Source organism: Miniopterus natalensis, chromosome 12, assembly GCF_054644295.1.
Source record: "Miniopterus natalensis isolate mMinNat1 chromosome 12, mMinNat1.hap1, whole genome shotgun sequence".
Classification (NCBI taxonomy): Eukaryota; Metazoa; Chordata; class Mammalia; order Chiroptera; family Miniopteridae; genus Miniopterus; species Miniopterus natalensis.
In genome coordinates, this window is record NC_142092.1 from 63,621,046 (window position 1) to 63,693,134 (window position 72,089).

The window sequence follows — 72,089 nt, forward strand, 5'->3', positions numbered from 1 at the left end:
ATGTGACATTGGAAAGTCATCTCTCTGGCTCTGAATTTTCTCATCCACATTACTCATCACCATGGATGGTCCTTGATTTTGCCCCATATCTACTTGGAAACTGGATTCAGTGCTTCAATATCCTTTCCTCCCACACACGTATACAGCTCTAAAAGCAATGGTGAGTCCCGTTGTTTTACTGAAGAATTTGTTGGGTGGTAACAAAATGGATTATACCTAGAGTGACCTTTGGTGTTATGCTTTGGCTAGGATGTGCCCATTTAGACCTATTGCCCCTACTATAATTCTCTGTAATTATTAATATTAGAGCTCCCTTTGCCTCTTAGGCATCCTGGTTTAAGCAATAAATTATAAGGTAAGCTGGATACACACAACATATAGCAGCTCTCACCAGACATCTCCCTGTCCAAACTATTGTCCTCCCTCCACCTTGAGACTCCACCATCCCCCACAGGTCTTCCCTGGAGCCCTTTACTGGATCCTCTGTACCCAGCTCATTAGTTGAGAAGGTGATTAGAGAAATATGCCAACTCATAGCTCCTCATCATATTTCAGTGCTTCAGACTAGCCACATGGCTCCACCATAACTGCAAGGGAGACAGATTATTGCAGACTTCATGGTGATCTTGTGTGCTCAGAAACAAAAACCAAATTGGTAGTATGAGTAAAGGCTTAGTAACACGCCTTCACCTTCTCTATGGGAAAATGACTGCGGGTCCACCCTGTAAAGATGGGCCAACGCTGCTCATGGGAAAATGATCTCTGATTGATAAACTGCCCCTAGACCAAGCAGACTGGGAATGAGCTGTGACTACCTGGTGGAAAGGCATAGACTTAGGCTCCTCACGGCGTGAGACCTGGAAGCTGGGAAACAGATATTGGTTCCAATGAGCTTAGGGCTTGTAAACCGGACTGGCCCCCATACCCAAGAGTGAAGTCTCATTACAAGGTCAACACCTGGGTTTCTTGGGGGAGGACGATAGCCCTTGGACTGCCGTGAAGACCCCTATGAAGAGACACACCCGATGCTGCCCTCTTGGCCTGTGGTGCTTCCTCTAAGTGATGTGGACCACTGTGGTCATGTCGGCTTGGCCACCGATCAAGATGAGCCCCTTGGACTGACGCCTATTCTCTCTCAGTTCCCGTGTGGGACCATTGGAGGGACAGCATTAATGGAACTTGCTAGAATTTGGTCAGCCCACCCCAGACCTACTAAATGAGAATGAACATTTTAGCAAGCTCCCCAGGCAACTGCTCTTCATAACTAAAGTTTCTAAGGCAGTGCTACAGATGAACCCGGGACCAGAACTGGTGGTCACATCCAACGGGCAGAACAGTGGACACTGGTCGATTTCTGCCACTCTTAGGATGATCGGACTCATTCCCAGGTCAAATCCATCTTCAGGTGTACTTTTTTCTTTTTGTTTCTAGTTTTTACTTGTAATTCTTTCATCGAAGCTTCGCTGATGTCCTCCTGAGAACTAGGTAGTGTTATTATAACCTACAATTAATCAGTTAGCCCTCAATCCCATGCAGCTGGGCCATCAGCTTCTGCAATGTTTTAAATGCATTAACTTTTAGACTTTATTTCATCTCCCCCAAAACTCTCATCAAGCTCCATCACATCAAAGTAAGAGAAAGAAGAAAGAAAGGCAAAGCCCGGTGGCCTCAAAGCTGGGGTTCCCTTGCCCCAAAAGTCCAGGAGAGCCAGGTCAGTGTTGTGCAGCCCGGGGCCTCCAAGGGCCACGCGCCGGAAACCAGCGGCAGGACCCCGGGGGGAGCTCACCGCCAGGAGCACCTCGCCCAGCAGGCCTGGCTCCCAGCTCAGGGCAGGGGGTCGGCTCCTGAGGTTCGGCCAGACTGCAGATGAGCCCCTGGACTGACGCCTATTCTCTCTCAGTTCCCATGCGGGGTTTTCAAAGTGTCCAGCCACTCGCCGTCTCCGTTAACATTTTCTGATGTGAAGGACAGAAGGGACTGCCCCAGGGAGCGACATTCAGAGCAAACAGAAAAGGGCACACAGGGCTGGGTCAACCACTCCGTGGGCTGGTTTCAGAGGCAGAAATTGAATTTTATTTCTTATACATCCCACATTCCCTGGAAAGAGGTAGTGAAAGATAGTACATGGTGTCAAGCAAGGAAATAATAAATTTTCCTGTAGGAAACTACATATATTTTTTTAAAAAAAGAAAATAGAGTATAATATATGTATAATAAATTATGAAAATATATATGAATAATAATATGAAAATAGAGTATAATTTATGTTCACTAAAGATTTTAGTTACAGTAAGGATTATGGGTTGTTTCTAGTATCTTCTTTACTAAAAGCAATACATGCTCATTACAAACTGTCTGGGACAAAAATTTATAACAAAACCAAGAAAAATATACTTGTAAAATTGCAGCTGGGTGAGCAAAAGGGATTAGTAGGACCAAGAAGGGAACATGGACAAGTGAGTAAAGGAAGGAAAGAGCTTAAAAGGGGAGGAGGGAGGGAGGGAAGGAGGGATGAACATCTTTGGCGACTTGATCAGCAGTGACGGAAGACTTTCATTGCCTGGATATGTACCCAGTGGTTTAGTTAGCAAATTAGTGTCTCACACTTCAAGTCAACAAAAGGCCCAGATCCTTTCAGCAAATGTAAACCAAGTGCCCACTGTGGACCAGGAGATACGGAGTTTTAAACACAATACTGATCTTCTAACCACCTTAAAAGTGAAAACGACATTTGTCATATTACCACCAAAAACAACTGAGATGGAGGCGAATAAGCAGACCCCCCCGCAAAGGCTAGAAACGCCCATCTCACTGCGAGTGCTCAATAGTGTCCGTTCTGAGCAGAAGGAAGGGGGAGAGCGCGAACTCGGGTCTGTATTTCCAGGTCACTTCTTGGAACACTTCTCCAAACATCCACGCTCTTCTATACAGCAGTTTCCCCTGCCTCATCCACGGTTTTGCTTTCCGCGCTTTCAATGACCTGTGGCCAAACATGGTCTGAAAATTAAATCAAATTTCTCCACCCATCAGCGTCACCGATTCCTGACATCTCACCCTCGACATCGCCACGGCTTGGTGTCCCAGGGTCACCCAAAGCAGATGACCTTCCTTCTAACCTGACATACGCTCAGAAGCCAGTAGTAGCCTAGTGCCCGTCACAGTGCCTATGTCATTCACCTCACTTCATTTCATCACGTCATCGCAAGTTGTGCTTGTTTATCTCTTCCTGTGCCTGAGTGATAAACTAAACTTTAGCGCAGGTATGAATGCACAGGGGAAAAACAATCTGTGGGGTTTGGCACTATCTTCAGTTCCAGGCATCAACTGGGGATCTTGGACTGTATCCCTGTGAATAAGGGGGGTCGCTGCAGCTTCGCTGAGGACAAATTTCCCAGAGAGATGCTCTTCTGTACATTTTCCCCTTTTCTCAGCACCTTCTGTGCTTCCCCTCCTGGATTATCCCCTCTGCAGACCCACACTCCCGTCTTGGCCTGCTAATCACCTCTTTCTTTGCACAGCGAAAGTTTGATGTTAAAAAAGCCAAGTCAGGCTGGGACTTTTTTTTGCTCTCCTTCCCAGTAAAAATCACAACCACGCAAAATGAAGGGGTGCGTTCCGTGGTTCACATGTTTCCTCCCGTCCTTGCCCCTTCATGACTGACGACCTGGAGCATCGCACAGCAAAAGCACTGGTTTCATTTGAAATCATTCATTCAAGGGGCAGCTTGAGTTTTACTTCAAAACCAAGACCCATCGAGCTTCAAATTTCACAGAAACTGGAAAAAAAAAAGTTAGCCCACTTTAAAGAGAAAAGAAAAGGTCACTTCCTGGTTTTGCTAAAATCAGGAAACAACACTTTAGGACATCGCTTAGTGTCAACCTCTGCTCTCAGCACAGCCCAAAAACCAGGGGAACCGGAGAAATGAGCCGCTAGATGTTCTCCCTCTCCCTCTCATATAACATTTGCGTATCTAATGCCTTGCCCATCTATTATGTTTCAGGCACCATTCTCAGAAGACACCAATTTCCTTAGACATCTGTGTCACAGCTTCTGTCTGCCTCTGTCTCAAGGCATGTGTGCCCATATACTTAGAGGCAAGGGCTGGAGTAGGGAGAGAGACGGGAATTTGGAGGTTGAAAGGCTGCAAGAGGAAAGAGGTGGGGGAGGGGAGGGCAGACCTGGGATCTCTTTTCTGGGACAGGCTCATGTTTAGACCTCATTTATGGGGGGAAAAAAAAAAATTAAAGGTCTTCAAATAAATGCTGTTTCCCCAATATATGTACTTAAATAAAATTATTAGGTAGATATGCAGTTTAAACATTTACTGGGAGCGTGCTAGGTGTGGATACGTGCTAGGGACTTACTCAAGGGACATGCTGTGTTCTCAAGGTGCCTGCAGTGCAGTTGGGGAGACAGAATCCTAGGTAGCCACCTAGAATACAGCAATTCGCTCTGTAGGTCGGGCAGCCCTGTGTCAGAACGCCAGCTCCATCGACGCATAATGGTAAGGCCTTGGAAAAGCTATGTGGCAGCTCCAAGCCTCAGTCTCCTTCCCTACCAAATGGGATTAATAGCACTCGGGGGATCATTGCAAAAAGTAAGTGAAATTACAAATGTAAGGTGCTTGGCCCACAATATGAGCTCACTAAAGGTAGACGATGGCTGTGATCATAAAATAATTATCATCACTGTCATCATGATTGACTGGAGATAGAAGTATGCTATGGTACCCTACAGAGAAAAGAGAGAGAACGCTTATTACTGAAAGTTAGGGTAGAAGCTCAGAGAGGAGACAATATTTGAACAGCAACTTTGTTTTAAAAAGCGTTGAGTGATCAGAGCAAGCGCTGTGAGGAAGGGCATTTGATGTGGCGAGCATGCTGCCTTCACAAAACAGAACAGCCAGGGAGGGGAAGAGCAGGGAAGGAAGGGGGTCGGAATAAACAGTGAGCCTGGAGGGGAGGTGGGCTTGGGTGGGATCAAAGGCTGAAAAAGCAGCTGAGGAGGGCCAGGGAGGACCTGCAAGGACACATGACCCGGTTCCACAGGCAAGGGGAGATCCTGAAAGATTTTAAAGTGGAGAAGGAAAGGAGTGAAACTACCTCGTAGTGTTCAGGGGGATTTTTACTCATTAAGCCGGTCAAAGGATTTGCCTCAAGGAATCCCCCTGGACAATGATAGATCAGCTTGAGTTTCCCCACTGTGCACACGCAACGCCCTGGATCTTCTGTTTGTTAGTGTCAGTCGTGCCCTGTTATCATTACTTATTTAATTGCCCATCTCACTTACCCAATTATAAGCTTCGCAAAGGCAGGAATGATATCTGTTGTGTTCACTGTAAGCTCTCAACTGCCCGATGGACAGTGTACCATAAAACACATCATCCTGTCTCTTCCCTTATCAATTATTGATACAGAAGGACCTCACCTTAGCTTTGCAGAAAGTACAGACTCATCTCTCTTCTTTGAAAGGCAGCGGGGTTCTTAGAGACCATCTAACTTATGAGTTCTCTGGTTCTTCCATTCTGCCCGAAGCCCATAGAAGTCAGGAAAGTGACGGGCTATTTCTGTTCTTGAATCTCCCACTCCCCTAGTATTTGTTTATCATTAGTTCTGGATCATTGAAAATCCTAAAACTACTTTTTTTTTTAAATAACTTCAGTATTTCCAATCCTTAAGATTAGCTCTCAGCCTCATTCATTTCAGGGGCATGCTTTAAATTCGTAGATTGCCGTCACCTGCCATTTCAGAATAGGTATATTGCAAAGCACCTGCACAACAAGCAAAGGGTCCTTTTCTCCTTTTGAACTCATCTGCTTTTCACCATCAAAGAGAGTCATGCGACCCGGTGTGTTTTCTTCCTCGCCTTGGTTACCAGGAAGCTCGGCGGTATACGTGTTGTGCTCAGCTGCTGAAACTGTCATCAGCCAGGGTTTCTTCAACCTTCACTTTCTCTCTGTCTTTACATACTGGCTCCTACTTTTGGCTTTGTCTTAGGGATTTAGTTCTTAAAAATCTGTGTGTTTAAGTCACCTCAAAACATTTTTTTAAGTTGGCAGTAATAACATACATATGTAAGAGTGTGTGTATGTATGTATATGTATATAATTCATGTATATATGTGCATATGCCATGCCTCTCTCCCAGCTCCTGTGTCCCCTCTAGTAGTCTAGTTTGTTGTGCACCAGTCAGGACATCTAGCTCCTCTACAGCTGGCGAATCCCAAAAGAGAACCTTCTCCCAGGAGGGCATGTGTTAGCCATGTAAACATCAGTGAAGATTTTGTAGGGGACTCTGGGGAAACACATTTCTCTTCTAGTCTCCACATCCCTTCTTTGGTTATCCTGCCTTGAGTTTATTTTAATACCTTAAACCAGGGGTCGGCAAGCTTTTTCAGTAAAGGGCTAAATAGTAATATTTTAGACCTTGTGGGCCACGAGGGCCCTGACACAAGCACGAGACACCGCTCTTGTAGCGCAAACTCAGCCACGGATAATGCCTAAGGGAAGGGACATGACTGCATTACAATACATTTGTATTTGTAAAAATAATATAAGGCCGGATCTGGCCTGTGACCGGAGTTTGCTGACCTGCTCTAAATCTTCCCCCGCTGTGTCTGTCCTCGCTGCATCCTCTCGGTGAGTGTCTCTCTGGCCAACTGCGATGTCCAATCTATTCAAGGAAGCCCCAGCAAAACAGAGGACCCTCCAGCTAATGGGACAGGACCCTCCCTCCTCAGTAAGCAGTGTTTTATTGCTGAAAAATACCCTGGGAGTTTGTCGTTCTCTCACATATGCCAATAGTTTTTAAATACATCTTTCTACCACAGACAGTGATCACTGCAAGAGAATTTTCAGTACATGTTACAAATATATCTTTATCTGCATAAGCAATAGCCATATTTGATGTTGGAAAGAGGGTCCAATCAAGGGGCAGAAAAATGAGTCTTCATGCCATCGTTCCCCAGCTGCATGACCCTGGACAATAACTTCTCTGTGCATCAGTCGTCTCATCTATAAAATGGGGGTAGGCGTTCAGCCTGCCCAAAGGCCACGGTCTGGACCAGATAAACCCACGGAGGTTCATTCTGGAATAAACAGGTCATTTCCTTAAACTAGTGACTTCTGAATAGTTTCAGGAATCACAGCTCCCTGGGGTGCTTGTTAAAGCACAGAATGCTGGACCCCAGCCTAAGTTTTGATTCAGTAAGTCTAGGGTGGAACCCAAGAATTTGCAGTGCCACCAAGTTCTGCTACTTCTGGTCCAGGAAACACCCTTTGGGAGCCACTAGTCTACATGCTAGAGATGTCACAGTCCCCTCTATGGAGAAGCACCGGTGGAGGAGGGGGAGGGGCAGTTCCCGAGCTGGGTCCTCTCTTTGAAAACGGGGTTCCTTCTTGGAGGGATAAGAAATTAGTTCTTTTTGCCTGGCCAGAGTGGCTCAGCGGTGAGAACATTGTCCACTGAGTCTCAGGTGCTGCAGCTGCCCCTCACTACTAATTATAGGCTAAAAAGAGGCTGGTGGTCACTCTCATGGGGCAGGTGAGCCATCTGGAGAGCAGGGAAGTGGGGGACAGCTCAGAAGTAAGAGGCAAATAGGCCATTACCTTCCAGAACTTTCTCTTTCCATAAACACAAAGTCAACACAAGCATCGACTGAGGGTTGGTCACAACCCGAGGCCTAGCACCAAGCAGTGCAGGGTATGATGCAAGGAATCAAGAGGCTGGGAGAGTGGGGGCTGCCCTCAGGGACTCTCAGTCTCATGGGGAAGGCAAAGTCCATATGTGTTCACACATTTGACAGTCATACGTCCAGGCAATTAGTAGATCATCAGATACAATGTTAGGTGGCATTGAGACCGGGTTCTGGAGACCAGGTGTTGGTGGACCTGAGAGACCTGGACACCTCCTGGAGGATATGAGGCAGGCTGGTAGGGCCTGGAGAGACGGGAGGGACCTGACACAGTGGAAGGGCGAGGAGAAGCTGGAAAGAAACATGGGTGTTCCTGGAATGTTAGCAGAGAAGGGATGAGACTGGGCACAGGGGACTTCTAAGCTTGTATCTTCCCCCATGTGGACTCCCACAAGGCATTTCCATTTTTTTTGTCTCAGTTTCCCAATTTGAGCAATGAAAGGTTTGAGCTAAATCACAAGTTTCCAAGTGCTGTTCCTTCGTGGACAGATCCCAGGCCGTTAAAGGGTAAAATGAGCAGCCTGGGCTCGGCCCTTCCTCTTGCCCCGTCCGCCTCTGCCAGAGAAGCCCTGCTTTGCTACAATTGTCACTCCCTGCACACGTTCACTTCCAGGAGGGATTTGAGAATCACTCGACAGGAAATTTTGTAAAGGCTCTTTCCATTGGTACGTCGGGTGGCCGAATAGAAAGCAGAGAGAAGCAGGTTCGCACAATGGATGGGGCCCCCAGGTGGACTGGGCTGGCTGCCGCTTGGCAGCAGAGAGTGTAGGCCCCTGGGGCAGGAGTCAGGGAACCCGCGAAGGTGAAGGTGCGTGAGTGGAGGGATAGCACAGGGAGACAAGTGAAATCAGCCCCGCCAGCTGCCGGAGAAGCCACTGATCTGAAAATCTCAACTGCTCAGAGGTTCTGAGTAAACACAAAGGTTGATTTTCCCCCTTGTCAGCCTTCCCTCCCAGGACACTGTACTGTATGCAAAACGGGTAACTGTAAGACAAACATTTTTTTCCACTGCCCTTCTCAGCCCCACGGCCTTCAGGAAGACCTGCACTTCAAGCAAAGTTCTTTTATTTTTCAACACCCACAGCTTCCATTCAACAACCAGAAGTTTTCCACTTTCATCAAAGAGACAGAAGAGAGAGGCCGAGGGAGCAGGCTTTTCTCAGCAGCTCTGGGCAGATTACTGAGCCCCCTGCTACCCACTCACTGCCCATGCCCAGCACAGGACACAGCCTTCTCCCCAAATCAGCCAGGCACACACGCAAAAGAGAAAGAGAAAAACACTGGCTCGCTTCATCCGCACCCCAGCTACCAGGCGGAGTGAGTGTGTGCCCACTTCTCCCTAAACCGAGCCCAGGGGGTAGCTGAACCTGTTGTGGGAATCAATTCACCATAAAAAAATAAAACAAAAAACCATTGTGCTCTACACCTTAAACTTATTCAGTGGTGTATATCAATTATTTCTCAATAAAACTGGGGGCATAGCCCAGCCGGCTTGGCTCAGTGGTCGAGCATCAACCTAGAATCCAGGAGATCGAGGTTCGATTCCCGGTCAGGGCACATGCCCGGGTTGGGGGCTCGACCCCCAGCAGGGGGTGTGCAGGAGGCAGCCCATGACTCTCTCCTCATTGATGTTTCTCTCTCTCTCTCTCTCTCTCTCTCCCTTCTTCTCTCTGAAATCACTAAAAACATATTTTTTATAAAAAAACTGGGGGGATAAAATCCTAATTTAGGATTAAGGGGCCTCAGCTTTCTTGAGTATAAAATAGGTATGAAACCTACCGCTCTGTTTAGCCCAAGAAAACACCTTGCTTCTTGACGGCTCTTCCCTATCCAGAATCTATGATTTTATAGATTCGCCAGGAAGAAATATCCAGACCAGTTCCCAGAGTCTGACCTAACTCGGGTGACGCTCAGCGGTTTGGGATCCCTGCAGAGGCGGTAGTGGTAATAATCCAAGCTTGGCTTGGGACACAGGACATTTCCTTCGGCAGATCTGGGGTTCCCGCTCGCACTCAGAGATACGCTACAGCCAAAAAGGGAGCAGAAAAGGGAGGGGTGCAACAAAGAACTGGGTGCTTCCAGAGGAAGTTTTCAGAGCTACAGCCAGAGTCACCAGCTCTGCCGTGATTCGCAGCTTAAATGTGTTTTGACATGGAGAGCAATAGTAAGCTCAGATGTGGCCAGATCTGTCCCCCAGAGAATTCGTCTACTGAATTCGTCTATCTACATTCCAGGCTGGGCCCAGGGGACCACGTCGGATGCTTAACCGGAACGGCCCGACACCACGGCCAAGTCTATTCCCACTCTCGAGCACGCTTCATTGCCATCCCGTTGCATCTTCACGGTGGCTCTCAGTGCAGCTGAGGAAAGGCAGGGCCACGAGGATTTGTCCAAGGACTCAGGGTAAGTAAGGGGCAGGGCTGAGAGCCAACCTCAGGCTCCCAGCCTTCAGGTGCAGTGACAGTTGGATGACTTAGCACGGGCTTGGGGACTAGCCAGGCATAGCTACCACCCAGGTTACCTCATTGATCAACATTTGCAACTTTGCTTGAGACAGTTTTCATTCTGATTCTCAGTTTTCCCATCTGGACAAAAGAGATATTACCTGCCTCGGAAGGCGGAGCTGAGGGCAGAGTGAAGCCATAAATAAAGCTCCTCGCACTGTGCCTGAGACAGCAGAGGTTCAAGTGTAATAGTCACACACATACACCCCCCACACACAATACACAACACATCCACGTGCACACAACATACACTGCACATCACAAATGCACACCACGCAGGCAACCACCCCCATGCAACACGTGCACACCCCCCCACGCTGGGCACCAGACCACTTCCCCACCCCCACCCTCAGGGCCCATTCCTTCCCCTTTTTCTGAGTTTCATGACGAGCCCAGGCTTATCTGCCACTTCAACAGATCCCAATACACTGCCCAAATTTCTGTCCAAAGATCAGTGTTTCCAGATTTTTCTGCTCACAAACAGTCTCTTTGCACCTGTCCCCAAATGCTATGCGGCCATGAGCTTGTCCTTTGGCTCAGTCGCCACATTCGTGGGCTCTTCCTTCCTGGATATCCGGCAGCGTATCCAGTTTTCAGCAGGGCCGATACTGTGAGGCTGAGCCCGGCCTCCCGAGGCCCAGCAAAGAGGCATTTTCTGAGCAGGTCTTATCAGCAGGCCTCCCTGAAGAGACTGTGCCGCCTCTCGAGCAGGAAGGCGTCTTGTGGCTGAGTCTAAACGAAACAGAAGTAACTCTGGGCTCACCCCCCCCCCCCCCCAGAACAGGGAAACCATCATTTTCCTACTCGCCCTCTGACATCAGCCACCTTCTGAGTCGCTACAGTTTCTCTGCACTCAAATCAATCCCTGGCGATGAAAAATGAGCCTCTCCCCCACCCGTGCCGCCGCCTTTCGCCTCACGCCCCCAGAGAAGAGTTTCTTCGAGAGGCAGCCGGTGAAGGTTTTTTTCCAAGTCACATGATCCAGGATGCAGGGGAGAATCCTTCTTGGAACCGAGATGGGCCCAGAACCGAATCAGATGAGGAGCGATAAGGTGTGATGCGGGGAAGGCTATATAAGAATGGGCCCCGGGCTGCGGCAGGCACTCAGCCGAGTGGCCCCTTCTCGCGACACAGCCATGCACGAGCCAGCGGGCTCCGTCGCCAGCCACTTGGGAACCACCAGCCGCAGTCACTTCTACTTCACCACGGCCACGCTGGCTCTGTGTCTCGTCTTTGCTGTGGCGACCATTATGGTGCTGGTGGTGCAGAAGACGGTAAGTGGACTTCTCCGCGCCTTTCCTTTCTGATTTACGGTCCGTTTTCCCCAAGGAGAGAGAGCCTTGGGAGCAGACTAATAAATTAGCAGAGAGGTTAAAAAAAGAAAGTCCGTATGTCATGCAGAGGAAGGGAGGAAAGAAACAGGAACTTAACCCTCTGAAATATTTTGGCTTTTAGAGAGAAAAGTGTGTTGAGCCATGGTCTCAAAACTTTCCAGACCCCCATGAGCCAAAAGAGGGCAGGAGAGCTGTCAGCTTTGAGAAAGTAAGATTTAAACCCGCGGAGCCAGAGGCTCCGGTCGAGGAGGGGAGCGATAAGGAAACCTAAGGAGACCGGTGGTGTTATTTGCACGACTTACTATCACATCTTCAAGGTCTCCAGGCCAGATGCCCGGGGTCTACAGCCTCAGGCCATACGCTCCTGAGATTGCCGAGTCCTTGCGCATTGCCAAGGGCTCTGTGTAAACAGGGAACCAAGTTTCCCAGGCCAAGGGCTGTAAGGGAAGCAGGCAAAGGAGAAGAGAGTTTCGGCGTTAAAGCCCACGAGACACAAGGAAAGCTTCCTCCCAAGTCACTGCTTTGAAGAGCTCAGGGGGTCACAAGAAACAGAGCACAGAGGCAGATGGCCTGTTCCCTCTGGGACGGCTCAGGACGCCAGCACCACGCGCAGCCATGGGGACACGGCACAGTCAGCCGCGGGAGAGTGACAGCTTGAAGCAAAGGTGAGTTCGGTTGCAAAAACAGAAGAGCCCAAGGAGGAAGCTTTGTCCTATTTTAAGAAATTGATGTTTACAGAGAATCCACCAGGGTGTATTTTAAAAAGCAGTGTACTGAAAGTAGATATTGTTGATGATTTTTTAAGCAAAGTTTTTGTTAATTTCGATAGTTTAACAACTGTCCCCTCTCCCCGCCCTGCCCAAGGGCGAGCGTGTCTGTTGATTCCTTCACGGTTCCCATTTGTCCTGGTATTTCAACCCCGAGGAACCTGCCTTGGTTTCCCTTCAGTCCTCTTAGGCTGGATGCTCCATAACTTGCGGGTTGCTAAAAGGAACCAGGCTTTAAAGGGCTTTGGTATCTTTTCTCAAGCGTCCTCAAGCTTTGAAATTTAAATGAAGCTTTGGGTCTCATACCTCCATAAAAGTGAAAGGAAACTGAATTGCTAGTATTTGATTTCGGTAGCAGAATTTATGAAACTCATCATTGAATGGCCTTATCTACAGCTACTAAAAATAATACTCTTGAAAGCATTCGAGGGCACTTTTTTTGGTAGAGGCTCTATAATTTCTGTCATTTTAATTTGCTGTAAACCAGAGGTGTATCATTTTATAGCCATTGCCAAAGAAAATAAATCGAGAGAGAGAGAGAGAGAGATGATGATGATGATGAAGGTGATGATGATGGTGTGGTGGGGGTGCTGATGGTGACATAGAAAGCTAGAGTGAGCTCCAGAATGGAGAACAGTTCTTATCCAAACCCCACTTTTAGTCGGATTGATTCCGTTCATAAAGGACCTGGCGTGGATCTGCCTCGTCTTTGTCAACACGGGAAATGAGGAACAGGAAAGGTCAAGGCTTGAACAAGTCATCCTGAGAAAGCGGTAGAGTCAGCGGCTGATTGTTTCATGAGAAAACATTCCCTTTCCCAGTACGAGAACAGGAGCGCTGAGGAGCATTGTTCTCAGTCTCCTCTGGGAGCTTTATCTTCTCGAGCACCCTTTCTTTGATAGAACCCTCATGTTTGGCTATGAAAAGATTCATTTCACGATGTGATTGTACGGTTTGGTATGCTGTGATTTCTTAGTCTGGGAAATATCAGTTACTCACTTAAAAGCATTGTGATATTAAGTGTTATGCACACGTCATTTCCAATAAATTGTTCAGATATTAGCTGTTATAAGACATAAGAAGGGTAATCTCCTTGAGCTCAAGCTATCGGGGAAGGCTTGCTGCAGGAAGAGGGGATGCAGGCTGGCTTTAGGACAAGTATAACTTAGACAAATAGATTCTAACAGGATTTCTGGTTAAAAGAAAGAAAAAAAAAGTCAATGGAAGATACCCGAGGAACTTAAACTCACATCCCAATTATTAAAAATGAGATGGGTTGATGGCCACATAGCACTCTGTGAGGCTAGAAGGGGGCAGGAGTGGAGAATCATGAGAATGGTTTTACCGGCATAAGAAGTCTCAGTTGTAGATAAAAAGGCACATGTACAAACAAAATTAAAATAAGTCATAATATATATTAAGTGACAGAAGGTAGGTACTTAGGGCTACCATGAGACCCCAAATTAAGGAGACAGAACATTTTCCCGGGCAGGTTTAAAAAAAACTTCACTGGAGATTGAAGTTTCAGGTTGGCTTGAGAGATGCGTATAATTTCAAACAGGTGGAGAAGGGGGATCAAAGGAGAGGGCACTCCTGGCCAACAGACCCACACGAGCAAAGGGATGGAGAAGAGAAGATGCGAGGCATGTAGGAAAACCCGCAAATTGCCTTGAGATTTGCTCTGAAGATCAAATAACTCCAAGGTCAAACTCCTTGGGCAAGAAAAAGCAGGCACTTAGGTTCTAATTACACATTTTTACTGAGCACCTACTGTGTACAGGACACTGTTTGGAGCAATGGGGAAATATACAGTCTTGAAAAAGCCAACAGAAATCCTGCTTTCGTGTTGCTTGTGGAACAGTAGTCTAGTAATGTCTCTAAGTCTGTGTGGTTGTACTTTGTTTTGTTTACATTTAAACCAGTATACTTATTATAAAATATTATATTCAAATTATTTAAGAGAAGTAAGCAAGAAACAAGGGAAAAGAAAAAAAAGTAAAAATCTCTTGCACCCTCCCCACCCAACCACCAATCTCCCTTTCCTGAGATAAACACCATTAATAGATTCTTCCCTGTCCTTCCAAAAATCTGCATAGCTACAAATATATAGTATATACACGCGATTATAGTAAATTCATAATTTTACCCCTTACTTGATTGACTTGACCGCATGGCTTGGAGACCCTTCCATGCCAATTCATGGAAACCCACCTATTCTTTCGAGGAGTCACATAGTATTCTGTTGTCTGACTGCTTCATAACTTATTTTACCTGGCCTAGAATGGTGCTCGGTGTTCACAACTGCGAGTATATCTGGGGGATCAATTCCTAGTGGTGGGAATAGACTGTGTATTTTTCACTTCAGTGTATGTTGTCAATCAGCTTCCAAAGAGATTGTACCAACACGCTCTTGAGGAAGTAAAAGTACCACCAACAAAGAGACACCTCTTCACCTCAACATGGGAGCAAAGAAAAGTGATTTATTATTGCGTTAGCACAACATAGTGCACACAGGTCTGTCAGGATGAAATTGCACACAATTTAGACAGCAAAACAAAAGCAAAATTAATAAAAGTTCTCCTATCTCCTCTAGAGACTGAGTTAGTTAGACAAGGAGGTGGGCTGAGAGGTTGACCCTAGAAGTGTTGGCCTGTGGAGGGACTCTGAGTTCTTCAGCCTCAGGGACATATCTGTCATAAACCTGGAGGCTGGGCTGATCCAGCCCCTGGAGAGGTCCATTTACCTTCAAAAAGGTTAGAGCAAAGCAAAAAGCTCAAGATCACTAGGTTTGCAAGAAGACCCTTTATAGAAAACGGAGAAAGCAGCTGCCTCCTTTCTTTGTAAGCAAAAAAAAAATTCCCTTTTAAAATAGTGTATCATTAGCAAGAGCGGAGCTGAGTGCCTGTTTAAGGGCAGTGAGTGGGGTGGTGATCTCGTTTTTCTGGTTTACTTTTAAGTTCAAATAACATAAAGAGGTGAGTTGAGATGCCCTGTAAGGCTTCCCTCTACCCAAGTTACTTTCTTCAGTGCACTCAATTTATCAGTCAAAAAAATCCTCTGACAATCTCAGGGTCAAACCCTGTGCTGGGCCATGACACAAGGACCAAGTGAACAGGGCAGGACTTCTGTTTTCTGGGAATTCAGAAAACAGTTTGGGGAGATGAAGCCCAAATATTCAAGGGCTTGAGTTTCGGGCAGAATGGCACAGAATGCCATAGGCCACGGGAGAGGAAGACAATTTCTGCTTAGAGCGAGGGAAGGGTTTACAGAAGAGCTGGAATGCAAGCTGAGCCTCCTCCAAGGGTTAGAAGGATCACGTATCTTAGGCCCAAAGTTTTATTTTGAAAATGTCCAAACCTATGGTGAACTAGAATGGTAGCTACTCATATAACTTAAATTTGTTGTGTTAATATTTTGCCGTATTTGTGCTCTCTCTATGTATAGGAAAGTAAGTTGCAGACAGTGTGACCTTTCACCTACATGTATTTCCACCCCATCTCCTAAAAGTGATTTATCATAATGCAAGGACATTATCATAGCCAAGAGAACTACTGTTAGTTCAGCAATATCATCTAATAATAACATGGAGTCCATATTTTAACTTCCCCACTTGTCCAAAGATATCTTCTACAGGCCTGGTTTGGTTTGGGGATCCAGAATCCATTCGCAGGTCACACACCCAATTTGGTTATGTCTGTTAACCTAGAACGTTGCTGTTTAAAGGGTGGCCCTGGAAGCTTATTAGAAATGCAGAATCTCAGGCCCCATTCTAGACCTACTGAATCAAAGTCTGCATTTTAACAAGGTCACCGGGTGATCTATGCACAGTGACGTCTGGGATGCAACGATCTAACCATGTTCTTTTGCCCTAGGTTGTTTGTTTTCATGACATTGACCTTTTTGATGGGTCTAAGCTAGTTTAGTTGCAGAATAGCTCACCTTTTGGATTTGACTTAGTGTTTACTCATTATATGCGATGAAACATTTTTGGCAATTATAGTGCATAGGTAATCTTATAAATACTTCTTATGGGAGCATGGATAGAGACATATGTCAGGTTGTCCAATGACTGGTGATGACGTTCAGTCACTTGATTAAGGTAGTAACCACTGGCTATTTCTTTTGCAAAACACTTTTTTTCTTTCTTTTTAATAAGTAATCTATGAGATAATAGAAGACATGTGAATATCCTTTACTCAGGTTTTGGCACTCCTTGATGACCCTTCCCTGAATCAGCTATGACACTGAGCATAGAAGAAAAATGGTTGCCTAATTCTATCATTTCTTCCACATTTAACAGCTGGCATTCTTCACTGGAGAAGAGCTCTCCATTGGAAGGATGGTGGCAGATAGAATTGAGACAGGGCTCTCCAGGTGAGGAAAGAGTGAGCAGAGGTATGTTCCAGAGGAAGGCAAGACCAGGCGCGAGGAGAGTAGTGGCAGAGCCAGAACGGCGGTCAGTCCAGGCTGCACAGGGGAGCAGCGGGAAGCAGGCCTAGGTGACAAGCAGCGTTGATGGAGGAAGGGGAGAGGATAGGATGCCACCCTCATCAGCAGACCAGGAAGAAGTTCTCCTAAACCCATATTTGAGCCTAGCTCTGCACTCAGCCTCCTATAGCCATTCCCCATTCCTTGGGGAAAGAAGACCTCAGGTGTCCTAACTGCCTGTTGAGTGATGTCTTTAAGCCCTTGCTCTTCAAAGTGTGGTCAGAGGCTCGGCAGCACTGACCTCACTGGAAGCTCATTAGAAATGCAAAACCTGAGAACCCACCTCAGACCTGCTGAATCAGAATTGGCATTTCAACAAGACCCCTGCTTTGAGCCGCTCTAGTCCAATTCCTGCTTTCACTAACCATATTAAGATGAAGGCTGCCCCAAAAAATCATCTTTCTCCTGGGGATTTTCTACGACCTCCATCCACTTTCTCATAGAGTGTCAGGAGAATTTTCTGCCTCAGCTGAATGCTCCTACCCTAGAAAGGTAACGTGGCGTGCCGTCCAAGCCAACACGCCTGAGTTTGAATCCTTTCCCAGCTATTTACTATCTGTGGGACCTTTTGTAATCATTAAGTCCCTTCTCTAAGTCTTGGTTAGTCACTAACTCTTGGGGTAAAGACCAAATAAAATAATGCACGTAAAGCATTTAGCCCCAGAGGATTAAGTGCTTAATCATGTTAACTTGAAAATAAGAGAGGCATTCCCGGCAAAGAGCTCTGTGGCCCACCTTACAAGACAGTACGGGGCCAGCAAGGAGGAACACATGGAATCCCCTTTGGCCATTTCAATCACCTTCGGTCAAAGCAAATTTGAGAACTGATTACGCCTGCACAGCATGGCCCTGTGAGAGGAAAGAGCCTTTCAAGGTATTGTGGCAAATTAAGCACATCACTAGGATCAAGAGACTAGCCAAAATAGGTACCATTTTCAAGCACGCACTAACACTTATATATATAACAGCTTACTATGTCTTCAGCAACCCAGTGGAGGGAAGGATGATTCGCCCTGGAATCACAATGATTAAAGGAAATGAGAAAACAGAGTCCTAGGCAGAGAAGATGATTGGGATTGGGTGATTTTTGCTTGGACAAGCAGGTTAAATGTCACAGTTCCTCCCCTCCATGCACAGAAACATTGTTGGAGACACCCATCAGACACCCAGAGTCTGAACCAAAAGAGGCACCCTGAAGGAAGTGTAGCTGTTTGGTAACCATGGAAATGATGTTTCCTGAGCTACCCAAAGGAGCTGAGGATGACAGTCTGGGAGGGTCACTGACTTCTGTCTGTCGAGCCTATGTACTTTTCACCTCAAAGCCAAGTCACTGAGCAGGATGGTTCACATTTTCCTGGCCAAGACCCAGATCCCCAGGCAAGATGGGGGAGAGAGTTCTAGGACTGGGAGGCACCTGCCAAAGAGAAACTGAGGGAGAGCACTTAGCACAGTGCCCAGGATACCTGCAGTCATCAGCAAATTTTATAAGTGATCATTCCTTTATGCCTTGTTTTTTATCTCCAAATGGGAGGGGAGATGAGGGAAGAATGAGCTTTCCTATCGTTGGCTTCTAAAGCTACCCACTACTCCTGGGAAGGGGAAAGAGCACCAGAGAACTTCAGTTCAGATCTGCCACTGACTCATGAGTGTCTCAGTTTCCTCTTGTGTAAAATTAGCTTGATGGACTGAAAGATGCCTAGGTCCCCCTCTGGTTCTGATTCTCTGACCTTGCCTACCATGCCAGGAGAACTAGGAGACTTTGTCCAAGAGCTCTTCAAAACAGGAATAGTTATACTCCTGTGTGGGATGCCCTGAGGCCCGGGTAAATGTTTAAGCCATGAGACTCTTCTGTACAAAGATGCTTTGTTTTTGACATCTCCTGTCTAAAGATAGGAAACTAGAAAGCCCTTGAATTGAAGACTGAGGCCTCCCCTGACCACATAAATGAGATCCTCCTCCCAGGCATTGCTTCTTACCACCTTGCTGCCCAAAATGTGTTCCGTGGGCCATCAGCATCCGCATCACTTGGGAGCTCGTCGGAAATACAGATCCCGGGCCCCACCCAAACCTGCCGAGTCAGGATTTGCATTTTAACCACTGCCTGGGAGGTACAGCCGTCTCCCTCCTTATCTGTGGTTTTAGTTATCCATGGTCAACTGTGATCCGAAAATATTTAATGGAAAATTCCAGAGATAAACAATTCTCAGCAGAACGATAAAAAATCTCAATACATCCTACTCATTCCCCTCCATCATGCCCAGGATGTGAATCATCCCTTGTCCAGCATCTCCACGATCTATCATTCCCCACCTATTAGTCATTTAGTCACCATCCGAGCGATCAGGTCAACGACCACGTTATCGCATCTCGGTGCAGTGCTTGTGTTCAAGTCCCCCTATTTCACTTCACAATGGCTCCAAAGCCACAGGGAGTGATGCTGGCAATGTGGCTATGGTTTAAGTGAAAAGCTGTGCAAGTACAGGAAAAACATAGTACATTTAGGATTCAGTATTATCCATGGTTTCGGGCATCCACCGGGAGGCTTGGGATGTATCCCCCTTGGATAAGAAGGGACTACTGTACAATCCTGAAACAGTCAGACTCTTTTCCTTTTTAGTTCTTGCCACAACTTAAAATTCTAATGACATATTTATTTGTATAGTTTCAATAACTGCTTTAATAGCTAAGCCGTCGAATCCGCAGGATTTCTCCAATGACTACCTTGGGGCCTGGAATGCACCAGGAGGTGATTCAATAGGTGCTGCACCGACCATCCCTGGGAGCTCCCAGCGGCCAGGGCCCTGGGGCGGCTCCCCTGGCCTGGCCGCCGTGGCATCCTCTCGCAGGGCCTGCCAGTTCAGTGATCTTGGTACCACACCTGAACATCTACGATTTTCTTTGTACATTTGAACACCACATTAATCGATGGTCGTGCTCGGCAGTAAATGAGGCGCCAATTAAATTTTCAGATGCCATTTACTGTCTCACAGAAGGCAACACAGGGGAATTTTGTGATGTCTGGGTTTCCTATGAACTGCAAGAATAATTGAGAGACCACAAGTGAACAGCATCGTTACTGAGGTTAAGAGCTTTCTGCAAAAGCAATAAAATCATAGACTATTAGGGCAAAGAGAGAAGGACCCTCCAAGCCAGGTTCACTTTCTTTCCCCTGAAAAGCTGAAGCCCAAAAGTTCATACTGACTTCTGCCATCTCCAGATCCGTGCTGGGCTAGGGCTTTGCCTTCGGGAGACTTCCAGGACTCATTCCCACCGACTTGGGTTGGAGAAGAGACCCATTTAGCATGAAAAGAATGCTCAGGGGAAGGCAAAAGACAGAGTCCCTGGGGGAATGGTAGAATAAAAGGGGAACTCCAGATGGCCCTGGGTTTTTGTGCCAAACACTAAGAAAATAAGATATGGGCAGCTGTCAAGTTCTTGTTTAGATGAAGGTGTTTTCATCTATGTAAGTGCTCACACCTCTCTAGGTCTTTATTAATATTTCAATCCAATGAACCACAGAGATCCCAACCTGGACAGGTCAAAAGATGAGTAAGACATTTCATTCCTCTCAGCAGGACACCTGAAGGGTGTCTCCATGGCTGAGGTGGGGAGAAGGAGAGGGAGACTAGGTGTGGGGAAATCAGTCTCTGAAGAAGTTCTGAGATGTGCCCATCCGCCCCTTTGCCTCCTTGCTCAGTGCTCCTCGACACGCCCTCCCTTTCAGCCCCTGCCTTCCCCTAGCCAGGGGGCCCCCCCTCCAGAGGACAGTCTGTTTCTATCAACCTCTTACTTATCTGTATCAATATTGACGTATATATTTATGTTTAGTATAGAATAAATAATATAAAATATACAGTGAATATATACATATATAATATATTTGCATTTATTTATGTTATATGTTTATAAATATTAGGATATTAGATTCAATTTTAAACTTAGAATAAATCCAGAGGGCAGGGACTCAGTTTAATTATCTATGGTGTCCTCACGATGCTTGACATGTAAACATTCAATTAATTCAGAATTTCCAACCACAGGAGGGATATAAATAAATGTACCTTCCCAGGTATGTTTACAACCTACTTTTACTGTTTGATGAATCAAAGATGGAAAAAACCCCACATGTATTTATGTACTCTACTCGATTGTTCTTGTGTTGATCGAAGGGGGGGTGGCGGGGGAATAACACCTGTGGAGATGGAAAAAAGAAAAGCACTGGACTGGGAGTTGAGTTATAGATCCTGGTCCCTGAGCTGCCATAGACTTTTAATTTTATCTCTCTCAGCCCCCAGTTCCTCACCTGTGAAATGTGGAGAGTAATTGAATTGCTTTTCTGATAGGCATGTTGTTGAACAAAAATGCATGAGCAGATTCATTATAACTAAGTCAGTGGATATGTCTTTTAACATTTAAGAGTCAGGTGGAATGTGAATTCTAAATTGCACAGTACTTTGAAGACAATCTAAAGCAAAAATAAAAAGGTGAGTTATCGCCATGGAATATCACCTTCACACTGTTTTTTTCTTTCTTCTCTTCTAGGACTCCATTCCAACCCCCCCGGGAAAATTCCCCCTCAAAGGAGGTAAGACCTTGGGGTTAGGAGCAAACGTGCAGTGAATCATCCACATGGCGTTATAGTCAATCAACAACCAGGAACATCAGGGCAGCGCCCAACAGAAAAGTGGGGGGGGTGGGGGGGGCTGCTCGGGGCTCTGATCTGCTCGCTCATCCCCACAAGTCTGCCACCATCCATCCCTCCACTCCCGCTAATGAAAATTCTACCTCTGGCATAGGCTGTCCCATGGACATGGACAGGAACGCGAAGCAGTGTTGCATTAAGGGCTTGAAATCTAAAGTGAGACAAATGCGGGTGTGAATCTTGGCTCTGCGTCCCACCTGGGACCCTCAGTTCCTTATCTGCGAAATGGGAATAATAATACTACCTCACAAAGGGATTCAAGAAGCCAATCAGATCTCATCCATAAATTGCTTGGCATGGCGACCAATACGTAGTAATCATGAAATAACTAATAGTAGCCAAAATGCATAATGCAGTTGAGGACTTCTGAAAACAGACTTCCTCCCCCTCCCCCCCATATTTCCTCTCGTCAAAGTCACTAATTAATGCATCATCTCTACTAGCTCCAGAGGGCTGGTAAGCAGTGAGGTTCACACTGAAGGTGAAAACCTTTGAGATCATCTGATTAATCTTTTTGTTGCACCAAGGAGGAGAGATACAACCCAGTGAAGTGCTGTGTCCAAGGGGTCATATGGGGCCAAACCTAGGACCCAGATGTCCTCATCTCTAATCCAGGGTTCTTGTCACCTAAGAACATTAACCCATCTCAGTTCTGTAACCTTTGGAACCTACGTAACAAGCATAGCTGGATAACCAGACAGCTCAGTGCAGAAAGAAAGAGGAAGATGGGCCATCATAGGCACCAGGTAGAAGCACCAGAGCATCCCTGGGGCCAGAGGAGGGCATAAGTGTCTGAACACAATTTCTCACACCAACAGCATCATGCTTGGAGTTCCCTTAACCCTGTCTCTGCTGCTCTCTGTCACTCAGAGACTAGAAAGCAGGGGCAGAAGGCCCCAAACAGGCAAGCATTCTCGGCCTTTCAGGGTAGATTAATATAACTTCGTCAGCAATATCTTTTTTTAACCCTCACCTGAGGATATATTTTTATTGACTTTAGAGAGAAAGAGGAAGGGAGAGGGAGAAAGAGAGTGAGAAACATCGATATGAGATAGAAACATCGATCAGTTGCCTCCCATATACACCCCGACCGGGATCGAACCCACAATTTGTGCATGTGCCCTGACTGGAAATCGCACCTGTGACCCTTCAGCGCACAGGACTATGCTCCAACCAACTGAGCCACACCGACCAGGAACGTTAACAATATCTTAACCTTGGCTCTAATTACTTGGCATGGTCCCATCATGTGGGAACATAATGCCTCTGTAGACAGGCACGTTAAAAAGCAAAAAGAATCATGGTGTAATGAAGTGAGTGAATTTTCCCATAAAGGACCAGATGGTAAATATTTGAGGCTTCATAAGTTGCAAGGTCTCTCTTGCAACTAGTCAGCTCTGCTGTTGTGGTGCAGATGCAGCCATGGACTCTGAGGATGAGCAGGCAGAGCTGTGGGGTGATAAATCATGATTTACCGAATGGGTGGTGACTGGCTTTGACCCACAGTCCGCCAGCCCCTATGATTGGAACGGTATAGGTTTTGAAATCAGAACATGTAACATGTTCTCATGAGCCTTTTTTGCAAAAAGCCAGCGGCTCAGAGCAAAAGCCCTTTCCGCTTTCCCACGCTCGCCATTCCACCACCACATCCACTCAGATTTTCCAAGGAAGACCAGAACTTTTCGTTTTTGAGAGGGGTGAAGATCTTTAACAGGAATGAGAGCCCGGTGACAAAGATAACGTCACATCTTTTCCCGCAGCCAACTATTTTTCATCAAGAGGCGCTCCTGTGGTCTGAAAGAATGTCTTCCCCTAAAATGTTAAAATGCTCTTCCTTTTACATCATGAAGCTGATATGGATGGACATTAAGTTGGTTTACTTTTGGGCCAAGCTTTTTCATTTTGTTTTAATGGTCCCAATAGGCTAAATCAAAAGCTGCCCACTCTGTGTGGGTCACTGAATTTTCATTTGGGGGTAAATTTCATCGATCCGTGAAATCCAACATTGTGGGTGCCATGGACTAGATCCCTTCCTGGCTAGCTCTCTTCGTATCTTAGCCATCACTTTGAATTATCAGAACACAAACTAATCCAAAGCCAACCTCAGTTTACAATGTAATGTTTCTGAGACCGGATAAAAATGCTAATGATAATCCCCACGAGGCCCATGAAACTTTGGGTAAAGGGTGTCCAGTACCTCCCCTAGGAAGATCTTAGCCTTCTCTAGTGAGTGAGCAACCAACCTGGGGATTAATGGTACCATTTTGCAGATGAGGAGCTGAGGCCCATGCAATCAAGGTGACTTGCCTAAGGGCATCCAAGGAGCTGCCAGCAGATTTTTTCGCATAAAGGGCCACATAGTAAATATTTTAGGCTTGACAGGTCATAAGGTCTTTCTTGAAACTGGTCCCCGGCAGAGCAGGGAGCAAAACCCAAGGCTCCCCTCTGTTTCCCTGCATGCTGTGTGTCAGCCGTAAATGTCCGTGACCTGCTGCGTGTGGTCCCTGGCGTTCTCCTGCTTTCAGAGCAAGCCTACTGGTCCCTTCACTTGGCGAGCTGCAGGCGTGGTAGGAGGGTGAGGTGGAAGCATGTTACCTCTGAGGAAGACTCGGTCCCCAGAACTGACCTTCTCTCCAGGCTGTTTCTCTGGGCGAGTCTTCCCTCTCCAGGCCTCGTCGGTAACGGAAAGGCAATGTACTCAATGAACTGGAAAGTCCTTCGAGCTTCGACTCTTTATGATAATTCTATTGTTTAATATGTAAATATATAAGAAAAAGTCTAACAGTGACCTTGAGGCAATCTGCAGCCCACCTTAAATAGGCACAAGCAGTCAATTGTCCCTTCTGAAAAGCCATCGGAAGATATTCGGAGTAGAGAGGAACCCACTCCCAGGAACTCCTAGGAGGGTGCTCCAGAGGCAGCATGTGGCTGGTCACTGGAGTGGACAAGGGCAGAAGCCACACACTTTCCAGGGAGCCCTGTGCCGCCAGCTGATGGCAACTGTTCCCCCATCAGCAGGAAGCCTCAGCAGCCCAGAGCCCGGGATGCATGGTCATGTATGAACACTAAAGCAACTAAGCACAGCATGACAACTAGCTACAGGGAAACCAAGGAAAACCAAGCCCTTCTGCAGGGAAAGGATTTCTCAGTCCCAAGACTAAAGCTTCCTATTCCCGGCCAGGACACTGGTCACCAGCAGCCACCTCGCAGTGGTTCCGCTGTGCTTAAGGCTCAGTGGACCACTCCTGGGGCTCAGCCGGGACTGTGGGCCAGGGAGAGCATACTGACCCACCCTCCTTCCTACCTGTTCTTATGTCCTTCTACTCCACATGTCCACCCCTCACACACATGCACACGACTTCTCTTCATAAATTCTGCAGGAATCTAAATTCTACCGACTTTATTTTGCAGGGAGATTTTTGTCACCTTGGTCTCACTCCCAGGCCTTCCCAATATCCCACCCACCAAATGGCAGTTCTTCCAGGCACTTGAGAAATTTGGTAGACAAGTTTTCAATCATGTTTGGTTTTTTCATTGCCTCACTTCATATAAATAAGCGTCTGTCAGAGTGAAAAGAACAGACATCGGTGTACTATGCACTGGGCAGGAGGCTCCCTGACTCACCCACACTCTTCACAACAAGCCCCGGGGATCATTGTTATCTCTATATAGGCATGGAGACTGATGCACAGAGAGGTTTACTGTCTTGCCTAAGATTGCGCAGCCAGCAAGGACTGGGGCAAGACCTCAAAACCCAGGCTGACCTCAAAACCCTGGAACCCTTTTGCTTAACCAGGGCTGGGCCACCAAGTGCTTAGTAACACACGACTGGGCTTCCTTCCAGTGCCCCCCAGCTCCCTGAGGCTGGGATTCCCCCCAACACTCCCTGCTTCCCCAGCACCTGCTCGGCAGCTGTCTGTGTTCTAGTCGCTGGAGCATGCTCTCTGTTACTGAGCTCCAACAGGGCTGTTAGGGTGACCACACATGTGGGTTTGCATGAGAGGTGGAGCGGTAGGGAGCATAAATGGGAGACCTAGAGGCCGAATTTAAGCCCTAGCTTTGCAGCTGAGTTGTCATGGAACCTGGGGTGATCTCTTCCCTCCCACCGCCTGCCAGTTAGAAGAAGAGGTTTGTCTTTTCTGTGAGTGCCATGTGCCCCTAATATCTGGAGGTTCCTGGAGGCAATGAGGAGAGTAGATGCACCATGTGTGGGTCTAGACAACCCCTTCCTTGCATCCCCACACTCACCTGAATTCCATCTCCAGCTGAGGACAAGGTACGAAAGGCAGAGAACTGGGCTGGACTTTGGAACATGTACCTACATTCCAGTCCTGGGACTTGAAGCAACTCACTTTCCCTCGCAGGGACTGGAATTTCCTGTTTTCTAAAAGAGCAGGAGTGATGGGGGCAAGCCAGACAGCCTGACCCTGGCATGGGCTCTGCTTGGAGTATAACTTCCAAGAATCAAGAAAATATCTTAAGATCTTTGACCCTTTGACTGTTCTAACAATTTATAAATGTTGCATGGCTTGGCAGGCTACCATCCTCTCCACTCCCCTTGCTAAAAAGAAAGTGTGGGCATTCGAGAGATCAAGTAAAGTTGGCTCTCTAATGGTACCTAGTGAACTCACCACCACCCCCCAAAAAAACACACTAACAGCTGCCCATTGCAATGAAACTAAACCACTGGGGCTGGCTACTCACCAATCTCCAGCTATCCCTGGTGTCACATGGCTGTGATCCACGTGGTCACAGCCCCACCAGGACCTGCCCTGGCAGCAGAAGAGGCAGGTAGAGAAGCAACAGCCCCCTTCCCTAGAAAGACTGCAAATAGCAGGCAGAGAGCTCGCTCCCATCAGCTAGCTTGAGCTGGATCTAGCCCAGCCCACCAGATATTGTTGCCTTTTTCTTATTCTTTTTCTTTTTCCATAGCAAGAGGGGGTACCTCTGCTTAGGGGGTAAATTTCTTTTCAGATAGTCACAGGCCTCCGAGAACCTATTTGCTTCCCCATTTACTTTAAGCACACTCACTCCCAACCCTCTCTTATACTCACTGCCTTTTTCTTAAGGCAGCGCTAACAGGAATCAGGAATCTCTCCAGAAGAAAGAAAACAGAAAGTGGGCCATTCAAAATAAGGAATTAGGGTCCTGGGGAAGCCATCCAGAGTGCTAAAGAATCTGTACCAAATCCCCACCCCCGGCCCCCAAGAGGAGAGAGGGGAGGAGATGGGAAGAGGGCAAGAGAAGAGAAGAGGCGGGGAAAATGGAAAAAAATATTCTGATGGCTGAGAAACATTAAGGCGTATACTGGAATTTAGCACATACAAATCATAAATCTCTAAGTACAGAGGAAATCTTCACCTTTCAACCACTTTGGGGAAGAAAAAAGGAAAGAAAGGAGTGGTGAGGAAGGGAGAGGGCAGAGAGAGGGAAGACAGGCTCTTGCTCCAACTGGCTTCATTGCTCCTTTCACCCAAGACCCCCGACGCCACGTGGTGGCTGAAATTTCTACAAGCCCAGCGGTGCAAGCCCTGGGAGCCTACCGTTATTTAGTGTATTCTGGGTGACGGATAAAGGCTCACTGTTATGCATTATCTCATTTAACCCTCCCAGCAACCCTTCAATAAAGATTATTGTGATTCTCACCTTTAGGAGAATTCAAAGAGGCTGAGTGACTAGTAAGTGGCAGAGGAGGAACTGGAACCCAAGCAGCTTGACGCCACGCCTAGCATCCTAAGCGAGAGGGCACACTTCTGGGTCTAGAGTAAGCCGGCAAAGGGTTTTCAAAAAGGTATTTACAGCGATAGCAGATTTCACACAAGACTCCAGATTTGTTTCACCTTTTACATTACAGACTCTAAAGGTGCTTCTTAAATGCCCCCCAATAATATTCATTCAACCTGCATTTAGTATAAGCGAATTCCAAGGAAATACCTATAGGACAAGTAGGTTTATCTTACATACTGCAGCAGGTCAGGATTGAAAAGACCCCAATATTCTCAGGCACCTTCAAGGGACTGAATGTGTTCCAACTTCATCCCAATTTGTACTACTGGTCACTTTCTACATGCTTAACTCTGAGTGCGCCAGGGTGGGTGTTCCCCCAGGCTGCTGTTTGTAAATCCAGGGTCACCCACCCTGGAGTTTCTCCGTCACTAGTTGGCCTGGGGACATCAAGAAAATGGCTAAGTTAAAGCCAGTTCAGATGACCCTTAGGTTAAGGATTCACTTTGATTCCAAATTCTACCGATCTTGGAGAGTCCCCCTAGATGTCACTGTTGGGACTTTCCTGGATAGCCTGCCAGGTGGATGAAAGAAGAAGCCGGGACCAGGTAGATGCAGTCATTAGAATAATTCCTCTCCTTCCAAGAGGATTAAGACACTTTCGACAGATGGAAGGAGGATTCTGCACACTTTCCCAGAAGTGTCAGATGGCCTTGGACACTTATGTCTGTAACTGAGAAACTGATCCATCAGGTAATGCCAGGAGCTTTGTTTCAATGAGCATTTCATCAGCCAGATGGCTCTGCTTAGCGGTATCTTTAGGCTGTGCCACTGTAATAACCAGGAAAGGAGGAGTCGGGGAGGAGGGAACCCCATTTGCTGGCTGTCTCCTCTGAGTCCCGTGCTCCACTTGGCCTCTGTAATCTCATTGCATCGTGACTCCATCCATACATTTGGGTCGAGTGTTATATCCACTTTACAGATGCAGTAACTGAGGGTCAGTAAGAGGAAGTGACAGGTCTGAAGCTAAAAGCCTTGACAAGAGCCCAGGTGCTGGTTTTGAGATGCGTTGTGTCTGTCTTGTCCTGATATCAACCTGGAAGGTGCCTGGCACTCAGACCACATACCATCTGGCTGCAGTGGTTGGTGTGGTTTGTTTTGCCGCCTTGGGCATGGTTGCATCTGACTGTAAGCCTGATTGCCCTGGCTGATGACTTGGCAGGGTTCAGCACAGGGGCCTGGTTACCTTCTGGCATTCTCCCATAAAACGGAGCCCAGAGGGTTGTTTTCCTAGCACTTCCAGCTGTCTTGTTTTCAGACCAGTGTTTATGGTGGCTGCAAACCCACATCTTCCTACATTTAACCCTATCATCTCCAAGGGAAGACCCCAAAACAGGTGCAGAGCTTTGGAGTAGGAGTGCTCTGAACCCAGCTCTGCTACTAAGTTACTATGGGGTCTTGGGCCATACCTTCAGCCCCTTGGGGTTCAGTTTCCCCACTCATAGAACTAGGATCGTGGTTAACTTGGCATGTAATGGCCCTTTTAGGCCTAACATCATGAGATCTCAAGGTGGGGTCCAGTCTTCAGGTTGTCACTCATCTGCCTTCTAGAACATGATCCTTTCAACCACCTTAAGCAACATCTCTCTTCTGTGCAATTGGCCAAGAGGGTTTCATTGGCACATATTTCTCTTAGGGCTTCCAAAAAAAAGCCTAAGAAAGGTTCATGACCCTTCCAGAGGAGTCCAAAGCTTGGGAAAACAGCTTACAAATCCTCCCCCTTGGAAAGCCTTGGTCCTCAGAAGAATTCACAGAGTATGTGAGTTGTCTGAGAGATGGAATGCCCCACAGAAGGAGTAGGGAGCCCTGGACCCTGGTCCTGCCCCTGTCTCTAATTCACTAAATGACTTAGGACAAGTATGCCATGGGGGTAACATTGGGGAGCACATGTATTATGTGGTTACCAAGCCTGACCAGGTGACTTCTTAGGGAACTTCTATTCCTATGAACCATGCAAATCCTTATGGAACCAGGCTCTCTATAACTTTGATTACCCCCAGAGCTCAAATGTCCTGTTCTGCCATGGCAGGTGTCTGGGAAACTGAATATATGAGGACAGTCTCCTAGCTGGGGTAGAGCAACAAGCCCACAAAGGCAGACAGCTGGAGCTGGGACTAGCTTTCCCCCTGTAGCAGGCCTGGCAGTGTACAGCTGAGCCGACAGCCTGCTAGAACAGGCTAGAAGAGCCTTTCTAAATCATCAAGTCCACACTGCTCTTCATCTACCAAGGGACACAAGAGTCCAGAGAGGGGAAATTCCTAGACTGTAACTCCCAGACCATCAACTCAGCCATGACTTACGGAACGATTTCGTTTTCCCCATGCAAGTCTTCAGCTCTTCAACCAGTCCCCACCCGAGACACTATGTTCATCTAGGAAGTTAATGAAACAGGGAGTGTTTTGCTTCCCAATATTCCCAGCATTCGAATTCCACGGACATTACAGGATTCCAGCTGCACGTAGCACTAGCTCTTTATAAGTCACGCCTTCCTGTCTTCATACCCAAAAAAGAAAGTCAGATCATGGGTTCCCAGGGTGAAGAGACATGAGCCGCATAAAACGTTCACCTAGCTCTTTGCAAGAGCCCCGTGACCCTCAAAGCCGCCCAACGCCTCTCTGAACAGCACTGACAGGTCAGATATTTGGGGCACCAGTACTGTGACTACCAGTGTGGCTTGTGTGTCCTTAGTGCAGGCCTTCCCGTTGCCTCACCTGAGAAATGGGATGAGAGCGGCGTTAGCCCTCAGCTGACTGTGTTATCTCCTTAAACATGCACTTGGAGCCTTAGCGTTTGGGCCTCCAGAGCAGGCGGTGCCATCTTCCTGCTGACAGCTCGTCAGGTGGCAGAGGCCTCCTATGGGCTGCCCTCCGGGTTCAACCACCCCATTCATTCAACGCCTCCAGTATCCAGGTCCCTGCTCCCTTTCCTTAGCAATGTCATCCTTAAAGGGGGTTGCCCGTGTGTTTCCCTTCACTTGAAACCATCTAAAAGATTCTATATGAACAATTAAAATACGCCATGCCATTTGACATCAGGAAATGCAAATGCTTCAAAATAAGTTTTGTTTTCCATCCTTCGGTTTCTCAGAATTACGGCTGAGGTCTACCCATCAAACACGCAAGACCAAAGTGGAAAGAACAGAAGCGCGTGTGTGCGCGAGGCAAGCCCAGGCTTGTCCTCTTAGTCATCTGCTTACAGGTCTCACCTGAGGCGGCGCGGCGAGGGCCCCCTGGCCTGCGAGCGGAGCCCGGAGCCCGTCCTTGGTGCCATAAGCTGGCCCTTGGTGCCATAAGCTGGCCACGAGCCCCGCCCGCCCGTTCCACCCAAGCGACCTGCAGGCCAGCGGGCAAGGAGCCTGGCGTGATCTCAGCCAGAGGCAAGGGCAAGCCGAGCCCCCAGGGCCTTGCCCAGGCCTCAGGAGGCCGCCTGGCATTCACAGGGCGAGGAGAGATGGGCCGGATGGTTCAGTTCGACAAACACTTGCGGGGCCTCCTCCGGGCCGGGCAGTGAGGTGCACCAACAGCAGCCTCTCTCCGGCTAAAGGGGGAAACTGGGCAAGAGGAGGGAAGGGCCAGAGAAGGTCTGGGGAGGAGATGACTCCAGGCTGTGCTTTTGATGGGTCCTCGCTTGCCCAGGGAAGGGGGGTTCCCAGCAGAATGGCAAATCAACATGGTGTGTTTGGGGACCCAAGAAGCCCCAAAACCCAGTAGAGCAGTGAGCAGCCCGCTCAGGCATTAGAGCGGGCCGGCCTGGCTTGGACGCTCCACTCGCCACGGGCTGGCTGTGTGAGTGCAGACAAGTCAGCCAGCCCTGCAAAACCTCCATGTCCCGTGCACAAAATAGAAAGCATTGTAATCCATTTTTGGGGGGTGATTGTGAAGACTAAGTAACATAATGCACGTAACGTGCTTAGTAAAGTATCTGGAAAATAGCCGTCACTCAATATGTATTAGCTATTGTTATTCATTAGGACAGGAGGCGCGGGATGCCGCCCCAGGGAGCACGCAGGCCGTGTGCAGGAGCTTGGCCCAGGCCCGGCAGGCACACTAGAGTCGGAAAGGGGGTCAAGCAGGGAAGAGATGCAGCCAAACGTGCCTCCCCATGACTCCTCCTGGCGTCATGCTCCACACCCCACAAACAGGAGGCAGGGCCAGGGAGGCCTCAGCAGCCGTCACAGCGCATTCGGCAGGAGGCAGCCCTCAGTGTTTTAGTTCTGATTCTGCGCACCCCAAAAGTGTGGGCTGTGGGCCGAAACAGGCAGGGCAAGAACGCTCGTGGGAGCCTGAGTGAGAGGTGGATCAGAAGCCCTCGTCACCAGAGACCTTTGCAGCAGAGCCTCTTTAAGGGGCGCGGGCAGGCAAGGATGGGGGTTGCCCGCTGCTCCTGCTGAAGGTGCCCCTAGCTGCGAGCTCATTCAGGCAGCAGCGGGAACTCTCCACTCAACAGTCAGCCTTTCCTAGTGCTGTGAAGACCGGGAGGGGTTTTCTCAGGCCTGGGAGGAGAGGGCTGTGGGAAGATCGTGAGCCCAAGCACTGCTCCGAGACCCGGCAAGCAAAGTCACGGGTGAAGCGGCTTCAGCTGGATCCACCTATGGCTGCCCGGTGTCTGACGGATGGAATGAATAGTCACTTATGGTGACATCATCCAAAAGGTGTCGATGTCGGTATCAGGTCATAGATCTGCCAGTTTTACAGCCAGGGAAACCAAGGCCCAAAGGAAAAAGGAATTTGCCCAGGATAAGCTGAATTCATGAGGCACTGTGGGAAATGTATAACTTGGTCCTTTGCACACAAAATAGTTATAATAAGAAGGAGCTAAACCACCATCACCAGTGAAAATATTTAAAATATTTTATATCTTAGATGCCATAATGACATAAACATTGTCTTTTTCCCCCACCAAGGGCGCTCCCAAGAGCAGCCTCCCTGCTTAAATCTCTTTGATCCTCTTAAAAGCAAGCACAAGGACCTGCTTATCTCCCATCTAGCAAAACAGCCTCGAGGAGGAAACCTGGCCTCTGGCATCATATACCAGCATTCCCGCCAACCTGCTTGACCTTGTCCCACTGACCACGTCTAGGCGCAGAGTTAACTTTGCAGAGTCATTCTGAGAGTTAAATTAGCTGAAATACGCACAACTACACAGTCCACTGTCTGGTGCACTCTCAAAGGAAGGGCAGCAACAGTTACAGTCAATATTCTTGTCCTACCCCTGCCTGGCTGAGGGACATGGGACAATGTACATCATCTGGCTGGTCCCCAGGCTTCTTCTATCTATCAAGGGGACTTAATAATACCTCTCTCATGGAGCTGCTTCAAACAGTAAGTGAGGTGAAACAGGTAATAGGACAGGAATGGCAGCTGGTACATACGGGAGCCAAGGACATATATGTTTTCATCCCCCAACTTCCACAGGCTTTTGTAAAAGCCCAGGTGGAAGCAATCAATTCTTTAAAATACTAAGGACCTGATGGTAAAATGAGAACTACACGGATTTCCTTTTGCACCAAATGGAAACAGAATGGTAACTGTCTCCAGCAAAGGGTCACGAAAGGAGGTCTGGTGTCTCCAGTTCCCCGAGCAGAGAAAGACAGTTAACCTGTGCTTTCATTTTTAGGGAACTGCTCAGAGGACATCTTATGTATCCTGCAAAGGGCTCCGTTCAAGAAGTCATGGGCCTACCTCCAAGGTCAGTAAACAAACCCAGGGACCCCAACCACCTGAGGGCCAGCCACTTCCTGAGGCCTTTCCGAAACTTCTAAGCCAGAGGTCACCAGTAGCGGCCAATGGCAAATATGACCTGCAGATGTGTTCTGTTTAGCCTGCAAGCTATTTTTTAAATATTCAATTAAAATGCCTTAGGGGAAAAAGAAAAGAGAGTTACCCTAAAATACAAGGCTCCTCTTTCTGTCAGCCCCATTCACTCTTTCCCATGCCTACCTGGCCCCTGAAGGCATCCGTGTCCCACCCCCACCACCTCTCTTGATTCTGCCACCTACAAGCTGCAGACTCAGTGCATAGTGCGTTTCCTCATACAAGGCAAGCAGGCTCTTAAGCTCTGTCTCTATCAAGTTATTTCCAAGGGGACCACAAAACTGCTCTGTCCTCAGATTGACAACTTAATGAGCAGATAGGCACAGGGCCTATTTACATATTGCAGCAAAGTAAGAGGCCTCTTGTAAATGAAGTCATGAGAGCATCCTTACACCAGGAAGGATGAGACATGGCCACGATTCTCTGAATAGCCCTTCTGCTCATTTTAGTTCAGTTTTGCAGTTAGATTTGTTGGCACTCTTCAACTGAATTGCAATGAGCTTTAAAGGAAAGGCACAGGAGCAATTAAAACTAACACACCAGGTGCCCAGCTCTGAAAGGCATCCTGACCAATCAGGGCTGATGTTCACTTGTTAGGGCTCAGAGAGATCTGGCTTCTGAGGATCTGCTAATGCTCTGCTTTCCTATACATCCCAGCTGGGAAGAGCCCTTTAATGTGCACGTGAAGGGTCCTCACAGTTCTTTGACTGCCCTTCCAAAGTGAGGAAGACATTTAAAAATTTAGACAATGAATGGTTGAATGATGTATCTTAATGTGAATGTGAACAGACTGAGATTCTCCTGGACATCTTGATGCCTAAATTGGCTACTAATTGAACAAAAATGAATGTCCTGATTCTGATATTTTGTGCAATGCCTACCAGAGTAGCTCTCCTATTGATCAAACATTCATTGATGGATTGAAAAAATGATAATAATCCAGAATTTATGGGGAATACAGTCCAGGAGCTTATAGTCTGAAAAGGCAAAGGTAATAATTATAATGATAAAATAGTATCATAATTAAGTGGGAAACAATTCCATAGGAGGTAAAGGTCCAACACCCTGTGTGGTCTCTCCTCAGCTTTGAACATTAGGGAAACAGAAGAGAGGCAGTTTGTGCCTGTGCCTAGAATATTAAGCAGCACCTGGAAGAGTAGCACAGAAGACATTCTGGATGGTTAGAACAGCACACAATAGCGTAGAAGACATGGGTCTTCAGTGGGGAACCTTGAACAAAGACTTGCAATTTTCCAGTCTGCACCTGCAATCTGCCCAATAATTGTGTTTTATTTCTCCTTCTCTTTCCAGTGTCAAAGCACATAAACAAGACCAAGTTGTCTTGGAACAAAGACGGCATTGTCCACGGACTCAGTTATCAGGATGGGAATCTGGTGATCCAGTTCCCAGGTTGGTACGTCATTATCTGCCAACTGCAATTTCTCGTGAAATGCCCGGAACATTCTGTCGACCTAAAGTTGAAACTTCTCATCAACAAAGATGTCAAAAAGCAGACACTGGTGACAGTGTGTGAGTCTGGAGTGCAAACCAAAAACATATACCAGAATCTCTCTCAGTTCCTGCTGGAGCACCTCCAGGTCAACACCACCATCTCGGTCGAGGTGGAGAAATTCCAGTATGTGGATACAAACACCTTTCCCCTTGAGAACGTGTTGTCTGTCTTCTTATACAGTAGTTCAGACTGAACCCTTTCTCCTGGCTTCTACCATACAGCACTTCATCCATCCAAACACTTGGGCCAAAAGGAAACTTTAGACCAAGACTGAAACTGCAAAAGGTATTAAATAGTATGATTCTCCTTCTGTCTCTTGGAAAGATACAGCTCCAGGGTTCAAAAGAGAGTTTTGAATGAAGTATCTTTCAGATAGAAGGTAAGAAAGCAATGTGGTGCGGTGGACAGAGCCCTGCATGGGAATCAGAAAGGATGGATTTATGCCCCATCCTCTAACTCACTGTATGGCCTGGAGCTATTCCTTCCCCCTCCTTGGAACTCAGGATCCCCATCTGAAAAATGAAGGGGCTGGGTCTGAATCTCTCCAAAGCGTCCTCCATCGCAGAAGACCAGCCTCTCTCATCACAGACCTGTGAACTAAGATTCCAGACAGTGTTCTGGAAGCCCCCAACCAGAGGGAAGCCCCCTCCCCGCCAGTATAAAACCAATGGTACTAGCAGCATCTGGCTCCATATCACCACAGCAGAGTCAGAATTAGGAGACAAGGTCCAGGGCACGTTGCCAAATGATGTGACTTGTAGGACCTAAAATGGGTAAAAGAAAGGATTGCCAAACTGACCACCCCGAATCTAAGAGGCTTTGTGGATACTTGGACAACCATCTGACCAGGCTTGACTGCAATCCAGTTAAGATGGACAGTGACTCAAGGACAGATGGTTTCTGTTTCCTATCAGGAGAGAACAGTATGTTCAGGGGACTCTCACGTCATTGCGCAGTGGTCAAGGGGATGCGATCCTTTGGTCAGGACACAGCTGCTGCCGTCCCCCATGTGATCTCATCCCGCTCCCTACTTCAAGCACCTCTCAGAAGACAATTTCTATGGAGGTTTTTAAGGCCCCACAAAGTTGTTGATGGACAGTGATGATCCTGAAGATGGTGAAAAGGCCTTCTGAACAATGGCAACCAAATCTCCTGATTTGAGTAGCCAGGAGATTGCTCCAGCTACATCTCCCCTTACATACGTCCATCATCTTTGAAGGAGCATCTTAGTGTTTGAAAGGACCATCAGACTTGAAGCGTAATCCCTGAGGTTATGCTTCAGAAAGAAAAGGGACCCTTAACTGCTGTGCAAAAAAAAATGGAGCAAAATTTGTATTTTTCTCAAGAAAAGGAGAGAAAAGAAAGGAGTAGTAATTCAGGAAAGTTTGTCAGAGAAAGATTAGAAAAAATGTAAAAGAAGAAAAAAATCAGCTCTGGTGGTATGGGTGAGATGGACTTGGGAGAACAGAAATGACTAAAGGAAAATTTTAAGTCATTTGCTGAGGAGCATGCTCTGTTGATGCCTCCTAGGTCAACAAAATATTCAGTAAAGTCTACATTTCTCTTAAACGCTTTCTGTGAGTAGATTCTTTTGGACCAGGGGGCGTGGGAAGAGGTGTTGAACTCAGCAAGACAAGCTGGTATGTGGTAAAAACATAGGCCGGTTTTGATGACCAGAGCTAGAGAATCAAGGAAGCCTCTGGCATTTGAGTTGTACTAATTCTGCAGGACAAATGAACCTTGCCTTAAACCAACTCATCCATGCATTCTTGAAAAGGTACCTGTAAATGAAGCACATTTTTTACCCTTTCCTATTCCAGCTCCAAAAAGATTCCATTTTCACTTTTCGCCAACCATCCTCTGAGCAGAGGTGCCTGACTTTGACATTGTGAGTGGTTCCCAAGGTCAGTCTCCCTCAAGCAATACTTGGAAAGCCAACAGCTGAAGACCTAGGGAACGTTGTAGCAAGACGAAAGAGTAGAAGAATCATCTTTAGTAACTCACCCGATAGATGTGTAGGGAGTGGACAACTTAGGAAGTGCAAAACTAAATTGTGTTACTCCCTGAGGGGTCACCAGCCCCTGGGAATACAACGAGCAGATGACACCATCTTTGCAAGGAAAATAAATTACTTTTGTAACGGGGAACTCAGGCTACCTAACACATATGCCTCTGGTAAAATCTCAACTGCTCTTCCTTCTGCCCCCTAACACACACACGCACGCACACACACACGCACACACAGTGTACTTGTAGAACGTGTAGAGGAGGGTGAGTTGATGCAAAGGAACAAGTCTAATGTAGACTAACTGTACTCCTGCCCTTGGGAAAATTCATACCACTGGTTATTCTGACCCACGGAAAAGCCCCTGAGCTGGGAGGATAAGTGGCCTGTGTCATCTCGGGAAAGATCCTGAGAGATCAGCAGAGCCAGCGTTTGAATGGAAGCCCAGTGCTAGGCAGGGACTTGTGAAGCCCTTACACAGGATTAGCAGCGGAGCCGGGTGCGAGTCCTGCCTCCTGACTTCTGGCTCCATTACTCCCGCGGGCTCCACCGGTCCCGTTCCGCAGCCTTCCACCAGGTCACAGCTGGAGGCCTGCATGGGAGCAGCCCCCAGGATTCAGGGCTCGGGGCTGCCCTCTGCTCTGCCTTGACCCCACCCCAGGGCGGGACGACCATTCTAACATGAGACACAGATGGTCTATAGGTTCAATATGTGGTCAATCTCAGAAAAAGGTTAGTGTCCCACAGTATAAAAGTTCTATCTCTTGGAAACTGAAGAAATATGCAAGGCCAGTATTTTTTCCAATAAAAAAAATGAAAAGCTTGTTTTAATTTGAAGTTATATATATGTGTGTATGTATATGTGTAGATACATGTGTAGATACATGTGTATATATACATGTGTGTGTGTGCACTATACACACATGTGTGTTATATATACATAGAGTATGTATGCATGTGTACTTTCCCTAGTAATTGTTTAAAGGTCATCTGCTTAATCGGGTTAAGGGAGGGAGCCTGATTCTTGCTCTGGACATTACAAAATTTATATTCACTTGTATTTATTTTTAATTATAAAAAGAACAGAAAATAATATTTCTCCCATGTCTCACCAGCTTATTTAAGAACTATTAATATGTTGATATATGTCTCTGCTTCTTTTAAAAAATAAAATAATCCATATAGAGCTGAAGTCTCACTCCTCCATTCATGTCCTTACACCCTCCCCAGAGAATAATCGTTCCCCGAAGTTCACGTGTCTCCTTCGCTTACATAAATTTATGCCTGTTCGCCCATCAGGATAGATAGTAGACTTTGGTGTGGGTTTTAAAATTTCAATAAACAGAATCATACCTTATAGAACATTTTGAGTTGAATTTTTCATGTAACATTAAGGTTTTGAGATCTATGCAGACTGATCCATGTAGACCTGGCACATTCACTTAACTGCTATCTACTAGTACTCATTGGCTAACTATGCCACCGTCTGCCCATTGTTCTATGGCTGCACATTTAGTTTACCTCCTGATTTTGCCGCAATAAGAACATCTTCTGTACAGCTCCCACCAACCCCCCTTTTTAAAAAAATATATTTTTAATTAATTTTTAGAGAGAGAGGAAGGGAGAGGGATAGAAAAATAAAAACATCAATGAGAGAGAAATATCATCAGTCGGCTGCCTCCTGCACGCCCCCTACTGGGGATGGAGCTGGCAACCAGGGCCTGTGCCCAGACCTGGAATTGAACCGTGACCTCTTGGTTCCTGGGTCAAAGCTCAATCACTGAGCCACGCCTGGTAGGGCATCTCCCACCCCCTTTTGACATTTTTCTATGCAACAAAAACACTCTTTAGCAATTATAAATACAGTAGTTCCTCCTTTATTCAGAAGGAGTACGTTCCAAGACCTCCTGTAAATGCCTGAAACTGCGGAGTACCAAACCCTGTATATATTGTTTTTCCTATATGTACATACTTTTTCACTTAAAAAAAAAAAAAAAGCACTTCATAGCTTCTCTTTGGTATAACTGACTTGGGGCCACTGTGAAGTAAACTTAGGGTGACTTGACCACAAGCACGGCAATACAGCCACAATAGATCTGATAAATCACTATAGCTACAGGCCCGGAGTGAGTGGAGTGTGGCCATCAAGGGCATAGGGATGAGTCACATCCCAGTGGGACAGAGCTGGACAGCTCGAGATTTTATCAAGCTCCTCGAAACAGCCTACAATTTAACCCTTACAAATTGCTTATGTCTGGAACTTTCCATTTAATATTTTCAGACCACAGCTAACTGTGGTAAGTGAAAGCACGAAAAGTGGAACCGTGGCTAAGAGGGCTGCTGTAGTAGCCCAGAGCTACTGAGTCAACCTTGGCTAGTAGATTAGCCCCCTCTGTGGTCACAGCCACGAGTTGGAACTTTGGAACCTGCAGAGCTCTTTCCACCTTTCCCAAGAACTCGTCTGCTCTGCGCACCCCTTCCACACGCATCATGAGTGCCAGGGTGGCGCCAGCCCCATGCTGGGGGCTGGTTTCTGATCCAGCAGGCTGTGTGCCATGGCTCTGCCAGGCTGCTGCACAGTCAGCCCTCGTTAGTGTGTGTTTGGGGCACACTTCCCAACACGCTCAGGGGCTTCCCTGGATCCAGCTCTCTTTCTGGGGGGTATGTGAAAAATGCCAGCATGCAAGAGCAAGCACAACCCAGGAGAAAATTCCTGCCCCAGATGAAATGTCTGCACTCCCTGGGGTCTGTTCCAGACCTCTTTCTCTTGACACCCCACACTGTACCCTTGGGTGGCTCACCTCCCATGGCTTCAAATGGCATCTTCCTGCCAGGGACTGCATAATCTAGATATCCAGCTTTGATTTTTCTCCTAAAACCCAACCCTACATATTCAGCAGACTCCGGGCTCTACCCATTTGTTGTCTCTGAGCCCTGGCTATGGAAGATCAGCACCCAACGTCCAGGACAGAGACTTCTGAGGGTTTTGTTTACCATGACCCAGAGGGAGAAATGTTCTACTTTGTAAACAAGGATGCGTGTACACACACACACACACACACACACACACACACACCTAAGACAAGAGTTTCTTTACATTAAGTAACAGTTGCCTCTACTATTAGTGACTAAGAAAAAAACATCTTATTTTGACCTTCTGAAATGATTTTACAATGCTTTCAGGAGTCACAACTCACAATTTGCAAAATACCTTTCGAGTGTGACCTTCCCTGCTCCAGAAGTTGGAAAACTAAAGATATACTTTCCCTAATTCTCTTACAGCTTGAGCTCTAGAACAGCCTCGTCTGAGATGGACACAATTTTGCAATGCATGTCCCTTCTGCCGCAAGCCCAGCTCTGGAGGCCTTTGGTTTCTCTGCAGCTGCTTTTGCAGAGGTCCCTGAGTTCAGACACTAGCTTGGTAGGTGTAGTGAGTCTGGGCACAGGGAGAGGAGCATCCATTCTGCAGACATGGTCTGTTGCAGATTTCCATTGGTTCTAGAACTGGCCCCAGTGGCAGCTTCCTGATTGTTGCGGTTTCCTGTTCAAAACAGCAGTGTTGTGGCTCCTGACGGGGCAGCTTCCTGGCTGCAAGATTACTGGAGAGAGAGCAGCTACCTGAGCAGTCCTGTCCCTAGGAGAGGGGTTAGGGGTTGCTCCTGAAAGCTCAAGCTGGATTCCATTTCCTAAGCCCTCTCAAAAATTCCGTAAGCCGTTTAATACCCTGTGATAAATGCTTTCCTGCTAGACTTCCTGTTTTCTGCAACTGATCCCTGATAGACCCAATCTCAGCATATACAAAAGTGACCTCATGACACCCCAAACTCTTCACCATTCCTATGTTCTAAATCTCAGAGCCTACGTTGTTTCCCACAACCCTTCTTTCCTATTTCCCATCCAAGCCACATCTGTCCAGTTCATCCAGTTCTCCAGTCCCAGCCACCATCATCTCCCTGGAACTTACTCTCATCACCTCCCAACTCACATCCTTTCCCGCCCTGGCTTTCTCCTCACAAATCCCATCTCCAAACAGCAATAACAACTCGCCCTTGCTCTTGGGCTTGAGAGTAATAATCATTTATCCAGCTTTTCATGTACTCACTTAAATAATCCTCAAAACAACCCAGTGAGGCAGACGTTATCTGCACTCAGCAGACAATGACCTTAAGGCCGAGACACAGAGTAGCTCAGCCAACACCACACAGCCAGTGGGTGGCTGGCAGCGCTGGGATTCAACCCTGGTTTGTGAAATCCGCCTTCCAGCATCCATGCTCCAGTCACTGCAATGAGCCTCCCTGAAGCCTCGGTCTCTACGCCGGCTCCCTCTCCGTCTACGCCCTGCCTTTCGCTCTAGCTTCACGCCACCTCTCATCTCCGGTGCTCTGTGCTCAGATCACATGGAACTTCTCCCAATTCCTCAAACTCTCTGTGCTCAGCCTGGCCCCCAGCTATCTGCAGATGCTCTTCCTTCTGGCTGGAATAAACATTTTACTCATTTTTGCCTGGGTAACTCCTGTCATCGTTCTGATCTCAGAGCAGCCTCCCCGACTCCCTGGCCTCACCTAATCCCCTCTGCCTCCCTCCATCCGTAAGTGCATCACTGTGCTGCTCACCCCCGGTTCTCGCGGTGGCTTCTCTCCAGCACCCAAACTCCTCAAAGGCAAATAAGTCCCCCCCAGAAAAGAAGTAAAAACTCTTTACAAAAATATGGAAATGGAAATTGAAAGCCATCTTTTTCCTTCAAAAGGTTTGTTTTAGCACTCAGGAGAGTAAGAATACTGATTTTTAAAAGGCAAAATTTTCAGAAAGCAAAACCCACTGCTGCTAGCTGAAAATTTGGAAGGAAAAAAGACAAACGCCCACTTAGTTTACCGAACCCCTTCTGAGCCAGGTGTAGTATGTCCTCTATATAATTCATCTTCATTCCGACCTCTGTGAGACAGCTCAATACTATTCTATTCATTTTGTAAGTGGGAATATTTACCTGAGAGAGTTTAAATCGAACTTTAGTGACTCACAATCAACTGAAGGCGTCTTTCAATCCTTGGGCCAATTAAGCTAGAATCTCTGGGGCTAGAAGCCAGGCATTGGGATTACTGAAAACTCCCAAACTTTTGGCTAAGTATGAGAGTCAGTGGTTTAAATCCTTGCTATCCAAATCGTGTCCTGGACCAGCAGCCCAGAATCTCACACCCACATAGACCTATTAAAACAGAATCTCCGTTTTAATAAGATCCGCAAGAGACTCACAGACACCTACACCCTGTGAAAGCTCAACCTGGTGGTTTCCTCAGCCCTCCTGGCAATTCTACACCATTTCATTTTGAGGGATACTGGTTTAGATGACTTTCCTTGCAAAGCAGAGAAGACTGCACTGAATCCATCGTGTTTCCCTAGACTTCAGAGACGGGTTCCCCTCCTCTCCAGCTGCTTATGGAGTTGAGAGGGTCCAGACACTACCGAGAGCATCCTTAAGTCATCATGTAGTCATCATCACTGAGGGGTTTTTTAATTGCTTTTGGTGTAGCTCTCTCCCTCAAGAATCTTGGGCAAGATCTGGAACAAGGTTCTGGCCAATATGTTGAAAGCTTGGGATGCAATCCAGTGGGTCATGTACTTTCCCTATGGCCACGGAAATAGAGGAGACAAGTCTGGGGGTGGCAGGTGGGAAAGGACAGCTTAGAAACTTGAGTTTGAATCCCAGCTCAGGCAGTCACTAACATTGGGATCTTGATGAGCCACAGACATCATCTAAACTTACATTTCCACAGCTATAAAACGAGAAGAATAGCCTGTCACAAAGCTGTGGGGAAAACAAACATAGGAAAAGTGTATGAACTTGTGGTGTTTTTATGATAGTCAGTATCCTCAAAGGAGCCTGACTGTGGAGGAAAGAGCAGGAAAGCAGTCGACGGCAGATCTGAGAGGAATGAAGCTCCTGCAGTCTCACAGAATCCGACTCGCACCTGCTTCCAGAAAAACCAGCCACTGGACCAACGAAGGTGTATGTGAGGCCAGCCCGCAGGGGATGCGCTCATGCTTGGGGAAAACCGGCCTGGTGAAGCCGATTGATACTGGGAGATGGAGTACTGGGGGTCCCTTCCTGTCTCCTTGGTGTCTTCGTGTCTTTTCCCCCCTTAGATTGGAGCACCCAGGAGGCGAGGCTCTGCCTCTGCACCCCAGCACCCCGATCAGAGCCGGGCACTAAGTCAACACTCAGGAAGTCTGTAGATTCCTCTCACCAAGACGGGGAATCACCCGCCGAGGGTGTCAATGCAACTAGTTAGGAACACGCTGTACTGAGAGTCCCCTCCCCTCCCCCACCAGCAGGCTGAGGTGTTTCATCATCCCCACCCCCCCCCCCCCCCCCCGCACTGGCCCTACAGATGACACAGCCGCCGTGACCTCTGACTCGGCCTTCCGCTCTCACGACAAGTTTCATCCTCCCAGCTGGCCTGATGCACTCAGCATCAGGTGCAGAAGGAGTCAAAGGAAGCGAGGCCACAACCTGTCATGGGACTGACACCTCAAGATGAGGACAGTGCAAGAAAATGTACAAGGAGGCTGAATTCCTACCGCCAAAGCGACAGTCATACTCTCAGTTAGACAGCCTTCAATCGTGCCTGACAGTCACATGCTCCTCCAGTGACTATGGTACATTCATTTAAATAGCCTTGTATTTTATATAAATCTGCAGAACCGCTAACACTCACCGAGCGCTTGCGTGCCAGGTCCCGGGCACCACACTGAAGCCTGCGAATGCTGGCCTGTTGTCACAGCCCGGTATGAGAAAGGCCGCCCTGCCCGTGTCTCCCACAAGGAAACACAGCCTTGGAGAAGCGCATGGGCATGTCCAGCTGTAAGCAGCTCGGGCCAGGGTGTAAACGCTTCAAGTCCGACGCCATCGCCACATCCCTAAGGCCCCTGCACTGCTCTGCTGTGAAGCCACCTGACTGCAAGGTGCTGTTTCCTTTGTCTACAAGGTCCTTGCCCTCCCATCTCAGCGTGGAGGGCTGCCCTCATTCATAAAATCTCAACTCAGGGATTTTATTATTTCTCAAGAACCACACCCAGGCCCAGCCGGGCGTGGCTCAGCGGCTGAGCGTCGAGCTAGGATCCAGGCGACTGGGGTTCGATTCCCGGTCAGGGCACATGCCCGGGTTGTGGGCTCGATCAATGACTCTCTCATCATTGATGTTTCTCCCTCTCCTTTCCTCTCTCTGAAATCAATAAAGATATATTAAAAAAAAAAAAAAAAGAACCACACCCAGGCTAAGTGAGGCATCTAACCCAGGCCTGATGTCCTGACCTCTAAACACTCATCACCCTGCACTAGCATTGTATGATTATCTCCTTTGCTAGACTGTGCACTGTGTGGTAAGCACAATATTTATACATAGTACACTTCTCCCACCAGTGTCTAAAACATAACGTGATTCTCACTTCCAAATGATTTTGGCATGGGCCACCGTCATTCACACCCTCTTCTGCACTCTGGAAGGGTTACTGCTACCCGAGGCCATAACTCAACACCCCTGAGCCTTCATGTTGACTACTCTGGAAATGCTGGCTGCTTCTCCTCCTGGTCACTGTCACAACTTAGTGGAAAATCACAAACTTAATAATACTAATCACTCGAGGCTAAACTCCACATAGCCAGGAAGCATCCCATTCCCCACAACCAGAATGGCAGAGCCTCTCTGTGACTTAGAATCTTGGTCCAACTCTCCCTAGCCCCAGAGACAGAAAGAAGTGTGACCACCCCCAATCCAAAGTGCCAGCTCATTTCCTGCCCAGAATTAACTACTTCCCAAAACCAGTGACTGTGTGAGCATGAATTCCCTTTCGGGGGGAAAACCCCACCTCTACCTACCGGGCTGTCATCCTACCTTATGACCCCAGCTTGACAATCACCCAACAGTCCAGATTGGTACCCTTCCCAAAGTTTGTGTGACTCATCCTCAGCGACTCTCACTTTGTCGGTCCAGGACAGTTCTTAACACACATTGGGCATTGATATGTATTTGTTGAATAAATGGAAACATTGAGTGAATACCATCTTGGATGTCTACATAATACTTTTTTTAATTTCATTTTTCAATTAGAGTTTATATTCAATATTATTTTGTATTAGTTTCAGATGTACAGCAGAGTAGTTATTTAATCACATACTTTACAAAGTACACCCCCCCCCACGGATGTTTCCAGTACCCACCTGGCACCCACCACACATAGTTATTGTAATATTATTGACTACGTTCCCTATGCTGTCCTTCACATCCCCATGACTATTTTGTAACTGCCAATTTGTATCTTTCAATCCCTTCACCTTTTTCACTCAGTCCCCCACCCCTCTCCCCTCTGGCAATCATCAGTCTGTTCTCTGTGCACAGTACTTTAGAGTTTGTAGAACTATTCTTTCAAGTGACAGATGAGGGAAGGAAGCTGTTAAGTCAGCTAGTAATGGAAAGAGCTGGGAGCCCCTGGTATTCTGATTTCTTATCCAGACTATACTATATTCTGGGATCAGCAAACTATAGCCTTTGGGGCTTGTACCAGTTTTACAACTTGTCCATCTATTTGTAACTCCCTCCCCCACCTAGGACCATCTATTAGCATCTCCAGAGAACCTTCTTTGGAAAACACTGATCTATCAATACCCTTTTCTGTAATTTTTAATAATACTATCTATCTATCTGTCATCATCTAGATATCTAGATATCTATCTAGATATCTACCTAGGTAGATAGGTATGTATGGATACATATATACATATATATATGTACATATACATATATATCTCATACTCACACACACATACATGCACTAGTGATTGCCATATAGATTCATAGTATTTTGGTGGTCCAGCGATTTTTAAGTCATATTTTTGTTGAAAAAAACATTAGTATTATAGTATTTTAATCTGAATATTGAAATGTAGAAGAAAGTTAAATACTGCATTAAAAAGGCATTATTGTCCTCATTTTTCATTGACATCAAGAAACTGAGAATTAGAAATGAAAATCGCTGAGCTAATAAATAAACAGAAAAACCAAGACTCCAACCCTGATTGTCAACAACTAAATTAGTTTTCATTCTATTTCCACGTCTCTTTCTCTGAATGCTTAAAGAAGTTAAGTCGTCACATAATAGAGACATTTCCATTACCCCCCAAATAACACCACTTCAGAAAGGATCAGGCTTATGGTACTTCAGAAATACAGGTAAAAACACACTGAAATATCAAAAAGTTCATTTTGCTGTTCTGCAGATAGTGAATTTGACTAGCACAAGGGAAATGCAGGAAAAGTACAAGACTCTCATGTGCTTTTATAGAGCTTGAAAACTGTTTTGGAAAGTAAGTTATATATACCCAAAACATCCTGTTAAAAGTATAAACCCCACCAAATGCAATCATATCCACTAATAGTAATAGCTAGCATGTAATAAAAGCATACTAAGTGCCACACACTAGTCCACATGCTTCTACATCCAAATAACTCTTTTAATCCTCACAGGTGTACTGTGAGGTTGGTCATATTGGCATCCCCAATGTAAAACATGGAAGTGAGGCCCTGAGAGGTTAATTTATGTCAGGGTCTGTCATGAGAATGTCTCACCAAGGGGTAGAACTCCTGTGATCACTATGGGATTTGACTTGGAAGGACCCCACCCTTGGCCTGGCAGGAAAGAAGGGGATCCATAGGAGAAATTAGCTGGCAGACTTGGTGGTGCCGAGAAGAAGCCCAGGCCTTCAGTGAGAAAAGGGTATGAAGCATGGTGGGAAGACAGACAGGAATAAAAGGCAATTGAGAAAAGGTCAAGGATGGGGTAAGCAGAACAAGGAAGGATGCTTAAATGGCTTATGAAAATCGTGCCTTAAAAATATCTTGCCTTAACAGACTTTTTAAAATTCTTTGTGAAGTATATTTGTGTTATTTAAATATACTAAAAATGATTCATCAAAAAAAGTGAAAGTATCCCTGGACACAACTGTTAAAATTGGGGGGGCAGGGGAAGACAATAAATAGCAAGCCCTTCCTTTCTACATCCAAGCTCTGAAACAAACCAAAAATTAAAACAAAGATTAAGATGGGAAATCAAGATATCAACTTTGTGACTGTGAAAGGTCAAGTGGGAGGATGTTGCAGAGTTTGAGAGGCAAATTGGCCAGGCTTGCTAGCCAAATCCCAGATCTAGACAAACTTTCTGGTCATAGCATCAGTGACTCCTAGACAAGAACAGGGGTCCTCCAAGAAAAAGATAAAGAGAGCCATTGAGAGGGACATGCCCATTGCATTCTTCCCAAAGAGACATGAAGTTATGCTAACTGAGCTTCCTTCATGTAAAAGAAACATCTGGAAAAGAGAAGCGTTCCTCACTGACATCCATTATTCTTTTAAATATTTCACACTAAGAAACAAAAGAAATATATTTACCAAAAGCCTACAATTAAAAATCATACTCACTGATGAAATACTGAGTGTTTGTCCCTTGGTTGGTAACAACACAAGGATGTCCATTGTCACCACTTCTATGCAACACTGAACTGTGCACCCTAGCCAGAGCTATAAGAGAAGAAAAAGAAATAAATTGTACAAAGATCAGAAAAGAAGTGAAACTGCCCTAATTAATAGATGATACTAATATTGTATTTCAAAAATTACAAAGGGTCTACAAATTTACAAGGCTGTTGGATTCAAAGTCAATATGTACAAATCAATTATATGTCTGTATACTATCAATAAATAATTAGAAGCCAAAAATTCAGAAAAATATAATATGTACAGTAGCACTCAAAAGTATTGAATACCTTGGAAAAACTCTAAAGAAAGATGTAAACGAACTCCAAAAATTATAAAATATTGCTAAGAGAAATTAAAGACCTAAACAAAGAGATTTTTCAGGTGTATGAATTGGAAGACTTGATATGTTATGATACACATTCTCCCCAAATTTATTTATAGAATGAAACCTATTCTAATTAAAAATCCCTATAGGTATTATGTGAACGGAAATTGGCAAACTGATTATAAAATTTATTTGAAAATGCAAAGAACCTAGAATAGACAAGATAGCCTCAAAGAAAATGAACAAGTTGCAAAACTTACACTATCAGATTTAAATTTGCTGTCAAGTTAAGATCATCAAAGCAGTGTGGCTCTAACAATAGAGCCCTAAGAGAATCGAGGTCATTTATCTACAAAAAGACAGGTAGACGCAGGCAGCAGCTTTATTCATAATAGTCCTAAAGAGGAAACAACTCGGATGTCCATCAACAGAAGAGCGGGGAAATAAATAGAAGCATATTCACACAATGAAATGCTAGTCAGCAACAAAGGGGGAAAAGCCGCACGCAGTCATAGGACTGAGTCCTAAAGATGTTTTATTAAGCAAAGGACAGCAGACACAAGAGTATGTTCCACTTGACTGCATGTGCCGAATGGAGCGCGTTCACGTGTGATTGCATTTACACCATGTTCAGAATGCGGCCAACTAATCCGTGTTGATAGAAGTCAAAGTAGCGGAGGCTGGGGGCGGCGAACACACAATACAGTATACAGGTGATGTATTATAGAATTGTACACCTGAAGCCTATTTAATTTTATTAACTAATGTCCCCCCAATAAATTCAAGAAAAAAATCGCCCATGGGGGAAAAAAGAAGCCAAAACAGAGTTTGAGGGAGAGTGTCGATTGGGCTGGGGTGATGGAAATATTCTAAATCTGTTACGCAGGTTATACACATCCATGAAAACTCATCAGCCTCTGAACTTAAGACGGGCATTTTACCTCCATTAAAAATTTAAATTTAGCAATACTTTAAAGAAGAATAAAACCTCCCACTGTCATTTCAATCCCTCCCCTAAAGACAATCTCTAGGAACTATTCGGTACATACCCTCTTTCTGTTATTCATTTTTATCTGTCTGTCTCTCTACAAAATCTACCTACCATATTTCATGACATCTCTGTTTCTGTCCATTTCTGTGCCAAGAAAGAAAAAAACACACTACTGTCAAACTATAACACACCACACGTTGTAAGATACATCCTGATTTCAGAGAGATGAAACTATGAAAAACATAAGTTTTAGAATTGGTGAAATATACATATGCACACACACCTACTTTATATACACACACACACACACACACACATATATATATTTTATTTTTTTTTAATGACCACTCCTGTATTCCTGTGTCTGTGTACTTCCAACAAATAGCATGGTGTCGTCCTTCCAGGGGGTCCCTTGCTGAAGTCTATGTAGAGGCTCAATGCTGTCCACGTAACTCATTGCTGTCAATCAGAACATGTTTTCTGCTCAAGTCTTCGGCCCACAAATTTAATGCCTCTTCCTTCCTACCTAAGCACTTACCACCCACTGTGGCCACAACTCTTGCAGTTTGAGGTGTGACGACAGCAAAACTAGCACAGATTCCTTTTTCTTTCTTCACAATTTCATGGACTGAAGATTCATTCTTACCGTAGATCTTAGTAACCTCAGCACATGGTATTTTTCTTTCTTTACTAAGTCAAGAACTTTCCCCTTTCCCCATCAAGGAAGCATGTTATAGCTTCCAAGTTGCCAGCATCACTACTATTGCCCTTTGGGGCCACTGTGAAGTAAAATAAGGGCGGCTTGACCACAAGCACTGCGATACCTTGACATTTGCTTTGATAACCCAGACAGCTCCTAAGTGACTAAAGGGCAGGGCAAGTCTACAGCAGGGAGATGAACAAAGGGGTGATTCACATCCCCGAGGAGATGGGGCAGGGTGCGCAAGATTCGGTCATGTTACTCAGAACCGCCCACGATTTTAAAACTTTCGAATTGTTTATTTCTGAAGTTTCCGTTTAATATTTTCGGACCGTGGCTGACAGCAGGTAACTAAAACTGTGGGAAGTAAACCACAGGCAGGAGGTGACTAGTGTGCAGGAGTCCGATGCTCTAAGAGTGCCTGCCCTGCCCTCAGCCTTCGCCGAGGGAAACAGGTCTGGGGAGCTCCTGGAGCATAGGAAGCCACGTTCGCACCCAAGTCATCACCATCCAGCTTTAGGAGACTTGACCAAGGATCGGTTACCCCTGATGGGCGGATAGGGTGGTCGGTTACCTGTGAATTAGTGTGGCTTTGCAGGGACAGCGGGGGGGGGGGGGGCACACCTCCATGCTGCTTTGTGTATCTCCTAATCCAACCAACACCTCCCAACAAGCCCTTCCGCTGTAACCTTCTGCAAATCCGGGCCTGGGGTCAGCAAACAACCAGAAATCCTCCACTTTTCCTGGGAAGTTCTCTGTACCTTTTCGTCTTCCTTGGAACTGGCTGCTCTGAGGCCCTGTTCTTCCCGTGGCTCCCCCAAAGAGGGGGTGCTTAGGTCCCTCACATCCCCCATCATGAGCCTTGCGTTGGGGGGGCCCTTGTTCCCCATTTCTTCCTCCACACCCTTCCTTCCCCTGACTCCTATGAGACACTCGAGCTCTCGTGAGCTCACACCTTCTCCCTGTCGCCCTCCCCCACTGACCCCCTGGCCACGCCCTTCTCCGTAAAGACCTGAGCTCCTGGCTCAGTTTCCCTCATTTTTCCAACTCCTGTATTACTTCCCACGGGTCTCAACATGCACACCATGGACCGTCCAGCGCCCTGGCATCCCAGCAGCCTCACCTTTCCCTCTGCTCTGCCTCAGCCACCCACGCCCACAGTCACATCCTGGACGTGAAGTTGTGTCATCTGTGAAATATCAGCTTACGCACCCCAGCCCCTGAGCACCGCCTCTGTCACCCCAATCACATGCCCAGAACAGCCCCCACCGCTCCCACCACCGCACTTCCTTGACCTTACCTGCGATCCCGACCGTTTTCTCACTGTCCCTTGTCTTTCTCCGACTTCACGTCCCTTCTTGCCCGTCCTACAGTCACAAGCACGCATTTTAATGACCGCCTGGCAAGTGCCCTCAGCTTCGTGCTCATAGTGCCCTTTACCACCTGCCCGCGGGCCAGCCATCGCCCGTCAAGGGGCTGCCCCAAGCAGCTGTTACGTCCCTGGAGCCAACAATCACAACCGAAGGTAACACAACAATCACAACCGAAGGTAACACAACAATCACAATGGAAGGTAACAGCTCCAAGCACCCGTGGGCTCTCCCTGCTGCCCGGAGAGCGGACCACCCTTCCCTCGCGGACTCACTGCCACGCACCGAGGTGAGCAACGTCTCTCTCCCCCAGCCACCCACCTTCTCCTCCACCCACAGCTTCACGTCATGACCTTGCCTCATGTTCTAGCTGAGAAAATTACAAATCACCAGGAGCAAATTCCCTCAGCTTCTCACCACCCATGCTCGAGTCTGCAGGATCTATACTCTCTCGCTGCCTCCTAACTGACCATGATGAAGGAGGTGTCCTCAGGCCTGCTAAAAGCCAACCTCCTCTTGACTCTGAATCCCATCCCGTGGAGTCATCCTTCTGAAGGACCTCACTCCCTTAGTTGTGCCATTTCCTGGATTATGACTAGTCTCCCCCGCCACACACTAAATAATTCCCATCAATAAGCAAACATGCTCTAGTGTCTGCTCTTACCAAAAATGCAATACCCACAGCATTCCTCTATCAGTATTCATCACTAAATTCGACAAGAGTTATCTACACACAATATTTCCAAGTGCTTCCCCTTATTGCTCTTTTTCACTTAATGTATTTTTCTAGAAAATTTAAGAATATAGGAAAAGAGTTGGATATTTACCTGTATGTGAATTTTTTCATGAATTAAAAGGATACACATGAAATCCATAACAGAGGTTGCTCCTATAATGGGGATATCAGAATAAGACTGGAAATATGCAACAAAGGGGACTTAATCTTTCATTCTCAGTGTTCCCTACTCTGGCTTCCGCCCCCGCCACTCAACGGAAGCTGCTCATGTTAAGATTAATCAATAACCTCCATGTTGTCCTCTCATCTTACTCACACCCTCAGCATTTGTCCCATTGACTACTCCCTCCCTGGCACATGCTTCTTTCAGCTTCTGTAACACCACAGTCACCTGATGCTTTCTCCCTCCTCAATGGGACATCTTTGTCCCTGATACTTCAAATGTGAAATGTCCCAATTTCCTTATTTTAACATCTCCTATTTCCTGCCCGCCTCCCAGTCTCTAGACTTCCTCAGTAAGTGTTCTCTCATCAACTCGATTGCTCAGATCAGAAACCACCCTTTCAGTCATGGCCAACATCCAAGCAGCAAGTAATAAGTTCTCACATTTCCCCCTTTCTTTATTTCTACTCGCAGCACTGTGGTGCAAACCACCATGCTCACGTGAATTCTGAAATAGACTCCTGCCTGTTTTCACCACTTCTTCGCTGCCTCCTCCCCGATGCTGACCCTTGACGCACTCTCCGCCCATGAAAAAGAACCTCCTTTAGCCCGGCCGGGCGCGGCTCAGCGGTTGAGCGTCGACCTAGGATCCAAGCGATCAGGGTTCGATTCCTGGTCAGGGCACATGCCCAGGTTGTGGGCTCGATCAATGACTCTCTCATCATTGATGTTTCTATCTCTCTCTCTCCCTCTTCTTTCCTCTCTCTGAAATCAATAAAGATATATTTAAAAAAAAAAAAAAAAGACTCCTTTAAATAAAAATGGAATCGTATTGGCTTATTGCTCCCTCTCGCTCACTGACCCATTACTCTCTCATTAAATTTGGAACTCCCATAACTGAACTCAACCTTGACACATAGCAGGAGGACCATAAACACTGGTTAAATAAATCTGCAAAGCTGAACAATCAGGGAATTCTATAATCTTTTGAAATCCAGGGACAGTGAGCTGAGAAGTTAATAATGCAGTCAGAACCCAAAGCACTCACATAAAAAAAGGTAAAGTAACAGCTAAAAAGTAGTAGACACTGGGAAAATGAGAAAATAATCTGAATTGGAGTGTTTGGATTCAACTTCCCAGAATGTTCCAAGACATTAATTCTGGATTTTTAAAAAATAATTTTCCCCTTTCTCTTAAAACAAAAGTAGGAATAAATTCTGGTGAAGTCTATTTTGCAGCTAATAAAACTTTATCAGTGGTGTCCAAATGAGGAATGAGCTTTAGAGTATTACTCGGACAGACAACCTGAACTCCAGGAAATTCTTCATGGGACATGTGTCAGGAGTGCTCCACACATGTGACTGCATGCTCTACCATAACGGGAGGCTTTTCCTAGAGGAACTAGTATCACCCGTCACACACCAGGAAAGATGACCTGCCCGAAGCACCTTTCATTGCTACCTTCTAAATGGGGCCTTAAACAATCAACCGTTGTTGTCTTATCAAAGAGGAGACTGGCGTTCCTAAAACTAAACCAAGGGATGCCCAAAGCAAGGCAAATGTAATGATTTAGACTTTTCAATTCTCTGGCCTCCAAATTTCTATCCTATAACCCGTGGACTCTCAACCATGTAGCTGAACATTTTACAGAACCAGTGCGATGAACTGGAATTAGAGCCAGAATTCTGATCACACATCTACTATTGGGATTTGAACAAGTCACTTAACCTTGGTGAGTTTGTTTAATCATCTGATAAGTGGATACATTTATGCCAACCTTGTAGTGTGTTTGAAAGGATTTGAGATGTAGGTGAGCCCCTGTTGCTTGGCTCACAGTAGACAGTGCTGAGAGCAATTAGATATCATTGTACACTGGTAGACTTCTTTCTCCAACTTGACTATAAGACCGCCAGAACAATGCAGTTTTTATTTTCCTGATTTCTTTTTTTTAAAATATATCTTTTTTATTTCAGAGAGAGGAAGGGAGAGGGAGAGAGAGTGATAGAAACATCAATTATGAGAGAGTCGTCATTGATCAGCTGCCTAATGCACACCCCCTACTGGGGGTCGAGCCCGCAACCTGGACAAGTGCCCTGATCGGGAATAGAACTGTGATCTCCTGGATCCTAGGTCGATGCTCAACTACTGAGCCATGCCCAGCTGGGCTCTTAATTTCTTTATTTTCCACATTGTAAGAGCTCAATAGCTAGATGTGAATCATAGCTATGATATCGGACAGCCCAGGTCAACATTATTTTTCTTTGAAGAAATTATTAGGGTACTTTAGGCTTAAAATATGGTAAAGTTTTGTTCCACAGTTGCTTTTTGAAAAGATTTTTGGTTTTTTATAGGCTGCAGTACACTTCTACCAGAACTACCTTGTAAATTATGTTCATGCCCTCTTTATCTTTGTCTCCACTGGATCTGCCAAAACTCTAAAGAAGCGCTATGAATTTTCCCAGTGTAAATTTCATGTCAGGGTGTTTTTTACGAATATTTTGCTTTCTGTATTTCAGTGCTATGTTCATTGTTGCATAACTATTCATGACAGCATATTCCATTATGGATCACACTCACTATCATTATAAAAGGTCCCTTTTTGACCTGTTTAATATCTTTTGCTTTGAATTTCTCTTCCCTGATATTAATACTGAGATCCCTCTGTATTTTCTTGGGTTGCCTTGGATTGTATACCTCTGCCAAGTCTTATAATTTCAATTCTCCGTTGACGCTCCTTATTTTAAGTCTGTTCTCTGAATCACTTTAGTGAGCTCAGTAGTGAATCTGTGGGCCTAGAGATTAAAGAATCTTTTCTCTTTTATAGCCCCAGTATCTACTGAGCCTTAAAGAACCATAAAATTCCTTAGCATAGTCTCTTACTGATATTAATTCCCTATGTATTTATAGCACACAGTAGCCTGAAAAATCACTTTCTTATCTATTTTCCCTTAATCTTCAGAACTACTTGAAGTAGAAAGGGCAAGTATTGTCACTCATGGTGATTCTGAACACAAGGCAGTGCAAGCTGCTCAAGTATTATAGTCCTGGGTGTAAATTAGCTCATACCCTTCCAGGACAAACAAACTAATTCAATGGAAGAAAGGTGGGTCAGGCAAGCATACAGATCAGGGGAACAGGGGAACTCCTGGAGAGTTGCACCTTTCATCTTTCAGATAGATATAGAGGTTTGGCCATTTATTCATTCAAAATACATTTATTGTCTACACTGTATACTAGAAACTACATTAAGCAGCTGGAATACAAAGTTGAATATGACATAATCTCTGCTCTGTGGCACTCACCGTATAGCTTAGGAATTCTCAAATTCAGCTGACAGCCAACATTAACTAGAAAAATAATTTAAATTACAGATTCCCTCTAAGCACACTCAACAATCATAGAGCTAGAACCCAGGAATCTGTATGTTTTAAAGCTCCACAGCCCCAGATAGAGTTGAGAACGCTCGACATTTAAGGAAAATGATCAACTATTGGCACACTTAGCAATTCTTGCAAGATTTTTGCTTATACCATCTCATTTAAATCTCACAACAAAACTGTGAGGCAGAAGTTGGCTATGTTCACTTTATAAATGTGAAAATGTAGAAGCAAAGTGGTTTCACAAATTCATAGCCAGTGAATGACAAAGTTGAGCCTGGACTGAGATTCATGACAGTACATAAATAAAGAGCATAAAAGGGAAGAGGGAGATCCCTAGTCTGATTACTAAGAGTTTGGTCAAGAGCCTAGAATAGTGTCTGAATTATAATAGGAGCTTAATAAATGTTTTTCAATTGAAATTAATTTAATTGAATCAAATTGAAGTTCTCATGCTTACTATAATTGGGAAAAGGCCAAACCAGATTAATGCTGCATTCCCCAAGCTCAGAATCCAAGCCCTGGGATCATTAATAACAATTACCCAATCAATCAATCAGTGCTCACCAAATGCCAGGCCCTGTTAATATGTTACATTAAATATTATGTGTGTGTTAAATTTTATACACATACACACAAATAAAATGTAATCCTCACAATTTTATGAGGATTGATCCATTATTAATCCCATTTTCTAGGTGAGAAAACTGAGGGCCAGAGAAGTTACTTTACCCAAGGTCACAAAACTAACGTGTGCTCAAGGCAGGATTAGAAGCAGCTAGTCCTGGCTCAGAGACCATGTTTATAACCACTTCCCAACACAGCAGCTTTGTATAATCCTGGATTTCTAGCTCTGGCCATTGTCATAGTTAGAATTAAATAGCGACAGTTTGGGGGTCTATAATTTTATTTCCCAGTTGTACCATGTTCTCCACAGCCCCAGAGTCATTACTCAACTAGGAAAACCACATTTGGCCACAACCCCTTGGCCTTGGCCTGATTTCAGCACACGCCAGTCTATTTCACGCCATGGTCAGTGTTCCACGTATGTGGCTCATGGGGTCTCTCTGCTCTTCTGCCTCTGGGTTTTCTCTAAAACCTTGGAAGCCTATTCAGCCCTAATTCACATGCAGCCTGGTGGTTTGAGGTCATTCACACTCCCAGAGGCAACCTAGAGGGGGTTGTAGTTGATGGATAGGTGCTCTATGCTCAGCATCTGTAAGAGGGACAATTCCAAGGCAGGTCTCTCAACATTAGTACCATTGATATTTGGGGCCGGCTAATTCTTAGTTGTTGGGGGTTGTCCTGTGTGTCATAGGATGTTTAGCAGCATCCCTGGATGCCAGTAGCACCTCCCAGTAGTGACAACCAAACATGTCTCCACACATTGCCAAATGCCACAGAGAAGAAAAGTCTCTCTGCATTGAAAACCACTAAACTACATGGATTGAGAGAGGACCCCAGAGGGATTAAGCTCCAGCTTCCCACAGTAGTGACCAGTTCAATGGTCACTGTTCATTGACTTTTCTCCCTTCCTTCCTTTCTATTTCCCAGAGTCACCTAAACAAACTTCTCACCTAAATCCTTGCCTTAGACTTTGCTTTCAGGGGAACCCAAACTCAGGTATTAGATTATTAGCAAGTGTCCCTCAATCTTATAAAAAATAGCAACCTATGGAAATTTATTTCATTAACCTCCTAAATGTAAAGAAAGGACTCACAGTTGATTCCTCAGACAGATACTCAGGGCTCCCTGAAGACCTGGAGACCACACTGTCAGAACCACGGCCCCGATGACAATCCTGGGCAAGAGGAAACTTGCTTGAGTTCCCTCACATTTCAATATATGGATAAGTCGAGCCGCATATCACGAATCGTAGACCCCTAGCATCTTACGTGCAGATGCCTTGGGTCAGGGGCAGTGACTCACAGAAACAACTCCTCCCCGGCTTTTCTGAATCAGGGCTCTGCGGGTGAGGCCTGCGTGTGTGGTTTTAATAAAGAGGCCCGTAGGCTCCCCTGATGTGTGGAACTGCGCACTCACTCCAGCCTGCCCCTCGCAGGGACGGATCCGGAGGGAGGCAGAGGGGACAAGGGAGCCACTGAAGGACCCGTGGGCAGCAGAGGCCGAGGAGGCGGGACGAAGCCCCAGGACGGCAGCCGGGCCCCTCGGTCTCCGCGCCCCGTTCCCGGGGCCTGCGGCCGAGGCCGGGAGGGAGAGGGGGGCGGCCGCGGGCTCTGCTCCGGGGGCGCCTGGCAGGGAGCCCAGATGTCGCCTGACTCGAGCCAGCGGGCTGCACAGGGCGTTCCCGAGAAGCGCAGCTCGGAGCTCGCGAAGCTCAGCCCTGGGGGCCAGCTCCTCACCCGGAGACCTGCTCTCCTCCCAGGTTCTGGACTCCGCTCGGCCTCCACTCGACGGCATGAACTATGGTAATTTTTTAGTTCTGAACTTTATCATCCGGGTATACTATTTGTTCTTTAAACTCGACTCTACCAAAAAACAATGTTCTTTCTTCTTTCTTTTCGGTGGGCCAGGCCAGAACAGCTGTAAAATAGAGAAAAGGCAAAGGTGCAGTAATAAAACTAAGCTAGAACAGCACCATGGGGGCCACCCAGGGAAGGAGGGAGTATCCACTGGAACGGAAATTATAAGGGCAGAGTAACGAAGCTAGTTTTTACTGAGATCCTAAGTACCTTATTTTACCTACTTGTCAGAATAACTTCAAGAGACAGGTATGACTGTTATTATTATTATTATTGCCCTTAATTTATGAATGAAGAAAGTGAATCCCATAGAGAATAGTTTACAAGCTGAAGACCAAACAACCCAGCTTGGGTTGAATTAAGAGGGTCGAGCTTCAGATCCCCCACCTTTCTTCAGAATATCGGACATGCTTTCTTAAAAGCTAAGACTGTTTTCCAAGTCCCCATACAGATCCTGTTCAGTTTGACCACAACAAGTACAGTGCTTTCTAGATGCAGTCCAACCTTTTGCTTATATATACTAGGTGTCCTTTGTCTAAGAAGGTGCCAGAACAATGTCATAATAAAGCCTTATGTCTTTGCAAAGTTCCAGCTGGAAGGGCTCATCAGATTAAAGCACACCTTTATTTAAACAGATAAGGAAGCTGAAGCCCAGAGAGACCAAGGGCCTTGCCCAAGGTCACACAGCAAGCTAGTACCAAGGGCAGCTCAAGGTTCAAGTCTCCCAGTACCCAGCCTAGGTAACACAAGGAAGAGAAGAGGGAGAGAGAGAGAAAGCTGTAGAACCAACTGGCCCCTCAAATGTTTTCTTAGTTCTGTGACCTCCCAAAACTTAGAGTCCATGATTTTATAAATGAAAAAATACAATTTCCCCAATGAAATGGAAGTGATTTTCCTGTGAAGCTAACAGCACACACTTTGCATTTACTCTGAAAGTTCCTGGAACAACAAGAGCCCTGGTTTAATTTTGTTCTCTGCCTCCTCCCAAAATTTTCACTTCAGCGGAGCCAGGGGGATTATTTCCCACCTGGTTTCAGTGGGTTGCTCTTAAAATTTGCTGTGACCTAAACAGACATCGATAGCTCAAAGCAACCCTAAATTTTCTTTTCTTTTACTCCAAAGCAGGTCATGTCACTCCTCTGCCTCTTGCACCACCAGTAATCACACCCCTAGCTCCGGTTGCTGTGTTCTTGCAATCTCGAAACTAGAAAAACACTGTTAATGGAGGCAGATGTGATTTTTCCATCTCATTGTGGGGCTATGGAGAATATTGCACAACTGAAGGGATCATTGTGGACCAGAAACTCTCTTAATTTAATTCTAATTATTGTCAGTTTATCTTTAGTTTTATCATTTTGTTGTTATTAAATTAGGTCTCTGCAAGTAGGACCTGAGCAGTCCTAATTTTTTAAGGTTCCCAATGAAGCTTCAGGGTTGGAGCCATTGGTAATGGGTTGAGTTATATTCCTCAAACTTTCCTATAATTTAAAAAGAAAGAAAGAAAGAAAATCACCTGGCATACCTCATAAAGACAGTACCCCAGACCCTCCCCAGATGAGTAGATCTTGGATGGAGCCCTGGAATTTGTCTCCTTAACAAGTACTTCCAGATAATTCTTGTTATTTGGGAAAGCTTAGGATCCAGAAAGTTTGAAAACCACTGAATGATGGCATGGAATTTTAATCACACCCAAGAGGGGCATCTGATGACCAGTGGCTTGGAAGATGTAAGGAGGCTTCCATTAGCTACAGAAGGTCCTTGACTTTCCTTATGTCTCTGCAATGATCTCACCTCCACAAGTCAGCTCATCTCTTCCCCCACCCAGCCTGGCTCCTTCCACTCAACTCTGCTCTCTGAAACCTGCTTGCCTTTCTGGGCTTAAATCCAACCCCAAGACTCCTTATCGTACCAGTCCACACTGATTTCTCCCTGGATTATAAACTTCTTAGGGGCTGTGCTAAAACTAGAGTAGACCCTGAGTGTAGCTGCTCAAGAGAAAGCTGGGTGAAGGATGCCAAGGTGAAGCTGTGAGAGGGTTGGCTGTCTTGTTTCTCACTGTAGCCCCAATGCTTCACCCAGCACCTGGCACGCAGCAAGTGTTCAATAAATATCCATTGATACAGGGACAAATAAATGAACATTTCAAGCTATAAATATTTCAGCACATGCACAGAGTTTAAATTACAGTCTTGAAAGGTAACCTAGATACCACCCATGACTTAGATCTGTTTTAGTGTCTCTACACTGGCAGGTCTCGAAATTTTTGGTCTCAGATCCCCGTTTCACTCCCAAAAATTACTGTGGATCTTAAAGAGCTCCTGTTATGTAGGTTATACCTATCAATATGGACTGTATTAAGAATTAGAACTGATATCCAAGAATATTTACTTATATTAAAATAACAGTAATAAAGCCATTATATGTTAATGGGTTAACATAAATGATGTATTTTTATGAAAAATAACTATTTTTCCAAAACAAAATAACTTAATGAGAAGCGTGGCACTGTTTTACGTTTTGCAAACCCCTTTAGTGGGCATTTCAGGAGAGGCCACCCAGATGCTCAGGTGGCTTCTGCGTTCAACCTGTCGGCTCTGAAAAGCTCCCTGTGCACTCGTGGGAGCATGAGAATGAGGTCAACTAGCCTCTTCGTATCATTATGAAAATAGCCCTGGCCTCGTGGACTCCCTGAAAGGCTGTTCGGGACCCCCAGGGAGCCCCTGACCACACTTGGGGAACTGTTGCTCCATACGTTTCATAACACAAGTTCTACACTCAGCTGGGAAAATTCATCAAAGGATTATTTTCCTGCTCTGCAAGAGATATAAGGGCTTATCCCACTAGGACAGATCCTTATATACTAGGATGTCACAGCAGAGAAATTAGAATCTGCATTCTCATTAAATGAACAAAATATCAGAGGTATTAAAATTCATAAAATGCTTATCTTCATGAAGCAGAATATTCACAGCAGTAGCACAAAGCTGTGGGGTCTGTGATCTTTCTTCTGACTTCTACCTTCTCACTTTCTGCATCTCTGCGCCTGCCTCCCAGGTCAGTAGGAGGCAAAAATAGCTCTCGGGTCTATAGATGCAGCAAAAACATGTCCCCCTCTCACTCCTCCTTTTTGGCTCCCTGTCCCTTAAAGCCTAAGGTTGTTGAAAAACTGATTTATGTTAAATGGCTTTGAATTAACTAGGCATCTCCTTGGTGGTTAATAAGAATATGTCTTAGAGTTCACGTCGCGTTCACTGCCTGAGTCTAAATCCCTTACTCGCTGTGTGACTTAAAGCAAATTACTTAAACTCTCTTGCCTCAGTTGCCCCATATCTAAAATGAAAATGGTCCTTGTACGGACCTCTTAGGCATATTATGAGAATTAAATAAATTAATACATGTAGAGGGCTTAGAATAGCGCATGACACGTAGCAAACTGTCAATTACTGTTGCCTATTATATATCTTTTAAAGTGTCTTGAAAGGAACTAGCAAAGTGAATTTCTACAATTGGTTCATTTCCCGTAATTCAGCATGACTTAGAAAGATGTGTTTACGGTAGTGACCTTTAGGCTGAATTCGCTTAAGATAGCCTTACCCTGAAAGGATCAGTTATATAAAGTACCATTATACAGTCCTCGGCTAACAAATTAAAGGTGGGGCTTAAAATCCACACTGCAAACAAACGGTGGGAAATGCCTCCTTTCCCAAAAGAGGCTGTGCACGTGGTGGCAATCAGCCTTGCTCTCGCAAGTGCCAAGTGGCAATTAAACGTAAGCTGGCCCGGGGTAAACTGTGCCCCCGGGGGAACTGGTAAGGTCAGGCGTTTACTGCACCAGCAGATTCAGCAGGCACACCGGCCATCAGCGCGTGACCCTGGAGGTGCCCGGGACACAGGCGCGCGGGAGACAGAGCCCCGCCCCGGGGACTGGCGCGGGGGCCTCGCCGTGGACCGGTGATCCAGGCAAGATGCCCCGATGCCCCGACACAGACGGCGACAGTGCTTAGGACAGAGCGCAGAGGAGGTCATTCTGACTTGAGGAATCTAGAAAGACCTTGCCAAGGTGCAGCTTTTGAAGAGGGCGTGGAGAAGGGGTGTGATTCACCCACAGGACGCGAGAGAAAGGGAGATGGCACTAGCAGAAGCGGGGCTAGGCCCGGGGGACCGAGGGTGTGCGGGCAAGGCGATGGGGACGAGGCCGCCTGGGGCCGCACGGAGCAGCCTTGCGTGCTCAGCGACGCGGCCCCGGCTCCGCTCAGCAGGCTCAGGTGAGCCTGAGCAGCCAGGGCGGCCCAGCGCCCGCCACCGAGACGCGGCGGGGGCAAGGAAGGGGCTAAAGGACAGGACACCGGCTGTGAGGCCGCAGCCACAGTCCAAAGGGGGGCAGCTCGGGCCTTGACAGTGAGAAGGGAAAAGAGGAGGTGACCTTTGTTTTAAAAGAAGACTCCAGGAGCCTGGGGACTAACTGAACGTTAGTTAGTGGGGGAAACTATTCTGCGCTAGGCCAGAGCTGGGCGTGTGATTAAAGAAAGAATTTTTGAGACATCTCCAGGAAGGTAAATTTGGAAGGTATATGGACAGGGGAAAGGAATGAACTCAGGATTACCTGATTCAGAGTTAGAGGGATGGGGGAGAAAATAATAACCCCGCTAGGAAACTAATAAGCAACGAACCCTTACAGGTCAGTAAGAAAAATGGATGTAGCAATAGAAAAAAATAAGGCATGGCCACGAACGGCAATTCATAGAGGAAGAAGTAAAAAGGAGCAAGAAATGTGGAAGGAAATGCCTCGCGAAACTAAAAAGAAACAAGCAAGACTATGAAGATGTCACTTTTGCCTCCAAGATTGGCCAAAAATATAAAATCGGTCTGTTGCCCGTCTGACAGCATCCGTCCTTGCCAGCAGAACTCCAGATCTGCTCAGTTATCCGGGCTCTTCCAGTTGGCTGTATTTTTCTCGGTCCCAGTCCAGTTGCAGCCCAGCAGGAAAGAACTTATATTAGTCTGAGCCAAAAGTAGTGGTTTCATTATCTTCTCAGTGAGTGGTTTCAGAAAGGACATATGTTTTAATCCTGGCTAATGCTAGGTGAGACAAACATATGGACAAAGGTGAAAAGCCTATGAGGAACAGGAAACTGTTTTAGGAACGGTTTCTTAGATCTTAGGGAGAAAGCTCCAGGCATTTCGATACCTGCTGTATTTGCCCCTAGATGTATAAGGATACAATGCCTGGAGCTTCTGCAGCCATATTGAGAAAATGAGGCAATCCCATGAACACGCCGAGAATGGCTCAGAGGGAAGTCAGGAAAAAAGCTGGTATTTAATGTCATTCGACCACTGAATTAACCTATTTTGGAGTCAACCTATCTTGAGACATCTTTTTATATAAGGTTTTCTAACTCTTATTATTTAAGTCACTTTGATTTGGGACCTTAGTTTCTTGAAGACCTCTCAATACCATTTGGGCTAGTTGTGAAAACAACTTCTATATACACAGTGGCCGCTTAATAAATATTTTCTGCATGAATGAATGAATGAATGAATGAATAAATGAATACCTGAGGTCTATGGGGATGACAATGGGAAGTGCCAAGAAGGACCATAAACTTCAACTTGGAAAGAATTTTGAATATTCTACAGACTTCAAGTATGCTCAAATTCACCCAAGGAGTCGGTGGGAAAATGGAAACCAGAGCAGGCTTTGGACTTCCCCAGAGCGGCCTCCATCCAACTCACCACATTCCCCCAGAGCTGTTGCACTCAAGGTCCTAGTTTCCATTTCATGCACTGCAGAGTCCAGATCTTCCTGCATGGGGCCCGGGACTGGCTGTTCGCCAAAGGCCCCAAAGACATTGACCCTAAGAGGGTTGGATCTCCACCCAGGAAAGTTAAGAAAGGCCCAAATCTGACATGCACAGGAGAATCCCTTCCTCGGTTCTCCCCTGGGTGTTACAGCAGAGCACCCTGGCAGAAACCCAGCTGAGAGAGTCTACTGGGAGTGGCCCTGTGGGTTCCCCTTTCATCGCATAAGTTTGTTCAGACCAGTTCTGTAAAAATTGTGGCTTCCACTGGTGTGATCATGGGCGCGTCCACTTTCTCTCGCAGAGCAGTTTTTGTGACACCCTCAGCATTTCCTCCAGAGGAGGCATCTTCTCTTTTTATTACTTCATAATTAATTCTCTTGGATTCTGTAACTGGACATGAGACATACACTATTACCTCCAAATTTAAAATTCAAATGTTAGCTAACTAATCAGAAAAAAATAGAACTTCATTTTGTGCCGTAAGTCAAAATAAATTCAGTGGGATTAAAGTTTAAATGTAAAAAAAACACACAAAAAAAAAAAACACTATAAAAGCAGTAAGAAAACTATAAATAAATATTCATAACATCATGTAAAAATATTACATTTTCTAAATATGGCACTAAAAGTAGAAGCCACAAAAGAAACAATGAATAGCTTTGGCTATAAATTTTTTTTAACTTCTGGAATGGAAAGCTGGCGCCTGGGAGGGGAAGGTGACTAACTTGACATTGTGCCGCTTTCTACAGATTAGCTTTTCAAATAACAAAATAATGATGCCAAAATTTAAACTTTTGTAGTCAAAAAATTAAAGGCAAATGATACATTAAAAATAAAATGTGTTTGCAACATCTACAACAATAGATACAGGCTAGTGTAGTTAATATATGAAGAGCTAATCGATATTAGTAATGCCACGCAGCCTTTTGTTCAGAAATGGGCTCTGCACCCAGACAGAGCATCCAGGTCAAGGTAATCCTCTTGCCAAATGTATGACTTGGGCCACGTTCTCTCCTTGCCTCAGTTTCCTCCTCTACAAAATGAGGAAAATGCCCTCCTGCACTATAATAAAAAAATATTTGGTGTTGTCCCCAGCTCCTGGCACAGAGCTCTTTAAAACCTTTACAGTTTCCTGAGTGATGAGGGTAATAGAAACATCTTTTGTTCTAATGAGCCAACCCTTGGTTAGAGCTGGTCGCCAGAAAGATCAACTGTTGATTAGAAGCTTGGAACTTTCGATTCCACCCAACCCCCCTTCAGTATCCAAGAAGCAGAGAGGGCCTAGAGATTGGGTTGTTCCCCAATGGCCAACATTTAATCAATCCTGCCTCCGTAAGGAAGTCTGCATAAAATCTCTTAAGCGACAGGGCTCTGAAAGCTGCGGAGTTGGCGAAGTCATCAAGGTCTTGGGGGTGTGGCGCACCCCAGACCCACAGGAACAGAGGCTCCTCCCCTCGGTACCCTTCTGGACCTGACCCTGTGTACCCCTCCATCTATTTACCGCTCCACTTACATCCTTTATTTCTGAGGATGCATTCTAAAGAAGGAAAGAAAAACTTAAATGTGCAAATATTTAGTTGCAAAAATGTTTGTTACAGCATTAGTCATAATAGCAAAAAAGAAAAGCATGGAAGTCATCTGAAAGGTCCAGGGAAATCATTAAATTACCATTTGTCTTTAGTATAATATCATGCAGCTCTTACAACAAAAATATTTAATGGCAGGGAAGACTGTCATGATATACTAAGTGATTAAAGGTAGGTTCTAAAACAACTCATACAGTATTTGACATTATATACAGTCATTTTTGTTTGATAACATGTAAGGGTACCTATCAAAATATTCTAAGTGGCAAAACTAGAGGATGTTGTAATTTACTTTTTTTAAAAAAAAAAAACAAACTCAGTTCAGAATCATAAATTTTTCTGCAATGTCTTTTCTGTCTCCTCACTCCAAAATGAATGCTGTGCTATTTTCTTTCCTCCCCTCTTTTCTTTTTCTTGCTTAAATGAGTCTTCAAGCATCTCCTTCAAGAGATCATGTAAATAGCATAGGCTGAGAGCAGATTAGTATGTATGGCAGACTGACTGACTTAATGATCCAATTCTTCACGCATCCATATATCATGCCCTTTGTCATGTGCTTCTTAGTTTATTTCTCAGTCCCTGGGATCTAGGCTGGCCTAGTGACATGCTTTGGCTAACGAGATGTTAGCACATAGAATGTAACCAGAGGCCTGAAAAAGGAATTGACCATTTCAACTTGCCTCTTTACTTCTGTCGTTGCCATGTGACCTGGCCTGAGCTAGCCTGCTGGAGGATGAAAGTCATATGGGGCAGAGCTGGGGCGCCCCAACCTAGATCAACCGATAGCCGGCCTCCTCCCAGGCATGTGAGTGAGCTCGGCCAAGATGAGCAGAGCTACCTGACTCACAGCCAACCACAAATGCACGGACAAGCCCAGCCAAGATCAAATCTAACCCAGATCGTCTGAATCACACTGGCTCCAGAACTTTGTAACCATAGACAAATATAACACCCAACCAAAACACAAGTGTTGGTCCATCTCGGTCTCTGGAAAGAGACTGCTTGGTAGAGAAGAAAGATGAGAGGGGACATTCCAGGAGCCCCTTTCCCCAGAGGAAAAAGTAATAGGACCCCACGGCTTGGCCTTTAATTACCAGCTCCAGCTACATCTCTGACCACTTCCAACGTTTATCCTTACAGTCAGTAATACCGAACGCCCTAACTGTTGCCACCAGTGTGGGGAATCACTCTTTTGTAGCGACTGTGCTCGTTGGGCCCTCGAGCCAGACTGTATAGGCTCAACTCCCGTTGGACAAGCCTGAGCAAATCACTTGGCCACCTTCTTCATGTGTAACATGGGGACAAGCATAGGACGTGCCTCATAGGGTTGGAAGGTTAAAATGAGTTTGTAGGTGTAAATTGCTTAGAACAATGCTTGGTACACACAGTGTGTATTCGGTTAATTAGAGCTCGTAGTAGTAGTGGCGGTGGTGGTAGGAGTCTCAGACTAATTCATCGACCCAGAATGTTCTTTTCACTCTTTTTCACCTAAATAATTTCTAATCTTCCCATAAGACTCTTTTATCTCCTAGAAGAAGACTTTCTTGGCTCTAGTACAATCAATCTTTGCACCCTTCCTTTGAACTCACAGGGTGCAGTAGCTTTTCCTTCCCCTAGCCCTTGGGACATGATTTTTAAATGATTTCCTTATGTAATTTCCTTTCCCTCTAAACTGTAAGTTTCTTGAGGACAGAATCTGTAACTATTTCTCTGAATGACCCAAATATCAAATTCAGAGCCCAGGCACCATGCCTCTCAAGGTCCAGGTGAAACTGTGTTGAGTCTTTATCAATCATCTTGGGGAAAGCATAGGGACCCCCCCAAGCTTACGGACAATTCCCAGGGAGTGATATTTTCACAGCCTTCTGAGCCCCAGCTTCTATCCACTGAACCAGTTCACTTCACGCCCTGCCTGCTTTCTAGTACCCACGTTCTCTCTTCCTTAAAATTGATGCAGATCTGGAATCTGACTCATGTCCGTACATGAGCTCACAGGACCTTGGTATGTACAGAAGATCCTGCAAGAGGTTTCTGGAGGTGGTAGGAGTGAAGACGCTGCTACAGAACAGCAGCCCAATCATGTTAACATTCGGTGGTAGACAAAAAACTCCTTAGCTGCTGCCTCCCTGCCAACATCAGGCCTTCTGCCTCTCTTCTCACCCCTTCATACCCAAATTCCTGCTGATTCTTATACAGGACCCTGTAGCTCCTTTTTTGAACTCTCTAACCAGACCCTTGGGGAGGGCTCGCTCACAACCCCAGGTGGTACTTATTAAATAAAGTATCTGGGAGAAATTCTGGGGCTAGTTTCTAATTCTCTTTTTACAGGACTAACCAACACAGCATGCAGCTCACAGCAGGTGCCCATAAGTACCAATTTAAGTCAAGTTTTTAGGAGAGATCTCAGACTCACGTAGGAGGGATTCAGAGAAGAAATTCAAGGAAGACAGTAAAAGCCAAACAGTAGACTGAGCGTTTGCTCCTGGATCGTATAAACCTTAGTCTTATCACAGTTTTCATCAGCAGAAGGGAAGAAATCTAATTCATATCAAGCTGTAGGCAATGTGGGGCAGTAATGAAAAGCGAGGTCTTTGGAGTCCAGATGACCTGCTATCAATTCTGGATCTGTAACTAACCATCACCCATCACCAAGTCATTTTACTTCTTTGAGCCCCTGTCTCCTTAGCCACAAAATGCAAACAACCACACACAGGTCATGGCCTTGTTAGAAAGAGTAAATGTGATATATGCAAAATATCTCACCCAGTCCTAGCCCATAATAAGTGCTGCATCAATAGGACCTGTCATCTAACGAGGAGATGGGTCCCCGTCTATAGGAATCCTGGGAAAGAAAGAAACCCCAAGAGATGGAAAAGAGAGACCTCAGGTCTCCATTATACATACCCATTAACTTCTCTCCTCTGCATCCAGGCTGCTACTAGTTATGACACCCTTGGGAGAGATGAGAAAATAGTCACTTAAATCTTTTCTGTGATCTGTGGCCCAGATGAGGCTCCCAGCTGAAAAAGGATGGGATAGAGGTAGGCAGACGTAAGGAGATGGATTCCTAGATACATAGTACGAGGAGGGTTTCTTGGATATGTGAGGCTTGGGAGGAAAAGAATGACCTAGAACTTTAAATAGTTGATGTGATCTCACCTAACTCTCTCCTGTGGTGTCTCTCCTCTCCGAAAACCACATAAAGGTCCCAGCAGGAAGGGCCTCAGGCTCAGGGAGGACCCACCATGTAGACTTTTGGACCTTACCTCCAATTACAGTTGTACATCGCAGACCAGTGGTGGCAGGACTGAAAAGGCGCTCACTACACAACTTTAACTTGTGCCAAAAACCAAACCACGCTTCCTGGAGAGCTCAGTAAATATCTTATGTACCCAAATAGAAGGCAGCCCCTTATTGTAGGGAGAGGCCTCATTTCCTGAACGAAAGGCCAATAAAAAAGCTTTGGCTAAGCTGATATATAATGTTTTAGGGATACACAAGAAATAGTCCTATTTCTATTCACAACATTTAATGTAGCAATTAAGTTATACAAACACATCTAAAATAGCCCAGTATATAAATTATGCTAACGTGGAAATACTGCTTTCTCCCACTCTCGTAGATTCTGTAATAACTTTACTCAAAGTCTTTACGTGCACCTTCATCATCGGTGTCTTTATCATCACTAGAGCCATTTTTTGAGTTATCTCAGTTTTTCAGAGTCTATTATCTATACTTCTGCTAAAGGGCTATTAGTTAATCCACAAATCCTGCTCGGACTGCAAGTGTAATCCCAAGCAACAAGTACCGGTTTTCAGAACACTGGAAGATTTTGTTTCCATTTGTCTTCTGGTATGTATTTGTGATATTTGAAGCATAAGCACTAACTCTTTTGCTTCAGGAAGCCACCCGTAATACTTTGACCATCACTTACACCTGGAAAGGCAGAGCCCAAGAAAAGTTACTGAATCTGGGTTATATTCCTTCACCTCACGCTCAATGACCACATCAGGTGAACTCTGTAAACATCTAAAACTTGCATTGCCTGAGGTCATTTCGGGCCAGTTGTCTTCCTACAACACTTTATTGGTGGTGGGAGAAAATGCCTTGTGAAAGCATCGCGTGATGGGAGATGCTCCACAAGGACCTGAGTGTGAAGACGTTCCCTTTCTGCAGGAGAAACCTGGGAGTGGGCTGGCTGAAGGCCTTGCTCTATGTTGGGACATACAGAGCGACGCTTTTTATAAAGTCTCCTGCACCCTATGGATAGTGCTAACGGATTGCAATTGATTTTTAGTGTTTCAAGTTCTAAGTTGTTACATTTCTACATTTAAAATAATCTGTAAATTCTATATTTGGGGGTTTTTCATCTTTATTTAAACTGCAAGGCCCTCACTCTGGAAACCAAGCCCGCTATACCCTGGCCTCTCCGCCCTCCCTGTCTTACCTTTTCGGTTATCACTCCCCACTCTGAAATTCATTCATTCACGCAGGGAAAGTTTTCAAGCCCCTTCGGTCATTAGGCGCCTTACTAGCTCATGAACATCAAAAAACCGACTGACCTCCTGGTGCCGCAAGTCAATGGTTTGTGATGCAAATCCATTTCATAATATTTGTCATTTCATTAAACTTACGTTTTTTTCTTATCTAATTTAAATAGAGTTAAGTAGTTTCTCTTGATCTCTAAAAAGTGCTTAAATCAGGCTCCTTTATCAGTCTCCTGACTTTCCAGATGGCTTTCAGTATGACCCAAAATGGGAAGCGATTGCTGGAAGGGAATGGGGGGGCCGGGGCTGGCCCTGCAGCAAGTTCATGCCGGAAAGTGGTGGGACAGTGCGTGAAAGGGGGCGAGCCAGGCACTTGGGGGGGCACCTTTTCGGCAATGAGGAGCCACTGAATATTTTTTAGATGATAACAGACTTCTTTTTTTTTTTATCTACAGGCTACTTAGCACAGTAGTTAAGAACACAGTCTTTTGAGTAAAAAAAAAAACACTACACTCAAATCTGTTTGCCATTTAGCAACTGCAAGATCTTGGACATCTCACTTCCCATAAGCCTCTGCTATTTCAGGGAACATAATAATACGCATCTCAAAGAGTTGAGGGGTGTAATTTTTTTTTATGAGTGTATTTTAAAAGGTAATGAATATAAAATGCATTGCACAGAACCTGGCATATAATAGGTACTCAATAAATGGCAGCTGTCAAGTCATATTACGAAGTCATATTTGGGAAAAATTATGATATTAGAGGTGCGTATGCACGATGGATTCGAGGCAGGGAGATGATTATAATATCCAGGAAGGTTGGGATAATGGTTTGGAATCCTACAAATTTGGTAATGAAAAGAACAGACATGACAAGACAGAGGAGAAACGAAAGAGGGCCCAGATAGTGAGCCCAGCTAACCAGCTAATCTAAGGAATACTAGCGCCTTTCAGAAGGCATGTCAGGACAGAGAGGAGAAAAAGATAAAGACACAATGAGTTTAAAATGCTGGTGGTACAGCCAAGGTAACGCTCACTAAGAGAGTTAAAAACATGAACCTCTCAGAAGATGAGTCGCAGTGAGAAAAAGAGACTTTGGAAAGGCTTCCACGTGGGCAAGAGTCAGGATGGTAGAAAGAGAATTCTCCACCAGGTGGGACCCTGAACCACAGGGAGTTGGCAAGACACGCTGTCCTACACACTGGTTTTCTCTAGTCTGATCTTCTTCCTTGCTGAACTTGAAGGTCCGACAGAACAGAGACTGTGAACAGGGATGCTTAGCCCTGTATCTCCCAAGTGAAGCTCAGTGTCAGAGCACAGAGCAGATTTCCCTCAAATATTGTCCCTCTGATCCATCATGAATGAGATCAGCAGGGAGACCACAGCAAGTTCGGGCTCGATGCTAAGCATTTTATAAGCCTCATCTTTAAGAGCCACTCAACAATTCTGAGGTGTTTATTATTATCATTATTATGTTATCTAAATAACAGAAGTTTACACAAAGTGAGATGTCCAAGATCTTGTCCAAGGTCATGAAGTCCGAACTTGGCTTGGTCTCTAATTATCTCATGCAGGTCAAACGCTCCAGTCATCCCTTCCAAGGTCTTTGGTTCGAGAGGGAGAATCTCTCCAGCCCGCCTAAGGAAAAAAACCACTACACAGGTCAAAATTGACTGTAACACCTCCGCCTGCCAACAGATTTCTCTTGTTTGTTTCCCAGCCAAAAACACAGGCTAGGAAGATATAGGTTAGAAAATAAGTTACTAGCAGAAAACATCTTTCAAAACACAGAGGTTTGCTGGGCGGCAGAACCGTAGAACAGCAACACTGTCCCTGATGGGACGGAGTTGGGAGCTCCTGTGGGCAGGAATTTCCAAGGAGAGGATATAGATGCCATCAAAGCAATTTAAAGGTCAAGAACCCTAGAGGACAGGAACACTGTCCCTGCCGCTGTGACTCCAGCTCGGGGAAAACAGCCCCACTTGCCTGGCTTGCTGAAGCAGGGCCCTCCTTGGGGAGTGCTGTCAAAGGGAAACTAGCCATGGCCCGGTGGAGGGAAAGCCAGGCAGCCCGAGGGGGGGAGCAGTTTGGCTCAGACGCACCTTCCACAGCCCCTCCCCGCCCGGCTGGGACTCTCCTGCTCGGCTCACCAGCTTGGCTGGTGCTTTCCTGTTTCTCCTCTAGATTCCCAGCCTCCCAGTTCCTAGTGCCAACGTGCCACTCCCATCATCCCTTTGGAATGAATGCCATCTTCTACGCATACTTTTCAAGTAGAATCAGTACTCACCTTTCTTTACAAATGGCAAGAGGGGGAGAGAAGGCCGCATGGAAAGCCCAAGTCCTCAGATAACTGAACTAATCACATCTGAAGGAGGCTGTGATTGGGCGCATCCGACAGTCATGCTTCCCGAGGGACTTTCCGCTTTGGGCTTCCAGGCTTTTCCAGAGGTTTCTATCACCATCAGGAGAGGGAGAATAGCTCCAGCGTGCCTAAGGGGAAAAACCACTACATAGGCCAAATGACTGTAACACCTCCACCTGCCAGCAGATTTCTCTTGTTTCCCAGCCAAACATACAGGCTTCGGGAAATATCGCCGGAAGGCAACCCGAGTGGGGCTGCAGAAAAGTATCCTGGAATGGCCTGACCTTGCCCTTGAAGAAGGAAAAAAAATTCCCTCAACTATCAACTATCAGCTTTGCTTCCTCTGAAAAGAAGAATGAAATAATATTAAATCAGACACCTCCCCACTAACATCAAACGTGTCCCATAGGGTATGAGACTGGCATAGCTACGTGATTAGCCAGGCTGTAGCAGAGGTGACTGCCAAAAATAGGTATTTAAGCCACAAACTCAAACAGAAAAACCACAATTTAAGGAAATTATACACACACTTCTCTCCCAGTCCCCCTTGGCCCAGAAAGGGAAGCAACTGGTAGACAGT

General features: G+C 45.9%; 1 protein-coding gene across 1 annotated transcript; it reads left to right on the forward strand.

Annotated features, from left to right (window-relative positions):
• The first annotated feature begins 11,275 nt into the window (after positions 1-11,275).
• Positions 11,276-34,996, forward strand: TNFSF8 (TNF superfamily member 8). The gene is made up of 4 exons (XM_016211083.2): positions 11,276-11,470; positions 21,328-21,370; positions 32,888-32,959; positions 34,396-34,996. Exons 1-4 carry the CDS (start codon positions 11,276-11,278, stop codon positions 34,788-34,790), a joined length of 705 nt encoding a protein of 234 aa, XP_016066569.2. The 3' UTR covers positions 34,791-34,996.
• Positions 34,997-72,089: the final 37,093 nt, after the last annotated feature.

Bases quoted from the DNA above. Each gene is read 5' to 3' on its own strand.
- TNFSF8 (XM_016211083.2), top strand. From the start codon at position 11,276: ATGGGCCCCGGGCTGCGGCAGGCACTCAGCCGAGTGGCCCCTTCTCGC. The intron at 21,371-32,887 runs GTAAGACCTTGG...TTTCATTTTTAG, and splicing joins AAAATTCCCCCTCAAAGGAG to GGAACTGCTCAGAGGACATC. The intron at 32,960-34,395 runs GTCAGTAAACAA...TTCTCTTTCCAG, and splicing joins GTCATGGGCCTACCTCCAAG to TGTCAAAGCACATAAACAAG.